We start from the raw sequence: 71,546 nt of genomic DNA, 5'->3' as shown, positions 1-71,546 counted from the left end.
CACATTCATACAACTAAATAAAAGCAACTAGTCGATTCTATGGGAATATATAGCAATTGTTACAGTACGGAAGTTCAAGGACATATCGTTCAAGCTTTAACAAGTGTTCCCGTCGTAGGATCAGGTTGTACGCCTAGGGGGGAATGGACGGCAGCCCTCAAGCGAGTTGAATAGCCTCTCATCACGCGACATCTCCAAGCGGAGTTCTATCTCGTCATTAGGTGGTAGACCGTAGCCATAGAAGAACTCGCCAGACCTATTGTTGACATCCTGCAGGATTATCGTGCAAATGAACTGCTGGATGCGACCCCAGTTCTTTCTAATCTCTCTATCAGGGACATCCGCCATGTTTGCAAACCTGTTTCGAGATTCTCTGGCAGCAACATGTCATCTCGTGACTTTTTATGTACTCCTGCATCTGAAGGATGGCGTACCACGCGTCCATCCCATTGTCGGGCGTCGACTGCCTGAGGCAGGGGAAGTTGATTGTGTGGGTTAAGACCAAGCCTCCTCGGGATTTCCTCTCTACTTTGAGGGGGCCTGCCTTGTTGGCGAAGCCGGTGAGAGCATCATTGAGAAGGGCCTTGATGTGGGTGTAGTCTTTCTTGTGGTCCCTACCCGAGTCGAGATAGACTGCATGCGAGTGTTGCGGGTGCACGACGATGAGGGTGCAGAACTTGTCTCTGCGGAAAACACACGGATTAACCTTTGGAAATGCAAATGGAGATATAGGATAGAATGGTAATGGGGGACTAGCGAGTGATTACTTACTCGGGGAAGTAAGGGATGAGAATGGCGCCCTTTTTAATGTTCGCCAGCATGAAATCCTCGACTTCTTTGGGTGGCAATCGCCCGATCCCAGCGTTGCGAGATGATGCTCTCCCGCATATAGAAGGGGTCCATTATCGCGATGGTCGGCGTCTCCTCCTTAACAATGCGGGCGAGACAAGCTAAGAGCAACTAGGCGAACCACACTAAAGTGGAGCGCTTGCATGCGATAGATGCTGAAGATGTCGTTGAACCGGATGAAGCACAAGTCCGCGGGGTACTTCTCGATGAAGTTCATGCCAGTTGGCACCTTCGCCACCAAGAGAGGGTAACCAGGATCTTTTGATTTGAGAAGAAGGTTCTCCACATGCAAGACAGTCTCATGCAAGCTCCTCGTATCCGGGGTGAGTTTCTTCACGACATGCTCCGGCAGCATCGGTTGACCCAAGTGATGCAGAGGTCGCCAATTGTTTGGCAACTTGTCAAGGAGTGGGACCTTGTCCTTGGATTTGGCCGCCGCCGCCTTGTCTTGGGCGTCCTTCTTATTTGCCCTCTTCCTCTTCTTGGGTTGTAGTGCTGGACCATCCATCGCCGTAGTGGCCGTAGCACGGAGTGTGTTTGGGCTCAACATATTTTTTACGGCGGCGGTGGCGACCTCCTCAGGATTTACCTCCTCAGCCGTTTCTTGAGAATCGAACAGCTTCTTGGAGCACACATATTTCAAGCCCGGCGCATCCTCATGGACAACTTGTGAAGACGTAGGAATATCCCATTGGAAGTTGTCACGTTCGTATTCCTCGGCCTCCGGCGCAGTGGCTGTTGTGGTGGGGCGCCGACCTCTGGCGCGGTGGCCGTTACGGTGGGGCGATGACCACGGGCGCCGGCGGCTGTCGTGGAGGGACGCTGACATGTGGCGCCGCAAGGTGCTTGTCTTTGCTTGCCGTCGACCCCGAGTAGGTGTTGATCCGAATTAGGGTCTTCGGCCATAGCAGTACCCAACCCTTCAGTGAGGCCAGATTCAACGGGCTATCGTCATCGGCACCATGCGGTTGATTAGGAGGAAACAAATCCTCATAGCCCGGTAACGCCCGATCCACTTCAACCCGGTAAACGTCATCCGCCATATCTCGTGTGTGCCACTTCTTATCCAGGGGCCGAAGGATGGACCCCCTCGCGACGTCTTTGAGTTCGTCGTTTACTCTCATCAAGAAGGTGCATGGCGTCGAGCGCTGCGAGAACATGTGTATGGCATTAGAGAGAGGGCAAGGATGACGAAACTAATATATTAACTTGATGTACACATTAGTTAATTACCGTGAGGGCGTTGAGCTCGGCTAATGTCGACGGGCCAGCACATGCGGCGGCGGGCGTGCAAGTGACGGAGGGGCTGCTACCCGGCATGGACGGTGAATCCCTAGCACCAGCGACATTGCCGGCGGCCGGAGGAGTCTCCATTATAACATTGTCATTGCCGGCGGACGGCGGCACCATCGAGTTGCTGCCGTTGAAGCTAACCACTTGCATTTTCGGGGGGGGGCCTTGTTTGCCACCCTCATACCACGCTTGTAGAGCGTTGAAATCTGCTTGGACTGAAGCGGCGACTTCAGCTTTGACTTCAGGTACGAGTGTAGCTTTGAGTTGCGGTACCAGTTGCGGTACCAAACCAGCTTGGACTTGGGCTAGGATTGACTCCCTCATTTCCTCCGCCTCCCGCTGCTTCCTCTCATTACGCGCATTTTTATCGGCCGCAGACGACAAGCCATAGTGACCATGCTTGTAGCCTGTACCGGCGCCAGCCACACGGCCTCTATGCGGCCTTCTCGTCGGTGAATGCTCATTAACGATGTTTAGCGCCCGTACGAGAGGCTTGTCCCAGGCTACCCTGCCCGTCGACGCCTGGGACGAGGAGCCTTCGTCACCTTGAGAAAGTCTTTGTCTTTCTTCTTCCTGCGGAAGAAACGCGAACCATTTAGAAATGTTGCTACTATTATATGAACGATACTTGATCTAATTAAACCGGTAAATTGCTTACCAGTTTTTTCTCCAACGCCAGGACCTTCTGGTCGTTCGTGAACCAAATTATGTCGGTTACGACCTTCGGGTCCGTGACAAGTTCCCCGGTTAGTTTCTTCTTATGGTACCGGGACCTGATGAATCTTCTTTCAAGCGGGTCCTTGTACTTGAGCCAGGGGTTCTCAATGCCGGCATTTACATACGCCTCGTCCTCCTTCGCCCAATAGGGCTCCTTTCCCTCGTACCCACGGCTCCCAAGGTTGTGGTTGCCGATGTTAAGCTCCCGCATTTCCTTCCCCCACAACTTGCGATTCTTGGTTGCTTGTAGCTCTTCATTGGCCACAAAAGCATCAAAGTCCGCCTGGGTGACATGCTGATGGCGTGTAACTCACACGTTCGTTGGGAACCCCAAGAGGAAGGTATGATGCGCACAGCAGCAAGTTTTCCCTCAGAAAGAAATCAAGGTTTATCGAACCAGGAGGAGCCAAGAAGCACGTTGAAGGTTGATGGCGGCGGGATGTAGTGCGGCGCAACACCAGGGATTCCGGCGCCAACGTGGAACCTGCACAACACAACTAAAGTACTTTGCCCCAATGAAACAGTGAGGTTGTCAATCTCACCGGCTTGCTGTAACAAAGGATTAACCGTATTGTGTGGAAGATGATTGTTTGCAGAAAACAGTAGAACAAGTATTGCAGTAGATTGTATTTCAGTAAAGAGAATTGGACCGGGGTCCACAGTTCACTAGAGGTGTCTCTCCCATAAGACAAACAGCATGTTGGGTGAACAAATTACAGTTGGGCAATTGACAAATAAAGAGAGCATGACCATGCACATACATATCATGATGAGTATAGTGAGATTTAATTGGGCATTACGACAAAGTACATAGACCGCCATCCAACTGCATCTATGCCTAAAAAGTCCACCTTCAGGTTATCATCCGAACCCCCTCCAGTATTAAGTTGCAAAGCAACAGACAATTGCATTAAGTATGGTGCGTAATGTAATCAACAACTACATCCTTAGACATAGCATCAATGTTTTATCCCTAGTGGCAACAGCACAACACAACCTTAGAACTTTCATCCTTGTCCCAGGTGTCAATGCAGGCATGAACCCACTATCGAGCATAAGTACTCCCTCTTGGAGTTACAAGCATCTACTTGGCCAGAGCATCTACTAGTAACAGAAAGCATGCAAGATCATAAACAACACGTAGATATAACTTTGATAATCAACATAACAAGTATTCTCTATTCATCGGATCCCAACAAACGCAACATATAGAATTACAGATAGATGATCTTGATCATGTTAGGCAGCTCACAAGATCCGACAATGATAGCACAATGGGGAGAAGACAACCATCTAGCTACTGCTATGGACCCATAGTCCAGGGGTAGACTACTCACACATCACACCGGAGGCGACCATGGCGGCGTAGAGTCCTCCGGGAGATGATTCCCCTCTCCGGCAGGTGCGGAGGCGATCTCTGGATTCCCCGAGATGGGATCGGCGTTGGCGGCGTCTCTGGAAGGTTTTCCGTATCGTGGCTCTCGGTACTGGGGGTTTCGTCACGGAGGCTTTAAGTAGGCGGAAGGGCAAGTCAAGAGGCGGCACGGGGGGCCCACACCATAGGCCGGCGCGGCCAGGGGTGGGGCCGCGCCGCCCTAGGGTTTGGCCACCCCGTGGCCCCTCTTCGTCTCGTCTTCGGACTTCTGGAAGCTTCGTGGAAAAATAGGCCCCTGGGCTTTGATTTCGTCCAATTCCGAGAATATTTCCTTACTAGGATTTCTGAAACCAAAAACAGCAGAAAACAAAGAATCGGCACTTCGGCATCTTGTTAATAGGTTAGTTCCAGAAAATGCACGAATATGACATAAAGTGTGCATAAAACATGTAGATAACATCAATAATGTGGCATGGAACATAAGAAATTATCGATACGTCGGAGACGTATCAGCATCCCCAAGCTTAGTTCTGCTCGTCCCGAGCAGGTAAAACGATAACACAGATAATTTCTGGAGTGACATGCCATCATAATCTTGATCATACTATTTGTAAAGCTATGTAGTGAATGCAGCGATCAAAACAATGTATATGACATGAGTAAACAAGTGAATCATAAAGCAAAGACTTTTCATGAATAGCACTTCAAGACAAGCATCAATAAGTCTTGCATAAGAGTTAACTCATAAAGCAATAATTCAAAGTAAAGGCATTGAGGCAACACAAAAGAAGATTAAGTTTCAGCGGTTGCTTTCAACTTGTAACATATATATCTCATGGATATTGTCAACATAGAGTAATATAATAAGTGCAATAAGCAAGTATGTAGGAATCAATGCACAGTTCACACAAGTGTTTGCTTCTTGAGGTGGAGAGAAATAGGTGAACTGACTCAACATTGAAAGTAAAAGAATGGTCCTCCATAGAGGAAAAGCATCGATTGCTATATTTGTGCTAGAGCTTTGATTTTGAAAACATGAAACAATTTTGTCAACGGTAGTAATAAAGCATATGCATCATGTAAATTATATCTTATAAGTTGCAAGCCTCATGCATAGTGTACTAATAGTGCCCGCACCTTGTCCTAATTAGCTTGGACTACCTGGATTATCACCGCAATACATATGCTTTCACCAAGTATCACAAAGGGGTACCTCTATGCCGCCTGTACAAAGGTCTAAGGAGAAAGCTCGCATTTGGATTTCTCGCTTTTGATTATTCTCAACTTAGACATCCATACCGGGACAACATAGACAACAGATAATGGACTCCTCTTTTAATGCTTTAAGCATTCAACAACAATTAATTCTTTTCTCATTAGAGATTTGAGGATGTTTGTCCAAAACTGAAACTTCCACCATGGATCATGGCTTTAGTTAGCGGCCCAATGTTCTTCTCTAACAATATGCATGCTCAAACCATTCAACTCAGTGTAGATCGCCCTTACTTCAGACAAGACGAACATACATAGCAACTCACATGAAATTCAACAATGAAAAGTTGATGGCGTCCCCAGTAAACATGGTTATCGCACAACAAGCAACTTAATAAGAGATAAAGTGCATAATTACATATTCAATACCACAATAGTTTTTAAGCTATTTGTCCCATGAGCTATATATTGCAAAGGTGAATGATGGAATTTTAAAGGTAGCACTCAAGCAATTTACTTTGGAATGGCGGAAAATACCATGTAGTAGGTAGGTATGGTGGACACAAATGGCATAGTGGTTGGCTCAAGTATTTTGGATGCATGAGAAGTATTCCCTCTCGATACAAGGTTTAGGCTAGCAAGGCTTATTTGAAACAAACACAAGGATGAACCGGTGCAGCAAAACTCACATAAAAGACATATTGAAAACATTATAAGACTCTACACCGTCTTCCTTGTTGTTCAAACTCAATACTAGAAATTATCTAGACCTTAGAGAAACCAAATATGCAAACCAAATTTTAGCATGCTCTATGTATTTCTTCATTAATTGGTGCAAAGCATATAATGCAAGAGCTTAATCATGAGCACAACAATTGCCAAGTATCACATTACCCAAGACATTAATAGCAATTACTACATGTATCATTTTCCAATTCCAACCATATAACAATTTAACGAAGGAGAAACTTCGCCATGAATACTATGAGTAGAAACCAAGGACATACTTGTCCATATGCTACAGCGGAGCGTGTCTCTCTCCCATAAAGTGAATGCTAGGATCCATTTTATTCAAACAAAACAAAAAACAAAAACAAACCGACGCTCCAAGAAAAAGCACATAAGATGTGATGGAATAAAAATATAGTTTCAGGGGAGGAACCTGATAATGTTGTCGATGAAGAAGGGGATGCCTTGGGCATCCCCAAGCTTAGACGCTTGAGTCTTCTTAATATATGCAGGGGTGAACCACCGGGGCATCCCCAAGCTTAGAGCTTTCACTCTCCTTGATCATGTTGCATCATACTCCTCTCTTGATCCTTGAAAACTTCCTCCACACCAAACTCGAAACAACTCATTAGAGGGTTAGTGCACAATATAAATTGACATATTCAGAGGTGACACAATCATTCTTAACACTTCTGGACATTGCATAATGCTACTGGACATTAGTGGATCAAAGAAATTCATCCAACATAGCAAAAGAGGCAATGCGAAATAAAAGGCAGAATCTGTCAAAACAGAACAGTTCGTATTGATGAATTTTAAAATGGCACCAGACTTGCTTAGATGAAAATGCTCAAATTGAATGAAAGTTGCGTACATATCTGAGGATCATGCACGTAAATTGGCTTAATTTTCTGAGCTACCTACAGGGAGGTGGACCCAGATTCGTGACAGCAAAGAAATCTGGAACTGTGCAGTAATCCAAATCTAGTACTTACTTTTCTATCAACGGCTTAACTTGGCACAACAAAACACAAAACTAAGATAAGGAGAGGTTGCTACAGTAGTAAACAACTTCTAAGACACAAAATAAAAACAAAGTACTGTAGGTAAAAACATGGGTTGTCTCCCATAAGCGCTTTTCTTTAACGCCTTTCAGCTAGGCGCAGAAAGTGTGCATCAAGTATTATCAAGAGACGAAGTGTCAACATCATAATTTGTTCTCATAATAGAATCAAAAGGTAACTTCATTCTCTTTCTAGGGAAGTGTTCCATACCTTTCTTGAGAGAAATTGATATTTTATATTACCTTCCTTCATATCAATGATAGCACCAACAGTTCGAAGAAAAGGTCTTCCCAATATAATGGGACAAGATGCATTGCATTCAATATCCAAGACAACAAAATCAACGGGGACAAGGTTATTGTTAACGGTAATGCGAACATTATCAACTTTCCCTAAAGGTTTCTTTGTAGAATGATCAGCAAGATTAACATCCAAATAACAATTTTTCAGCGGTGGCAAGTCAAGCATATTATAAATTTTCTTAGGCATAACGGAAATACTTGCACCAAGATCACATAAAGCATTACAATCAAAATCTTTAACCTTCATCTTAATGATGGGATCCCAACCATCCTCTAGCTTTTTAGGAATAGAGGCTTCACGCTCTAGTTTCTCTTCTCTTGCTTTTATGAGAGCATTTGTAATATGATGTGTGAAAGCCAAATTTATAGCACTAGCATTAGGACTTTTAGCAAGTTTTTGCAAGAACTTTATAACTTCAGAGATGTGGCAATCATCAAAATTCAAACCATTATAATCTAAAGCAATGGGATCATCATCCCCAATGTTGGAAAAAATTTCAGCAGCTTTATCACAGGCAGTTTCAGCAGTTTTAGCAGTTTCAGGCATTTTTTCGCGCTTTGCATTTGAAGTGGAAACATTGCTAACACCAATTCTTTTATTATTAATAGTAGGAGGTGCAGAAACATGTGTAGCATTAGCATTACAAGTGGTGGTAATAGTCCAAACTTTAGCTACATTCTTCTCTTTAGCTAGTTTTTCATTTTCTTCTCTATCCCACCTAGCACGCAGTTCAGCCATTAATCTTATATTCTCATTAATTCTAACTTGAATGGAATTTGCTGTAGTAGCAATTTTATTATGATGATTCTCATTAGGCAAAACTTTTGATTTCAAAAGATCAACATCAGCAGCAAGACTATCGACTTTAGAAGCAAGTATATCAATTTTCCCAAGCTTTTCTTCAACAGATTTGTTAAAAGCAGTTTGTGTACTAATAAATTCTTTAAGCATGGCTTCAAGTCCAGGGGGTGAACTCCTATTATTGTTGTAAGAATTCCCATAAGAATTAGCATAGCCGTTGCCACTATTATAAGGATATGGCCTATAGTTGTTACTAGAATTGTTCCGGTAAGCATTGTTGTTGAAATTATTATTTTTAATGAAGTTTACATCAACATGTTCTTCTTGTGCAACCAATGAAGCTAACGGAACATTATTAGGATCAATATTAGTCCTATCATTCACAAGCATAGACATAATAGCATCAATCTTATCACTCAAGGAAGAGGTTTCTTCGACAGAATTTACCTTCTTACCTTGTGGAGCTCTTTCCGTGTGCCATTCAGAGTAGTTGATCATCATATTATCAAGAAGCTTTGTTGCTTCACCAAAAGTGATGGACATAAAGGTACCTCCAGCAGCTGAATCCAATAAATTCCGTGAAGAAAAATTTAGTCCTGCATAGAAGGTTTGGATGATCATCCAAGTAGTCAGTCCATGGGTTGGGCAATTTTTAACCAGAGATTTCATTCTTTCCCAAGCTTGAGCAACATGTTCAGTATCTAATTGTTTAAAATTCATTATGCTACTCCTCAAAGATATAATTTTAGCAGGGGGATAATATCTACCAATAAAAGCATCCTTGCATTTAGTCCATGAATCAATACTATTCTTAGGCAGAGATAGCAACCAATCTTTAGCTCTTCCTCTTAATGAGAAAGGGAACAATTTTAGTTTAATAATATCACCATCTACATCTTTATATTTTTGCATTTCACATAGTTCAACAAAATTATTAAGATGGGCAGCAGCATCATCAGAACTAACACCAGAAAATTGCTCTCGCATAACAAGATTCAGTAAAGCAGGTTTAATTTCAAAGAATTCTGCTGTAGTAGCAGGTGGAGCAATAGGTGTGCATAAGAAATCATTATTATTTGTGGTTGTGAAGTCACACAACTTAGTATTTTCAGCGTTGGCCATTTTAGCAACAGTAAATAAAGCAAACTAGATAAAGTAAATGCAAGTAAACTAATTTTTTTTGTGTTTTTGATATAGTGAACAAGATAGCAAGTAAAGTAAAACTAGCAACTAATTTTTTTGTATTTTGATTTAGTGCAGCAAACAAAGTAGTAAATAAAACTAAGCAAGACAAAAACAAAGTAAAGAGATTGAGAAGTGGAGACTCCCCTTGCAGCGTGTCTTGATCTCCCAGGCAACGGCGCCAGAAAAAGAGCTTGATGGCGTGTAACTCACACGTTCGTTGGGAACCCCAAGAGGAAGGTATGATGCGCACAGCAGCAAGTTTTCCCTCAGAAAGAAACCAAGGTTTATCGAACCAGGAGGAGCCAAGAAGCACGTTGAAGGTTGATGGCGGCGGGATGTAGTGCGGCGCAACACCAGGGATTCCGGCGCCAACGTGGAACCTGCACAACACAACCAAAGTACTTTGCCCCAACGAAGCAGTGAGGTTGTCAATCTCACCGGCTTCTTTGTAACAAAGGATTAACCGTATTGTGTGGAAGATGATTGTTTGCAGAAAACAGTAGAACAAGTATTGCAGTAGATTGTATTTCAGTAAAGAGAATTGGACCGGGGTCCACAGTTCACTAGAGGTGTCTCTCCCATAAGACAAACAGCATGTTGGGTGAACAAATTACAGTTGGGCAATTGACAAATAAAGAGAGCATGACCATGCACATACATATCATGATGAGTATAGTGAGATTTAATTGGGCATTATGACAAAGTACATAGACCGTCATCCAACTGCATCTATGCCTAAAAAGTCCACCTTCGGGTTATCATCCGAACCCCTCCGGTATTAAGTTGCAAAGCAACAGACAATTGCATTAAGTATGGTGCGTAATGTAATCAACAACTACATCCTTAGACATAGCATCAATGTTTTTTCCCTCGTGGCAACAGCCCAACACAACCTTAGAACTTTCTGTCCTTGTCCCCGGTGTCAATGCGAGGCATGAACCCACTATCGAGCATAAGTACTCCCTCTTGGAGTTACAAGCATCTACTTGGCCAGAGCATCTACTAGTAACGGAAAGCATGCAAGATCATAAACAACACGTAGATATAACTTTGATAATCAACATAACAAGTATTCTCTATTCATCGGATCCCAACAAACGCAACATATAGAATTACAGATAGATGATCTTGATCATGTTAGGCAGCTCACAAGATCCGACAATGATAGCACAATGGGGAGAAGACAACCATCTAGCTACTGCTATGGACCCATAGTCCAGGGGTAGACTACTCACACATCACACCGGAGGCGACCATGGCGGCGTAGAGTCCTCCGGGAGATGATTCCCCTCTCCGGCAGGGTGCCGGAGGCGATCTCCTGGATCCCCCGAGATGGGATCGGCGTTGGCGGCGTCTCTGGAAGGTTTTCCGTATCGTGGCTCTCGGTACTGGGGGTTTCGTCACGGAGGCTTTAAGTAGGCGGAAGGGCAAGTCAAGAGGCGGCACGGGGGGCCCACACCATAGGCCGGCGCGGCCAGGGGTGGGGCCGCGCCGCCCTAGGGTTTGGCCACCCCGTGGCCCCTCTTCGTCTCGTCTTCGGACTTCTGGAAGCTTCGTGGAAAAATAGGCCCCGGGGCTTTGATTTCGTCCAATTCCGAGAATATTTCCTTACTAGGATTTCTGAAACCAAAAACAGCAGAAAACAGCAACTGGCACTTCGGTATCTTGTTAATAGGTTAGTTCCAGAAAATGCACGAATATGACATAAAGTGTGCATAAAACATGTAGATAACATCAATAATGTGGCATGGAACATAAGAAATTATCGATACGTCGGAGACGTATCACATGCGGAAGGGCGGAGTGGACCTCTTCGAAACCTTTGCCCTCAGCAATCAGCTTCCGCACCATGTACTTATAGCTGCTGAGGTGTTTGGTGAACTTCAGGAGGGCTTGTGAGTTCACAATGTTGTTGGTTTGATGACTGGAGGCGTAGTCGCCTAGGAACTTGTATAGTGCGTGCAACCTCGCAATGAGCTGGGCTCGCAAAGGCGCTTTGCTCTCAGCTCGGAGGTCCGTCTCGTTGAGATTGACGACCTCTCGGAGGATACATGCCATTTGGTTGCCGTACCCCTTGGCAACATCCTTAGGCTCCACCGGTAAACCACTGGCGGGGTCCACCTCTTTGACTGTGTCTCTGCCGGTGCCGACCGTGTTTTGGCGCCTTGCCTTCCGCGGCCTCTTGGCTCCACTTGTCCCGGTGCCACTACTCCCGGCGGCGCCGCTAGGATCGTCGCCGCTTGTCTCGCCGCCACCCCCGGCGGCGCCGGTTGCCTCATCGCCGCTAGGCTCGTAGGTACTACCCCCGGCGGCGGCGCTTGCCTCGTTGCCGCTCGGCTCGTCGGCACTACCCCCAGCGGCATCCTCCATCTCATGGTCCTCGTCGCCGCCAACACCAGCGGCCTCGGCATCCTCCTCCGTCCTAAAGAAGTGCCTATTGTAGTGCTCCTCTAACTCTTCTTGAGACGACATGGTGGCTTGCACTAATAGAAGATGAAAAAGAGTTAGAATTCACGGAAAAATTCGGCATGACCTTTGCTAAAAATTGGTCATGCCGAGTGCTAGAATTGCCGGAACGGAAATGAATCGACATTCCGGCACTCAATAGCAACTCAATCCCTGTAACAGAAATGCAAACATATATATAACAACTTCATTTTCACCGGAGCTCAACCATCACCATAATCAGCACAAATCTATTACAGAAGCAAATGAATTAAACCCTAAAGTGTTCATTTCATCATTAAACCATCAGCACAAATCTATTACAGAAGCAAATGAATACCCTGCAATATTGCTACTGCACAGAATTATACAACTCTGGCATCCAAATGAGCTACTGGTATCCAAATGTTAGCAGATTATACAACTCTGGCAGAACCTCAGACTTTATTTTCTTTTATTAGCAAAACCTAAATGAGCTAAATGAACCAGAGAACAAATTGATGTGCAAACTGTCTTCTGCTGACTGTACAGAATTCTTTTATTTTCTCAAGAACAGTAGAGGTAGCAGATAACATAATTCCAACTCACAACCTCACAACCTGCATCACAACCTCACAAACCTACTGCTTCTTTACCTACTGCAGAAAGTACATATTGGAACTGCCGAGCAGATAACAGAATACTTTACCAAATAAAACAATCAGCTATACATTTTTTTAACCAAGTGACAATGTTTACAAGCTGCTATCACAGATACCAAAATCATGTTGGCTAGACCGATGGCGATGGCAGTAGCATCTAAACCAAAGATGCAGTAGCATGACCATTTTATAGTAATAGCCAGAGAACTAACTCATTTCATTTGCTAACACTAACCTACTGCAAGCATTTACCAACAAGTTAAATGAACCAAGAATTTGCTACTGCATTTCATCATTTAAAGCAAATAGCAACTAGCAAACAAACCTACTGCATTTTAAATTTTCATTTGTCATTTTAAACCAGTAGCATTTTTATTTTCACTTCACCCAATTCATTTACAGAGAACCATGTACATCTGAATATATTTTCACTTTACCCAATTCATTACCATACTTGATACAGTAGCATTTCCATTTCATTTCCACTATAATAAAAAACCAGAGAACAATAGGAGAACCAGATAACAAATATAGTGAAGCTCTCTGCCCGGGGTCATTTTTATTTTGATCAATATATAAAACAATAGGAGAACCAGATAACAAATATATTTTCATTTTCAAACCAGAGAATTGATTCATTTTCAAACCAGATAACAAATTTCAAACCAGATAACAAATTCATTTTCTTTTCTTTTTTCAAACCAGAGAACACTTGTTCTTTTTATGAACCAGAGAATTGCTAACATCATTTCATCATTCATTTTTAACCAGAGAATTGCTAAAATTTGCATTTCTTGCAATGTTAACCAATGGTAACCAGGGTATGAACTATGAATTAAATTTTACTGATGCCATTCTTGCATTTTAGCTAAATGAACCAGGGTATTAAACACGAATTAAATTTTAGCTAAATGAACAGGGTATTAACCGGAGATGAGGAAGAACCCTAACCAGAGAGCATCTAGCAATTCATGTTGCTGGCTTGGGTCACCGGAGATGAGGAAGAACCCTAAACAGAGAGGGAAGGGGGAGGGAAGGGGAGAGGGAAGGGGAGAGTGTTGTGGGTATACTTCATGGGTGTACCATCGACAGTGCCTAGATCCGGCAAGCCCGGGTGGCCCACAGACGGTGATGAGGCATGTGGCCCATCGGGCGGCCCAGTTGCTGTTGATCATGTAAGAAGAAGTCCAGCCCAGGATCAGCAGGCCGGATCCGTACCGACCTAGGAGTGACCCGGATCCAGGGAGGCCCATGAGGAACCCGGATCCAGTACGACGTGTATGGAAGGCGGATCCGTGACGTGTACGGCAAGATATTGTACCGTAGCTAGGCTGTCTGTAATCCGGCTAGGACTCTCCATGTAAACCCTAGATCCGTGCGCCTTTATAAGCCGGATCCCGGGAGCACTAGAGGGACAACCACAACTCATTGTAACAACGCGAAAGCGCGGATAATTCCGGACAAGCGGCGGTAGGCCTGTCATCGTGCGGGTGTTCGAAGGCTGGGTAACGCGCGTACCACCGTCCCGTGGGCACTCCGCCCGAGGGCCCCGACTTCGTCTCCCCCCCGTGAGGAACCCTCCTCCGAGGTACCGTCGATTAGGCAACGACAGTTGGCGCCCACCGTGGGGCCTGTGGCGTCTGGAGGCCGGAACCGGGAGGGTTCCGCCATGGGAAGCTACGACGACACCATCGCTGTGGGGCGCGTCCTTTACGCCGGGAATCTGCCGATCGTCCCTCCGGATGAGTGCTGGATTCCGGCTAGGACAAACCCCGTCAAGCTCTCCATCGTCCCAATTGGCGGCATACACATCTTCATCGGGGAAACCGTCGATTCCGACGGAAACCCACTGGTAAGTAACGCAGACGCGACCGCCGCAGAGCTGGACGCTGTCGCGAAGATCCGATCTGAGATGCAGGAGCTTCCCAAGGAAGATTCCGCCTTGGATCTGGAAATTTCAAAGCCCACCCAATCCGCCCCTGAGCAGGAAACAAAGGTGGAAGACCAATGCGAGATCCGCACAGGTCTCCTGGTGTTAGAAAAGCAGAGGTGCCACTTCGTACACTTCTTGGCCCATACCGCCGGAACCGCCCCTCAAGAAGTCGGAGCTGGTCCTGAGCAGGAAGAGGCACCGGAGCACAACGCGGATCCGGATCAGGCTCACCTTGTCGGAGAAAGCGAAGCTCCGGTCGAAGAGTCGATCTTGGGCAATCTGAGCCCAATTTCCGGCGACACCCCGTCCACGGAATCTGATGACTTCGTTCGCAAGATAAGGGAGTACGGATACGGCGATCAGCCTGAAGTCGACTCCGCCCAGCCCAAGCAGGTTCTCGCAACGATAGCAGCGCTGGGACAAACTGGATCCGGAGACCAAGTCAGCCAATCGACCCCCAACCATCCCATCAAGGATCTCCAATGTCTCGGGTGCGACCCCAAAGGGATTCTCCCTCGGAGGAAATCTTGTCGGCGAGAGGAGGTGGCCGCGCGAGCAGTTCTTAACACACCTATAACCCCGGGCGACGCCGCAGATCTGGAGGCCCTAGAGACCGCCAGAAAGGAAATGCTGGCCACAGCCAAGAGGCTCGCCGATACCGAAGCTGCGTTAAGGACAGGAAGGGCAGATCATGCAGCCTGGACGGAAAACTTCGAGAGACAGGACCGCGAGATCGCCGCCACACTCGAGCAGGTCAAGAGCATGAGGGCTGAGTGGGAGGTAAAGATGACCTATGCGCAGGCGGAGGCCGATCGAATTGTTAGAGAAGCAATTCCGCCTCGCAGACTACCCTTCAACACGCCCGCAGATCACCAGCCTGGAAACTCCAAAGGACAACATGCGAGAAAGCGGCGGAATTGCTGAAGAAGACGGACGAAGAAGTTGACATCAACTATCTCCGCACACTCGTCGCTTCAGCGGTGCGACGGCAGAGCAGAGCGAATACTTCGCGCGAGTTGGAATCCAATCCGGATAACTGTGTATCTACCGCGCGAAGGACGATGAATCGCACACCGGATCGTCGGAGCGCAGAAGAAGGGCCAGGGAGCACCCAAATCCGATCCCTGTTCCGTCACAGACGCCTCCGTCGGATCCAAGGAAGGGAAAGGACGCGATGTACTCCGGAAGAGACAAATACCGCAACCCCTCGCCTCCACCCAACGGTTACCCGCGACCCCCTCGCCGCCGTAGTCCAGCCGGAAACACCAGGCCCATGGGGCATGGTGCGCTTGTTATCCGCGACAACGTGCTGCCAAGAAACAGAAACAGGGAGCGCTCGCCGGAACCTCGCCGGAATCAGAACAATGTTCATGAACCCGAGCCCAGGAGGAGTCGGAATGAAGACCGCGGTCCAGAGCCTCGCCGGAACCGCGATCCAACCTCGTCGGAGCCGCGACCCGAACCTCGCAGAGCCGGGACCCCGAGCCTCGTCGGAGCCGTGACCGGAGCCTCGCCGGAACGACCGGGGCAGCCGGCGCCAAGGCGAAGGCAGCCACGGAGCCGGAGTCGGCACCGGGAAGGCCGAGGAGATTCGGATGGCGGAAGCAAGAAGTCGACCGCCCACCTCGCAGGTCTCCCTCCCCACCACCTAGCGGTGGAGGCGGAGGTGGAGGCGGAGGCAATGGCCGGAGATCTCGCTCTCGCACAAAGTCTCCTCGCCACGGCTCGCGCGACGCGCGGGACCGCCTTAACGAGTACAGAACCGACTACATTGGCCCGAAGTGCTTTGGCGGGATGATTCGAGAGGAACCAAAGCCAAGGATGAACCTCAAGCTACCCGGAAATCTGAAGCACTATGATGGCACCGAAAGGCCGGATACCTGGATCGAGGATTACTACAACGCTGTAACCTTCGCCGGAGGAACCCCTAACATCGCCTGCCGCATGCTCCAGTTGTACCTTGTAGGTCCAGCCCGGATCTGGCTCAGTGACCTCGAGAAGAACTCCATCTTTTGCTGGTTCGACCTGAAGAATGCTTTTGAGAAACACTTCAGGGGCACCTACAAGAGACCTGCCACAACAAGCGACCTACAGGCTTGCATCCAGAAGAAGGGCGAAACATCAAGGAATTTCCTTACCCGATGGTTGGCATGCAGAAACGAGTGCGAGAACGTTGACAACCGCACGGCAATGCACGCCTTCATTGGGGGCTTGCAGCGAGGAGGATTGCTGCGACACAAGCTAACCTGCATGGTCAATGCAAATCAACTGACGTTGGATGACATGATCACCATCGCTAGCGATCACACTGCCGCCGACGACGACGCAGGCGGTGATCTCGCAGCCACAGCAATCCCCCTGCACCAACAAAAGAAGAACCGTGACAACGGCGGCAGCAGCAGCCATAAGCGCAAGAACCCTGATGACCAGAAGAGTGGCGGATCCGAGATGGTCGCCATGGCGTTTCAACGCGGAGGTCCAGGAGGCGGAAGAGGACGCGGACGCGGAGGCGGAGCCGGCGGGGGTCGGCGACATACCTCCGAGGTCACCGCTGCCGGATCCCGCGCACCGCAAACCTATGAGGAGTACGAGAGACATGCCCTGCACGGCCCATGCGGATCCGGTTACAGGAAAGTCCACTCATACCAACCGCAACTGCAAGTGGGTCAATGATCTAAAGAACGACCCGGAGGCCGGATACAAGCGCGCCCGGAAGCACCGCCCTCGCGGAAAAGGTGGCAAGGGCAAGAACAAGGACAAGGAGGACGATAGTTCCGAGGCGATGGATGAGGATGATAACTCGCCGGATCCCAAGGCAGGATCCGCAGGAAAATCCAACCCATTCGACAAAAAGAGCGTGGGGGCTTACCACACTTTCCTCGGAACCCCAACAGTACGCGCCTCCAAGTCAGCTACCCGGATCCTGAACGCCATAGTTCCGGCTGTGCCGCAGTACGTCAGGTGGTCGGAAATCCCGTGCACATTTGATCGGAAGGATCATCCCGCAATTGTGCCGAAGGAATGCTACGCCTTGGTTGTAAGTCCCCGCATCGATGGGTATGACTTCTCCAAGTGCCTCATGGATGGTGGAGCTAGCCTGAACATCATGTACCTGGAGACTCTAGAGCGGATGAACCTCACCAAGGAACAGCTCAAACACAGTACCACTGAGTTTCATGGCGTGGTTCCGGGTAAGAAGGCGAACTCCCTCGGCAGCATCACACTTCCCGTGGCTTTTGGCGATGTTCATAATTTCCGCGAAGAGAAGATCACGTTTGAAGTTGTGCCCTTCAAGAGCTCCTACCACGTCATCTTCGGCAGGCCCACCTACCACAAGTTCCACGCAAGAGCGTGCTACATCTACAACAAGCTCAAGATTCCGGGTCCTAAAGGTATGATTACCGTATCCGGAGATTACAAAAAAGCTCATGAGTGCGAGTTAGGCGAAGCCGCCTTCGCAGAATCTGTGATATCCGGAGAAGAGCCGAAAGGCTACGAGCCGCGGTGGATCCGGCGAGATGCGAGACCACCAAGAAGCAAATCTCCGAGCAGAAAACCTCCTTCAAGCCCGCGATAGAAACCAAGAAGCATGACCTCATTCCAGGTGACTCTTCCAAGCAGGTTTCGGTCGGAGCCAACATGGACCCCAAATAGGAAAGCGCTCGTCGAGTTCCTCCGCGCTAACATGGATATCTTCGCATGGCAACCTTCGACATGTCCGGAGTACCTAGGGAACTCGCCGAGCACTACCTCAACATAAATCCGGGGCCAAACCCGGTGAAGCAAGCTATGCGACGCTTTGGAGATAAGAAGCGCCGCGCCATAGGAATGGAACTAGCAAAGTTACTAGAAGCAGGTTTTGTAATAGAAGTTATCCATACCGATTGGGTCGCGAATCCCGTCCTTGTACCCAAAAAGAACACTGAAATACTAAGAATGTGCATCGATTACTCGGCTTGAACAAACATTGCCCGAAGGATCCGTTCCCCTTGCCGCGCATTGACCAAGTCATTGATTCGACGGTGGGGGCGGAACTTCTGTGTTTTCTTGATGCGTATTCCGGGTATCATCAGATCCGGATGAAGGAATCCGACCAAAAGGCGACTTCATTCATTACCCCCTTTGGTACTTACTGCTATGTTACTATGCCTTTTGGTTTGAAAAATGCAGGTGCTACTTACCAACGTACGATGCGGCGGTGCACGAAGGACCAAATTGGCCGGAACGTGCACGCTTACGTCGACGACATCGCGGTCATGACCGGAAAGGATCCGACTTGATCAGCGATCTCACGAAACCTTCGACAACCTCCGCAGGTACAAGATGATGTTGAATCCGCTGAAGTGCGTCTTTGGCGTGCCAGTAGGAAAACTCCTTGGCTTCATAGTCTCTCACGAGGCATTGAGGTTAACCCGGAAAAGATCAAGGCAATCCTGTGCATCAAAAGGCCAACTTGTCTCAAAGATGTGCAACGACTAGCGGTTGTGTTGCAGCAATCGATAGGTTTGTCGGCCGTCTTGGCGAGAAGGCACTACCTCCGTACAAGCTGCTGAAGAAAACAGAGACAAATTTGTCTGGGACGACGCGGTGATGCAGCTCTCCGAGGGTTGAAGGAGATACTCACCTCCCCGCCTATCTTGGCAGCTCCGGTAGAGTCGAGCCAATGCTCCTTTATCGGCAGCTACCAACAAAGTCGTCGACCTCGTCATCGTGGTGGAGCGAAAGGAAGAAGGTCATGAATATGACGTCCAGAGACCTGTCTACTACATCGGCGAGGTGTCGACGGAATCAAAACGAGAGATATCCTCACTTTCGAAGCTAGCTTATGGCGTGTTCCTAGGCAGCCGGAAGGCGAGGCATTATTTCCAAGAGCATCCCGATATGATCGTGAGCAAGGCTCCGCTGTCAACAATTCTCAACAACGCTGACGCAACGGGACGTACGGCTAAATGGGGCATCGAATTATCCGCCTTCGACATCGCTTACAAGCCAAGGACTGCGGTAAAATCTCGTGTTACGGCAGATTTCGTTGCAGATTGGACGAAGCTCCGGATGCAAGTCCGGAGCCGGAACCGAGAAACATGGGTCATGCACTTCGACGGATCCAAGCGGCATCAAGGCTCGGGAGCCGGAGTCACCCTGAAGTCCCCTACCGGAGAAGAAGCGCAGTATGTTACGCGAGATCCACTTCGAAGCTACCAACAATATGGCGGAATATGAGGCTCTACTACACGGCCTGCGCATCGCTAAGGAAATAGGGATCAAGCACATCATATGCTGTGGAGATTCCGACCTGGTGGCACAGCTCGTAGCCGGAACGTGGAACGCCAGAAATTCGGTCATGGCGGCCTACATAGACGAAGTTGACGAGATCGCCAAGAGCTTCCTCGGATACGAAGTCAAGTACGTCGGGAGAGACGACAACACGGCGCGGATATGCTATCCAAGCTCGGATCCGGCGGGAAGCCAATTCCGCTGGCATTTTCTGGAGCATCTCCGGATACCCTCGATTAAGGGCGCTAACCGGAAAACCCGCAGGTGGCAGTGTCTCGGCTAGGGAAGTGATGGCTATCATTCCGGCTTGGACCCAGCCTTTCCTGGACTACCTCATCGATCAGAAGTTGCCAGAGGACGAGGTCCTCGCACGACAGATCGTCAGACGAGCAAGAACCTACACAATAGTTGACGGACAGCTCTACAAACGAAGTGCGACGGGGGTATTTCTTAAATGCGTCTCCAATCAAGATGGCATTGAAATCCTCGAGAGAGATCCACGCAGGGATTGCGGGCATCACGCCGCTCCCCGGATCACTCGTTGCAAAAGCTTTTCGGTTAGGTTTCTGCCGGCTTACTGACTAAAGAAGACGCTGATAAAATAGTCAAGACCTGCCGAGGTTGCCAGTACTACGCTACTCAACCAAACGCTCCAGCCCAAGAGCTGAAGACCATACCTATCACCTGGCCATTTGCGGTCTGGGGGCTCGATATGGTTGGTAAGTTAAAAAGATCATCTCTGGCGGTTTTGAGTACCTCCTGGTCGCTGTTGACAAGTTCAGCAAATGGATCGAGGCTAAGCCAGTGAGAAAAGCCGACGGTGCTACGGCACTAAAATTCGTCTGCAGCCTCGTGATGAGATTCGGCATCCCACACAGCATAATCACAGATAATGGCACAAACTTCGCTCAAGGAGAGTTAAGGGATTATTGTGACACAATGGGGATCCGATCGGACCTTGCATCCGTGGCTCATCCACAATCTAACGGTCAGGTTGAAAGGGCTAACGGTATAATATTATCTGTATTTAAGCCGCGCCTCTAAGAACCGCGGCGACGAGCAGCCGGTGGTTGGGCTGACGAGTTGGAAGCTGTTACGTGGAGTTTACGAACCACCCTAACGAGATCAACAGGGTTTACCCCTTTTTCTGGTATACGGATCCGAAGCCGTGCTTCCCTCCGACATCATCCACGACTCACCGCGAGTTTCCGCCTACAATGAAGAAACAGTGACGAGGCAGACAGCTATCTGTGGACACGATCGAGGAAGCTCGGAACTTAGCAGATCAGAGATCCGCCATCTATCGACAAAAGCTCCGACGTTATCACGATCGTCGAGTTCGGAAACGCTCCTTTATGGCAGGAGACCTGGTCCTCCGCCTTCGACAGGTGAAAGACCATAAGCTGCAATCTCCATGGGAAGGACCCTTCGTCGTTAGCAAAGTGCTTCATAACGGGTCGTACTACCTTGTCGATTTCCGCGAGTTAAGGGATAGACACGCTAGCGGCACCGGAAACGCAAGCGTGAGGATCCGGATGACATCTACGATGAAACAGATCGCCCTTGGAATATCGCACAGCTACGTCCTTTCTACACTTAGCATATATTTTCCGAGTTCTAAACTCTGTAATAGTTATACATGATCAATGAAATAAAGCTTCTGGTTCACTCTTTTGAGTCTTTTACCTCCTTTACTTGTTCATTTTAGATCGTGTATGTTTTTTCCAACTAAAACCGCAGAGCTGGATTTTTTCCGCCTAGGCGTGTATGAAAGTTGTGATTTTCAAAATCGTCCTTTAGGACGTAAGCTTAAGTTTTACGATAAAGTTGTTATACATTGCGAACTCGTGGATTCCTAGTAGCGATTTCCGGCACCTATGCACAGGGGCTTGTTTCCTTGATTATGGACGGACTGCCATTGGGCTTCGTCGCCGCTGGCGAGCGTTTCCGGCTAAGGTTTTCCGGCTCGTGGAAGGTCAAGCGAGCAAGCCGGAAAATAACGAAGTCAGCACTTGCTTTCCGACATAAAACGAAACATGCACACAATATTTAACGGATAGCAGGATAAGTTTTTCCGCCCCATGCATAATCGTTTCGTTCCTAGCTACTTAAGAATTTAAAGTCTTATTACAAACCCTCGCTGGGGCCAAAATGATGCATTGTTTTTCCCGCAGGAATAAAGTTTTCACTCCTGTTCCTTGGCCGGAGAAGTCTTGCCCTCTGGATCCTGTTCCTTGGCACCTTCGGCCGGCTCTGGATCTTGTTCCTTGGCACCTTTGGCCGGAGAAGTCTTGCCCTCTGGATCCTGTTCCTTGGCACCTTCGGCCGGCTCTGGATCTTGTTCCTTGGCACCTTCGGCCGGAGAAGACACGTCTTCTTCACTTCCTTTTTCCTCAGAAGCAGCAGTGCTGGTCTTGGGTTCCTCTTGGGGAGCATCCTTGGAGCTGGTCCAGTGGTAACCGGGCTCCGGAGTCCGCAGGTCGCGCCTTGGCCTCGAGTTCCTTTTGAAGTTCCGCTTCCAAGGGCTCGTCAGCTGCGAGGACGACCTTGTCGTAGAATTCCTCGTGCCGGATCCTGCGCGCGATACGGGTGTCGTAGCCACTCACTGCATCCAGCAGCAAGCCGACATCCGCATCCGGGGGAACGCCCGTGGTCACTTCATCAAGATCAAGACCCGGAGTGTGTGCCAGGCACATGGTCAAGGCCATTGCAGCTGCGCCGCGGGCTGAAGATGCTTGCAGATCTGGCACCCGCGCCGGCAGAACATCCATCTTGCCAATAAGCTTGCGCACGTCGCAAGTGCGGCTCCTCTTGATGTTCAAGTTATGGCATATTTTGCGGGAGGCGGAGATGAGATCCTTACAGTCATCACCCGCGAGTTGCAGAAGATCGTCTCGTGGGAACAAATTCCGGCGCTGTTAGGGTACCCAAGCGGCTCTACATAAAAAGATAATCAGGATATAAGCACGCAATTTGAGCGCAAAGTAAAAAAAGAATCGGAGCAAATATCTTGACAAGGTTCCGATATCATACCCAAGATGTTTTCATTGAGCAAGTCCCAGTGCTGCTCATTTGTCTCCATAAATTTCCGGAGTCCGTTGAGCTCTTTTTCTTGCCTCTGATGGTCTCGCTATCAGCTTTCTTTTTCAGCTCCAGCTCGCCCTTCTCCCCGATATGCTCGGAGTTTGTCTCCGCTGCTTTCGGCCTGCTCCCTCTTAAGTTCCGCCTCCTTTAGCTTCGTCTCCAATTCTTGAGTACGAGGAGCGCAGGTTCTCAAGTTCGATCGAAGCTGTTGCAAGGGAGGAGGATGCGCCTATAATAATATACGTTAACAGCAAATTTGAAGTCGAAATTTGGTTAATAACGAAGAAGGCGGAAACCAACCTTGGGCGTCCGCCAGTTGTTTAGCCAGGTCCGCATTCTCATCCTTCAAGCTCCGGATATTTTCCGCCTGACTCGGAAATAGCAACGGCGCTGCAAGGCAATGTTCTTGTGCAGCTCGTAGTGCAGCGCCTTTCTTGTTCTGTAAAATTTAAACAGAGGAGTTAAAATTCCGCCTATCGCAGTGGTTTCCTTTAAAGCATCATTGCCGGAACTTTTCCGCCATAATGCTTGGGGGCTCTTTGGTCCATTCTAAAAAACTTTCCCGGAAGTAATCTCTTTCTAAGCATTTAAGCGCTAACTACTTTTGGAGTTTCCGCCTACATGCTTGGGGGCTACTGGGAGTACCTTTTGCTTGCAGATAAGTTGATCGCAGAATCGGCCAATGATTTTCTTGAAGTCCTGGATTACCGATGTCAAGGAATCCGCCTTCCCCCAGGCGTAGTACATCATGGCGTTGAGCAGCACTTGTTCAAGCTCCCACTTCTCCGCCTCAGTCAGCTTGTTATCAATCTTGGTGGCATACGCCTTGGGGGTGGAAGTGGTGTCCGCCGGATCTCGAAGTTCTTCGGAAAAACGACTATGTCGCCAGCGCCTTCTCCAGCCTTCTCGGAAGTGACTTCCGCATCTCCTTGGCCTTGTGTTTCCGCCTCTTCTTGGGCAGGGCCTTTGGCCTTGGGATCTTCTTCCTCCGCATGCCCGCTGCTAACCGGAATTATTTCCGGTGGAGTGTTTTCGGCAGGCGGGGGAGATGGGTCAGCCTGAGGAGGCGATGGTTGAGGAGTTGGGTGGGAAGCGCTGGGTGGAACTGGAGTAGAGGGACCAACAGCCGGAGATTTCTTCATGTACTTCGTGATGGGCTCCTGGCTGGTGGTCCGCGTGGCAGCGGTTTTCGGATTCCTGCAAACAAGTGAAAGGGTTTAGACAAGAAATAGTTTCGCTAAGTTGAAATCGCATCATGCTCGGAAACTTACGGGGCGCCGGGAATGATGGGGCGTGTGCCCTGGCCAGCCGTCGAGAGCATCCGTAGACGCGCTCGCTCCGCTTTCCTTGAGTCAAGCGGAGGTGGTTTCGTCGTCTTTGGCTTCTTGGCGGAGGCCTCGCCGCTAGCTCCGGCTTCAGAGCCGGAAGCCTTGGCGCGGGGACGCTTTGTAGGTCGAGGGGCCGCCTTGCGGGGTGCTTGGTCCTCTTCCTCCTCATCATCTTCGGAGCCTCCTCCGCCGTGTCGCTGGTGACGGGGACGCGAATGATGGTGCGGAAGTTGTCCTCCGCCAATGTATTGAGCTGGAAGGAAAATGAACAAAAGTTAGAGTTAAACATCAAAAAACTTGTGAAGTTGGAAGTAGCGGAAAGAACGAAGCTTACCGGAGGACACCGATCGTTCGTGTAGATATCCTTGAAAAGTTCGGGACCTGTTGGCCCCTCGGAATCTTCACCGGCGTCTTGATCCTTCTCTTCGAGAGAATCAGCCGGAAGATCATGGCGGGTAACCCGGAGAAGATCGTACGCCGGTATAAGCGCACATCAGGCGCGCGTTGTAGCGAAGAGGCTGGATTCTCCGGGAGAACCAGCTAAGCGTGAGCTGGGCTCCGGTCAGTCCGTCGTGGACTAGCCAGGAGATTCTCCGCGCGGCTTTCTCCAAAGTTGGGGTCAGGGCGAGTGGAGGCACGAAGCTCCAGCTTGCAAGTTCTTCTGGAGGTTCGTTCACAAATTGGGGGAGGCCTTCGTGGACACCCGGAACGGAAGCATTCTTCTCGTAGAACCATCCGGCATTCCAGTACCGGACGGACTCGTGTGAATCATGGGGAGGATACATGCGATTAGGGCGGAGCATGAACGTCATGCTTCCGCAGTTCACCATTGCTTTGTCCTTAGTTTCTTTCTTCACTCGGAAAAAGAATTGCCACAACTTGACATCTGGCCGGATCCCAAGATGTCCTTCGCAGAGAGTCACGAAGTTGGACAAGAGAAGGTATGAATTGGGGCAAATGTTGTGGGGCTGGAGCCCGTAGGTGTTGAGGATGGAGAGGAAAAATTCCGAACAAGGGAGTGAAAGACCGCGTTCCACCCAAGCCTTGGTCATGACAACTTCTCCGGCTTCTGGCTTGGGGGCGTCGGAGTCACGAACGAAACTCCAGTGTGTGGAGATCATTCCCTCGTTCTGGAGCTCTCTAAGCTCCACGTCGGTGGTTGCGCAAGGCCACCATTGACCTCGTTCTCCTTCACGGATCCGGGCCTTGGACGCCCTCTTGTTTTCCGCCTCCTGCACCTTTGCTGCCATCCGAGCTTGTCCCTCGAGTTCTTCTTGGAGCTCTTGGAGGGTAGGGATCCGGTTTGGAGCGGTCTTTGGAAGATGCGGAAAAAGGTTGAGCTAGTCTGATGTCGGAAACATACGGTGGCAGGAATGATATAGGATCCGGGCATATGGGTTCTATTTGGTTGGGATCCGGGCTACTCGAAGAGCTACCAGTGCAAAGTGACGATTCGAGTGGCATGCTTCCGGCTGCACCCATACAAAGTGTCTGAGTACCCGGATCACTAAGCCTATCTTCTACACTAGGTTGTCTTCTACAAGTCCGGCGTACTTACCGCTAATGGCGCGGTGGTGCGACGGAGCTCCGGCGGAAGATGAGGTCGCCGAACTTGAAGGAAATTGATCCGCGTGACCACAAATTGGCGGCGGAGCGAGTTTCCCGATCAAACGTGAGAATCTTGGTGCGAGGGGAGCCTCGGTTCGGCGGCGCGCGAAGTTCGCCGGCGCGAAGCTCGCCGGAATCAAGATCTGGCGGGCGGCGCGGCGCGAGGAGGAAGACGATGTGGTGAGAGGGGGTGAAAGAATGAATTTTTACCGGGCCGCGGGGTATTTATAAGCCGCGCTCGGAGATTCGGGATCCGGATCCAACGGTGGAAACTGAACGGTCGCGCCGTTGGATGGATGACACGTGTTTAGGTCAAATGCGGTAAAACGACGTGGAGGTAACTTAACCATGCACTCCCGAAAATTCCGGTGAAGATTTGCATCTGCGAAAATTTAGCGCGGGAAATGAGGAAGTTGTGCGCGGGAAATACGGAACTTCCGTTGTTAAGCATAACCTAAAGGTGAAGGATTTCCGAAGCCGTTTGAGTCTTTTAAGACTCCGGGTAACTCTGTGAAGATAAGATTGGCTTTGATTCGAGCAGGGAGTAACCCGGAAATGTTCTTTGGAACGTCGATGGATGAAGTCCCGCGGGATGGGAGCATTTTCCGGCTATAAGTTGGAAAAGGAAGAAAATGCAAGGTTGGAGCTCTTCAAGTTTCTCCGCGTTACCAACGTTTGCCGGAGATCATGATGGACCAGCAAGGCGGAAATTGCAGGGGAAACTCGGAGAACTCTGGGGGCTACTGTTGTGGGTATACTTCATGGGTGTACCATCGACAGTGCCTAGATCCGGCAAGCCCGGGTGGCCTGAGACGGTGATGAGGCATGTGGCCCATCGGGCGGCCCAGTTGCTGTTGATCATGTAAGAAGAAGTCCAGCCCAGGATCAGCAGGCCGGATCCGTACCGACCTAGGAGTGACCCGGATCCAGGGAGGCCCATGAGGAACCCGGATCCAGTACGACGTGTATGGAAGGCGGATTCGTGACGTGTACGGCAAGATATTGTACCGTAGCTAGGCTGTCTGTAATCCGGCTAGGACTCTCCATGTAAACCCTAGATCCGTGCGCCTTTATAAGCCGGATCCCGGGAGCACTAGAGGGACAACCACAACTCATTGTAACAACGCGAAAGCGCCCAGATAATTCCAGACAAGCAGCAGTAGGCCCTGTCATCGTGCAGGTGTTCCGAAGCTGGGTAACTCGCGTACCACCGTCCCGTGTGCACTCCGCCCTATGGCCCCTACTTCTTCTCCCCCTCGTGAGGATCCCTCCTCCGAGGTACCGTCGATTAGGCAACGACAGAGAGGGAAGGGAAGAGGGAAGGGGAGAGGGAAGCTAACCGTGGTTGGCGACTTCTTCTCCAACGGCGGCGCCGACGTCCCCTGGTACGCGCGCGAGCAACCTTCTTCTCCAATGGCGCGCGGCTCCTCCTTCTCCACGGGTCTTCCGCAGCGGCGTACGGGGCAGGTGGTGGGGGATGGTCGAGGGGATGGTGGAGGACGGTGGCGGGGCGCAGAACGGCGGCGCTTGAGAGGGGGAGTTGAGGTGGCGACAGAACGGCGGCGCTCGATCGACGGTGGGGGTTGAGATGTGGCTGTGTGGGGAGAAGGAAGAAGGGGAAAAAAGGTTAAGTCCTAATTACAGCTGATCCAGGGTTATTGCCGGCGCACCACATACCTGGTTCGCCGGGGACAAGTATACCCCCGGCGAATTAATAAGCCTGGTGCGCCGGCAATAAGGCTAGCACAGCTGTAACCTGGACATGTGTTTAGCATGGTATTGTGGGACATGTTTATTTATTTCTTTTCTCTTTATTGTATGTTTCTTTTCTTTTACCCCAAATACTGTAGTATTTTATTTTTCTTATCTTTTCAAGATAATAATGAAGCAATATGCATGAGTTATGTAAAAACATGAAGATATATATATGAGTTATATATACATACACAAAATATTGACCAACACAATATTAATTAGTCATACATAAAATATTGGCCATGACCATATGAGTAGTTATGAATTACACAAAATATGAGTTATAGATTGCAAATAAAGTTTTACATCATCGATTGAGAAGAGTGTTTCGCTTTCTTCTTGCTTTTCTTGCTCGTCGTTGAATAATTTAGCCCCGTGTCGTGACTTCTTCTTTTGAAGGGTCGACCTGACCTCGGTAGCATGGTCCTGCTTCTTCTTGTGGTGTATGTTGTCTCTTCGTCCTCGGATTCTTCCATCATTGGGTCTCCGACTTGTCCTTCGAAGTCTTCCTCGTTGGCGACTCCATCCATTCCGACGATGGTCCTCTTGCCTCTCCTCACGATAACACGGCTAGGCCTGGATGGATCGGTTATGAAGAAGTATTGGTGCACGTGTTCTGCAAGTACCCATGGCTCATTCTGCGCGGTGGCGTTCGTGGACTTTGATTTGTTGGCTTCGGGTAGAAACATGGTGGTGAAATACCGGTCTTCTTTTCTGACGCTCTTAGCCCATCTGATACGGAACATCGGCACTTTCTCCCCAGCGTAGTTAAGCTCCCAGATTTCCTCGATTCTTCCATAGTATCTAGTCTTTACGTCACCCGTCCAGGAATCCATCGTTACCCCTGAGTTACAGTAAACACTGTTCTTGTCTTTTTCTTCCGTGTAGAATGTGTACCCGTTGATATCGTACGCTTGGTAAGTCATGATGTTGGGCGCGGGGCCATGTGACAAGGCCAATACTAGTTTATCCTTGTCAGAATCCATTGGTGGGGGATTAGCATCAATGTGGTCTTTGAACCAGCGCGCGAAAGAGGAGTTGTGCTCTCTGTATATTTCTGCTTCCGTCATCATCGGCTTGCCACTGTTCTCTATCATGGTTTTGTGCTCTTTCAACCAAGGATCGATCAAGTCAATGTGTTGTAGCGCTACTAAGTTGGCCCTATCAAAGTCGGAAGTCCGACCAGACATGTGCACGTGCAGTTCCTTCCTTCCATTTTTGTGGCCTACTCCCTCGAACCTGCGGACGTGCTTGTTTTGAGGCAAACCAACAGGGTCCTCGATGTCTAGATAATCCGTGCAGAAAGAGATGCACTCTTCGGTGAGCCAGCCCTGGACGATGCTTCCATCCGGATGTGACCTGTTACGAACGTATCCTTTAATGACCTCATTCATTCTTTCAAACGGCATCATGTTGTGTAAGAATGCCGGCCCTAGACTGACGATATCATCCATGATATGGATCAACAGATGGACCATCACGTCAAAGAATGCAGGCGGGAAGTACATCTCCATCTCACATAGGATCACCACAATCTCTTCCTGGAGCCTTGCGAGTTTCTTCACGCTTATCGACTTCCGAGTTATGACGTCGAAGAAGTTACAGAGCCCGATCGGTGTTGCACGGACATGGTCATCCATTATACCTCGGATTGCAACCGGAAGAATCTGCGTCATCATCACGTGACAGTCATGAGACTTCATGCCGCTGAAGTTTCGTTTCTTGGGGTCCATGTATCCGCTATTAGCCCGGAGTAACCGAAGGGCACTCGACTCCTAGAAGGCAATTGAAAAATTGATCGACCTCGGCCGGACTAAAAGTGAAGCAGGAGGGGGACAGGTAATAGTCCGGCTGCTTAATCCTTTTACGCTTCGACCGCCGTCCGCCTCCTCCTCCGATTGTCCCTCTTGGGCCGGCGGGATCTGAAGCTCTTCCACGATGCCCAAAACTTTCAGGTCGTGTCTTGCTTTCGGCCCATCTTTGGTCCGGTCCGGCATGTTGAGAAGAGTGCCAAGCAAGCTCTCGCACACGTTCTTTGTAATATGCATGACATCAAGGCGGTGAGGTGTATCGAGAATTTTCCAAAGACGGCAAGTCCCAAAACACGGACCTCCTTTTCCATACACCAATGAGCGGCGTCGTTTCCTTTTTCTTCTTCTTCTCTCCGGGCTTTTGACGAATCTTTCCCGGCGCAGGACACTCCTTCCAACCTTTCGGTAATGTATCGATCTCTTCGCCGGGGTTCTTACGTGGAGGGCCGGGGGGTTCATTTGTACCATCGAACAGATCTCCACGCTTTCTCCACGGGTCGGTCTTCCGTAGCCACCTTCGATGCCCCATGTAAACTGTTTTCGAAGAGCCGGGATCCTTACCAAGCTGCAAAAACTTCGTCTCTTCCATGCACCTGACACATGCCTTGTGTCCGTGGCACACCCGCACGAAATGTAACCGTATCCGAGGTAGTCTGCACCGTCGTGATCAACGCGGCTCTCAAAGGGAAATATTCTTCTGCGACGGCGTCCCATGTATCTACCCCTTCCTCCGCCCACAACGTTTCAAGCTCCTCCTTTAATAGTTCAAGATACATGTTGATATCGTTTCTGGCTGTGTCGGCCCTTGAATTAGCATACTCATCTCGTATGTACTTCCTCTTCATGCACAGCCCGGGCGGGAGGTTGTAGATCCATACAAACACGGGCCATGTGCTATGTGTGCTGCTCTGGTTTACGAACGGATTGAATCCGTCCGTGCTCGCACCCAACCTGATGTTTCGGGATCTGCCCCAAAACTTCCGAATTCATTGTCTAATGCTTTCCACTGGCTTGCATCCGAAGGGTGCGTCAGCACTGGGTGCTCAATCCGCTCTTTATCATTCAACACTGCCTCCTTTCTTTCTGCGTGCCAGCGCATGAGCTTTGCTTCCTTGCGGTCCGCGTAGAACCATTGAAGCCGGGGGGCGAGCGGGAAGTACCACACAACTTTCCGAGGAGCTTTCTTCTTCCCTTTCTTGTACCGTTCAGCTTCACACACAGGACATTTGGTCTTGTCCATGTGCTCCTTGCGATACATGATACAGTCGTTGATGCAGGCGTGATACTTTTCGTGGGGTAAGTCGAGAGGGCACGTGATTCTCTTGGCCTCGGCTAGACTACCAGGACACGTGTTCCCGGCAGGAAGGAGATCTTTCACGTATTCCAGGATGTCGTCGACGCTTGTGTCCGTCCATCCGTGTTTTGCCTTCATCTGCAAGACATCGAGAGCTACCGTCAAGCGAGACTCCCCAACCCGCGACCTGAGTCGTACAACGGAGTATTCGAGTCTATCTCGAGTTGCTCAAGCTTTGATTTCCGCTTGGCGCCTTTCGTCTTTTCGAGAAGCAGATCTTGAAGATGAGGGTCCCGCACGACTGAAGCTAGCGGCACCTCTTCGTCGTCGTCAAGGTTATTGTCGTCGTCAAGGTTATCGTCCTGTGCGACAAGATCTTCATCGTCATCAATATCATGATGCCCTCCTTCTTGCCGGCCATTATTACCACCTGCTGCCATCGCCCCATTGACCTCCGCGCCATCATCACTCATCCATTGAGTGTGTCCATGCATGAAACCATTAGTGAGCAGGTGCCCCTGCAATTTGCCTGAATACGGGTCAAACCATTTCCCTCGTTTGCATCTCCGCACGGACACAATACCTCCGTGCGGTTATTTTCATACATGTCGATGATCGCGTGTTTCAGATATCTCATCACGATGCTTTCACTCATCTCGATAACCATTATCGCCTGCATGGTAAGATTACATAATTGATTAGAACCATGCATCCGTCGGTAGTTTTCACGGAAAATTTCGGCATGACCTTCCTACACGGTAGGACATAGGAGCGCCAGAAATGTGCCGAAACGGAAACTTAAAGAATCAACATTTCGGCGCAACGTTGGCAACTCATTTTCAACGCCAACACACACAAGCACAAGCACGAACACAACATATATATATGCCACACACGAGCTTTGCTTCAAATTAATGTCCAATATACGTTGATTTCATTCCTCAATTTGTTCATTAATCACCTATTGGTTTGATATACTCGTCAACAAGATCGAGACGTCGCGCCGCTACCACGGCGTATGGAAGCCGACTTTCTAGATCTAGATCTAGATTGAGCGGTCAATGCGGGATAGTAGATCTAGATCTACATAGGGGGATGTGGGAGATGCATGTAGGAAGGGAAGATTTGGTAAAAAAATATGATTTTGTTTGGTCAAATTGGCTAAATTTGGGATAGAAATGGGCAAAAAATAGGTGGGTTGGGAGAAGGGTCGGGTTGTGTGGAGGAGTGGAGTGGTAGTAGTGGGGTGGTTGTTGAGCAGAAATAATCGCCTGTGTTATCGCCGGCGCACCGGGGCATGGGTGCCCCGGCGACACATAGCCCTTTCGGCTATATCACCCGGGCCAGGCCCAAGAATCATTGCGGCGCACCGGCCCAGGGGTGCGCCGGCAATAGCAAATTTTCCACCGGCGCACCACTGGGCCGGTGCGCCGGCAATGATTCTTGGGCCTGGCCCGAATCGGCCGGGGCCATGCCAGGAAATAGCGCCGGCGAGTCTGCTCCTCTGGTGCGCCGGCAGAAGGCCCGCATCCCCGGCGCGGCTGAAAAGAGGTGCGCCGGCAACACTTGCCACCGGCGCACGACCTTGGTGGTGCGCCGGTACCTATTGCCTCCAACTATAGGCTTTTTCCTAGTAGTGTATTAAGATGGGCAGCAGCATCATCAGAACTAACACCAGAAAATTGCTCTCGCATAACAAGATTCAGTAAAGCAGGTTTAATTTCAAAGAATTCTGCTGTAGTAGCAGGTGGAGCAATAGGTGTGCATAAGAAATCATTATTATTTGTGGTTGTGAAGTCACACAACTTAGTATTTTCAGGGTTCGCCATTTTAGCAACAGTAAATAAAGCAAACTAGATAAAGTAAATGCAAGTAACTAATTTTTTTGTGTTTTTGATATATCAAACAAGATAGCAAATAAAGTAAAACTAGCAACTAATTTTTTTGTATTTTGATTTAGTGCAGCAAACAAAGTAGTAAATAAAACTAAGCAAGACAAAAACAAAGTAAAGAGATTGGGAAGTGGAGACTCCCCTTGCAGCGTGTCTTGATCTCCCCGGCAACGGCGCCAGAAATTTGCTTCTGGCGTGGAGTTGACGTGGGAGATAGAAATCTTTGTGGTGTAAATTTCCTTCAGGTCCCCGGCAACGGCGCCAGAAATTTGCTTGATGCGTGTGGTTGACACGTCCGTTGGGAACCCCAAGAGGAAGGTGTGATGCGCACAGCGGCAAGTTTCCCTCAGTAAGAAACCAAGGTTTAATCGAACCAGTAGGAGTCAAGAAGCACGTTGAAGGTTGATGGCGGCGGGATGTAGTGCGGCGCAACACCAGAGATTCCGGCGCCAACGTGGAACCTGCACAACACAACCAAAGTACTTTGCCCCAACGAAACAGTGAGGTTGTCAATCTCACCGGCTTGCTGTAACAAAGGATTAACCGTATTGTGTGGAAGATGATTGTTTGCAGAAAACAGTAGAACAAGTATTGCAATAGATTGTATTTCAGTATAGAGAATTGGACCGGGGTCCACAGTTCACTAGAGGTGTCTCTCCCATAAGATAAACAGCATGTTGGGTGAACACATTACAGTTGGGCAATTGACAAATAGAGAGGGCATGACCATGCACATACATATTATGATGAGTATAGTGAGATTTAATTGGGCATTACGACAAAGTACATAGACCGCCATCCAACTGCATCTATGCCTAAAAAGTCCACCTTCAGGTTATCATCCGAACCCCTTCCAGTATTAAGTTGCAAAGCAACAGACAATTGCATTAAGTATGGTGCGTAATGTAATCAACAACTACATCCTTAGACATAGCATCAATGTTTTATCCCTAGTGGCAACAGCACAACACAACCTTAGAACTTTCTGTCACTGTCCCAGGTATCAATGTAGGCATGAACCCACTATCGAGCATAAATACTCCCTCTTGGAGTTACAAGCATCTACTTGGCCAGAGCATCTACTAGTAACGGAGAGCATGCAAGATCATAAACAACACATAGACATAACTTTGATAATCAACATAACAAGTATTCTCTATTCATCGGATCCCAACAAACGCAACATATAGAATTACAGATAGATGATCTTGATCATGTTAGGCAGCTCACAAGATCCGACAATGAAGCACAATGGGGAGAAGACAACCATCTAGCTACTGCTATGGACCCATAGTCCAGGGGTAGACTACTCACACATCACTCCGGAGGCGACCATGGCGGTGTAGAGTCCTCCGGGAGATGAATCCCCTCTCCGGCAGGGTGCCGGAGGCGATCTCCTGGATCCCCCGAGATGGGATCGCCGGCGGCGGCGTCTCAGTAAGGTTTTCCGTATCGTGGCTCTCGGTACTGGGGGTTTCGCGACGGAGGCTTTAAGTAGGCGGAAGGGCAGGTCAGGAGGCGGCACGAGGGGCCCACACCACAGGGCCGCGCGGCCAAGGGGGGGGGGGCGCACCGCCCTAGGGTGTGGCCACCTCGTGGCCCCACTTCGTCTCCTCTTCGGACTTCTGGAAGCTTCGTGGCAAAATAGGACCCTGGGCGTTGATTTCGTCCAATTCCGAGAATATTTCGTTACTTGGATTTCTGAAAACAAAAACAGCAGAAAACAGCAACTGGCACTTCGGCATCTTGTTAATAGGTTAGTTCCAGAAAATGCATGAATATGACATAAAGTGTGCATAAAACATGTAGATAACATCAATAATGTGGCATGGAACATAAGAAATTATCGATACGTCGGAGACGTATCACCCCTCCATTTAAAAAAAAAGTATATATTAACATTTACGTTACCAAAATTAATTTTAGTAGATTCATCTTAAGATGTATTTCATACACATTTGTTTCATGTAACAGATGTTTATGTTTCTTCTTCATATTTAATCAAATTAGTAAGCTTTGCCTTTTAACTAAATCTATAAGCTTTATTCATTGGAGGAGAGTTACTACTGGTGGTTGCTATATCCATCTACTGGTGGCTGGCGGCACTGATCGGCTATTATATCCATTTATTTGTGCCACTCACGCTGGTCACCGTCAACGCGTCCTTTCGCCGCGTCAGCTGCATCTTCAACATGGTTCCTCTTGGCATCCTGGTACTTTTGAGCCTGACCCTGATCAACGACGTCAGAGACACCATTGCATGTATCTGAATTAACACCATCTTTCTAGAAGGGCTCCTTCTCTTCCGGCATTGGCTTGCCGCCGTCAAGTGGACCTACCTTGATTTACTAGTTAGTTTTGAGCCTCATGTATGTGTTTAATTTACTACATTAGTTATTTTCGCTTGTCGTTGTCGGTCAGTAGTATTGTATGAAATATTTCTTCATATGAAGTGGCGTCTCCTTTTGTTTTTGTTTTTTGTTCTGCTTGTCTCGAGTGTACATTTTTGTACTTGCGGCCTATGAGGTTTCATTTTGTTTCCTTGAATATAGTCAAACATCGCAAAATTGAGAAACAAATCTTTTTATATTCCACATTTTAACCACATATGCATCATAATTCATATCTCCTTCCGGCTTCTGCTTTACGCACTATTCCTACACCTTGAGTTTTTTCGTCGCGTCTAGCTAGTGTACTTTATCGGAGAGTCCACGAGCCAACTTTGGAACTGCCTAAGGTGCATGTGCAGTCTAAACCTTCTAGGCATGGCCCTCCTGCTAATACAATTAAAATTAATTCGGATGGAGCGGTACATGCTGAGCTGGGTGTGGCAGCGACTGGAATTGTGGCGCGAGATGCCACGGCGTTCAGGGGACCGAGATGTTTGTCTTACACATGTATCTCAGATCCATTGACAGTTAAAGCCTTGGCGCTCAGAGACGCATTTAAATATGCCGTGGAACAAGGTTTTGGTCAGGTGATTTTTAAGGTGGATTACGTCGAGCTTGTGAAGTTTTGGCACAGAAGATTGGAGGAACGATCAGTAATTCGTCCAATTCTTGATGAGATTAGTGATTTGAGTTTTTTTAATATTTCTTTTAATGTTGTTTTTACCCGGCGCGAAGCAAACCTGGCGGCCCACTATTGCGCAAAATTTGCGAGCTTACATGATGGGTTGTTTGTCTGGAATGTTGAGCCACCGGCTTTTTTAGAACACACCCTTCAGGCTAATTGTATGGGATTTTGATGTGTAACTGCAAGTTTTTGACGCACTCTTTTCATTATCAGGGTACCGAATGGGATTGGAATGTTTTTAATGAGACGGGCTTGCTAGCTAAATTTATATATATGTGATTTTTTTAAAAAAAAACTCGGCTGGCCGCCGCATAGCACGCGAGCGTGCACCGCCACTGCGTGGTCCTTTTTCACCATCGGATCAGATGGACTGCTAGAATTAAAATCTAACCCCTTTTTTAGAATTCCTAAAACATAGTCCCCCCGCTCCAAATAAACTGACGCAGCTCAAGAGTGGGCCAGAGGAGCACCTATCAGGCTATCAGGTCTTAGTTTGCTGCAAGCCCAATATAGCCCATTAAGGAACAGCCCATTATTGGAATATTAAAGAAAAAAAGGCAAGCGAGCCGCACGGCCCATTAACTTTCGATCTAGTAGCAGCATGTGAAATCTATTGACGGCGTCACCGCCGCCGCCCGCTGGGAACGCGGTACGCCGGTGAAGCCGCTTCCGATTCCCCCTTCCAGCTCGCGACCGCCTCGCCGGAAGACGCGGCCTTTCTCCCCGCCCCAACCCTGAGCTAAAGCAAACTCTGCTAAAACCCTACTCCAGCCAGCCCCTCCGAATCCGATCCCGTCCAGCTCCACCCAGCAGGCGCGCCCCGCCCCGCCAGTGGGTATCTCCTAGCTGAGCCTTGCGACCTGTACCATCCATCTCAGCACCGCGGCGATGCCGGCGGCGGCGGCGGAGTCTTCGGCGATAAGGAAGCTAGGGCAGCTCTTCAAGCTCACCGAAGTGCACCTTTGGTAACCCCCTCGTCCTTATCGACTCGTTCAGGTTATCCTATTGTTTTTGGCTGACCAGTTTTCCCCTTACATAACTGCAGGGATGATTTTTATGCGACTGGCGCCGGCCAGAGTAACGATTGGCGTGCCACGGAGACTGGGTGCACGGTAAATATTTCAGTTTCATCTTGTGCGTTTCCATCTGGAGAGGTTTAGCTCGCGTCAATCTTTGTGGTTATGAGACTCGTGCTTAGCCAGTCCTTCTGACATTTTCAAGAAATTGCTTCCTCATATCAAAGATGGAAAGTACTGCTTATTCTGTAGCTCTTCGAGCAGGAAAATCTCCTCTACTAGCACCGGGGCAGCTGATTAGTGATTAGTTCTCTAAAGATTATAATTGGCAAACAAAAGTGGGTTTCTTGTTGTGCTTACCTTCTAAGTTTATAGTCCCAATTTTGCCCGGCCTGCAAACTGTTCTTGGTGTCATGAGCTTCATCGAGGGTTTGGTGCGACAGAAGTCACAGAACAGCCAAGGAACAGTTGGCATGTCAAATAGCGTATATCACATGAATTTATGGAAGAAATAGCACTTGCTCTCCTTTAAGGCTATAACAGTAGCTTTGGAGATAGACCTGAACATCGAAAAGGGTTCAGTTTGACGAGATACTACAAACACACATAATATGTTTCAAGTGTTCTTGAGCTACCGTTGGCATACCGGTAAACGCTGCATACAACTAATTGGCACTTGTTGAAGGTCACATTACCTTTTAGCAGCATGTTTTATTGCACAGCTGATGTGGGATTTGTTAGGTCTTTCAATAGTTTCGGTTATAGACTTGTAGTGGTGAAGTGAACTAAGCATCATGTTTTGAAAGAATAGCAATTTACGATTGAACTACTTCTCTCGTGGTTTATGTTTTTTTCCTTTCATTTTTACTTGCCAAGGAATACCGACAAATCAGTAAACTAGACCATGCCACATAATTTTGGTGAAATCACTTGAAAAATTAACTCGGTGATTACACTTTACATGATACATTGGCTTGAAATGTTGCTAAAGTTTCGCTCTCTTTTTTGTGGGTTGGGGTGGGGGAGAGGGGTAAATGGAGCAAGTTAAATATTTATCTTAGTCGCAGATTTGATCTAGTTGGTGTTGTTTTTATTTCATGGTCTTCATTCTCCAAATTGTTTTAAACCCTGTAGAAGTAATTTCAAATCTTCAACTTTGCAGGGATCTCAAACAGCTAAAACCCGCAATAGAGCAGCCAAACAGACAGATGAAGGTGAGATTTGGTTTCCTGTAATCCAATGACTTTTTTTCTTCTGACATTCATAAACGCTCTGCTTGCACCATTGACAGCATAGCATAACTCATGGTGCCCCCCACCCCCCACAGACTATACAAACAAATAATTGTTAATCTTCTTTTGCTGCAAGTATCCACCAATTTCTTATGCTCTGTTGTCTCTTGGCATCAATAGACCATTCCTTTGTTGAAGATATGGAACTGGCTAGTCTCATGGGTTCTTTGGGGCTTCCTGTTTCATTCAGCGCAAGGAAAGAGGTAAGTGCTCACAACGGCATGTACTGTTCCCCTGCTGGTTAATATGTTGCTTAAGCTGTTACGCGTTACAGAAAAAGAAGACACCTGGCAAAAAGCATCAAGGAAGACAAGCACCATATGAAGCGGCAAGTACCGAGGATAATGTAAGGACATGCACAAATACTGAAGAACTAGAAAATGTTCAGGAGTTGATGGATTGCGTGGAGCAAACTAACTCAGGCATTTCATCTGCAACTGCTGCGGGTTACGCTGAAGTCTGCTATGCTGATGGTGACAAGATGCTTTGTGAAGACAGTGTTCATGTTGAGAAGTCTGACTGTGGCAAAAATCAGTGTGAATCAAATGATAACATGAGCAACCTAGTAAATTTAGGTTCTTCTGTTCAAGAAAATCAAGCTGTGGACAGTGTCATGCAATTGGACAAAGTGATGCGGGGACAAAATTCTGTTGATAACGAATCTATAGTGTCCTGTGCTGAGCTTTGTCATGAAGGAAAACCGTCAGCAAGAGAAGATCAAATATCTGAGGAAACACCACAGACATCCCATGATAATAATGATCATGATTGCGAGGTTTGTCCATGTCCAGCAGAATCATCTCCTGTTAATGATCATGTTGAAAAGTCTTCCTGCCAATTTTACTATGAATATGGAGATTGGAAGGTTCTCTGGGATCAGTTTTATAGCCGGTATTACTTCTACAACATTCAGACACAGGAGTCTACATGGTATCCTCCTCATGGATTGGAGGATTTTGCATCATATTGTAGCACATATTCATCTGAAGGTATAGATGAACAGGTATCGCAATTGACAAGCACACTTGTGGAAGAAAACAGTAAAATCAATACAAAGCTTGACAAATCGTGTGGAGTCTCATCCTGTGTAGATAACACTCTGGACTATAATATCTCAGAAGCTGATCAACATGTTGCACAATGTGGAGCTAACATGAACCCATGTGACGATGGAAAAACAACATTCGGTAAGGTGTGGATTCCATTTTTATGCGGTCCGCAAGAGATTTGTATTAAAAAAATGCCAAAGAACTTTGCTTATTGTCCCTATGCAGTATAAAACTTGATATTGACAATTCACAACGAAATTGATTAGTTCCTCTTTGGGGCAAGAATTATTTCCAGAGATTTCTTTCTCATAGATATCAAGCATTATTATCTTCTTATGGCAGATCAGCATGGTGAGCAGAGGCATGATCTTTGCAATGAAGTATCAGACATTCCTGACGAAGAGTCAATATATACGAGGTGTACCTGATTATGCAAATTGTTGTCTCATTGTTTCCTTGACATATAGATGGTTTTGGTTAACATCTCATCTCTATGTAGTGTGATAGCTACCATTGATGAAGCACAACATGAAGGAAGCATGCAGAATGATAGTTCAGTAACTGAAGTATTAGAAATGAACCAGGAAGTTGCTACCACCAAAAAGAAAAAGAGAGTAAGGAGATCTCAATCGTGTAAGATCATATTACAAAGTTAGAGCTTTCTAGGAGTTGTTCCTGCATTTTATCAGATGAAGTTGTTGTATGTCAGATTTCTATTTATATTTTCTGTGAGGGTGGTGGTCAATATGCAGCTTGTTTCTGTGACTACACACTTCTTGTACTCTCTCTGTTTCTGTATATAACCATTTCTTTTGTTCTACAGTTCATTCATGTCAGGACTTGGCAGAAAACATTTCCAATGACATTGCCAAGTATTGGAATCAGCGGTACTCGCTTTTCTCCCTTTTTGATAGTGGTATAAAGATGGATGAAGAAGGGTGGTTTTCAGTGACGCCTGAGCCCATTGCAAAGCATCATGCATCTCGTGTTGGTGCTGGCATATTGATCGACTGTTTCACAGGAGTTGGTGGAAATACCATCCAGTTTGCTACAAAGTGTGTTTCTGTTATTGTGTTATTATATCTTCTGATATCATATTTTAGCATGAACCCTTCGTTTTGTATAGCAACAATTTTTTTGCTTCGCTTGATGAGAATGGTAGTTGGTATGTTGCCTTAAATATTATGCATCTTATGTGCATCAACGTAATACTTGGTTGAGAATGAATGGCAGTAGAAAGCATGTCCGTGCACTCATCTAGTTTGTACTGATGATTATAGGACACATCATATGAACAGTATGACTACTAAGTTGCTTAGCTGTACAGTGCTATAGCTTACTTCCTTAGCATGCATATCAATATATCATGTCACATCAGTGTACCTAATTTGGAAATTTGAACCCTTTTATGGTTGAAGGTGATATCAGGTCGACCATCTCATGTTATCTATGTTTCTGTTACAGTTACTGAAACTGTAGACTTCCACGTCTCTGATATCATCACTTTTTTCAGGTGCAAGCATGTTGTTGCTGTTGACATTGATCCACAGAAGATTGGTTGTGCACAGCATAATGCAACTGTTTATGGAGTAAATGATCATATAGACTTCATTGTAGGAGATTTTATTCATATTGCACCTCATCTGAAGGTATTCCTTACACCTTGAAAATATCACACCTTTAAGTTTGTGCGCATGTCATTCCCTACAGCTGCATATCTTCATAGCTGTCTGTGAGAGTGCATTTGTTTGACCATTTTCGTTGAAGTGTAACTATTAGGTAGGGTTACCAATATCTTGCCATTAGAAGTCCCACAAGGGGAAGTATTTGTCCTGACCATTTTCTAGAATTATAGGGCATGTCCCAAGACAAATTATAAGCATTCAAGTTCAGTTGCAAAAATAAACATAATTCATGGATGACTGCCATGATGATAAAGACTGAATGACAAAATTTGAAGTACTTAGCACACATAACTGGTGCTATGGGGCTAAAGGGTAAATGGAGAGAGAAAGCTGACGTGTCCACTTTATCGCTTAATTGAGGAGCGCTAAGGATGTGAGTGCTATTGTAGTCTTCTTTTTATGATCTCACAAACACACTTGACTCGTTCAAAAAAAAAAAAAAAACACACTTGATAGTGCTCCTCTTTATTCGTGAAACTGTTAAGGAAAGGTCCTTGGTGTATATTGGCAGCACCTTCTTTGTGTAAATACTAGACATGATGAGATTACTAGGATGGTCTTGCTATGACACTATTGTTGTTTTACAAGTTGGTCTGTATGCTTATCTGAAAGAATTTTTCTATGCAGGGAGAAACTGCTTTTATGTCACCTCCTTGGGGAGGGCCAGACTATGCAAAAGTAGATGTTTATGATATCAAAACCATGTTTAAGCCCTGTGATGGGTGAGCTCCTCATTCAGAATAGTTTGTTTCCTTCTTGTGCTCTCAAATATTCTCATGTCATGGTTTAACTCTTCAGGTACTATCTCTTCAAACTTGCTACGACGATTGCTTCAAGAGTAGTCATGTTTCTTCCTCGCAACACAGATTTAAACCAGTTGGCGGACATGTGCCTGTCAGTCAATCCTCCATGGGCGGTTGAGGTATGTCTGTTTGTGTCTAGTTGACTTATGAAGCTCCATTACGTCTCTGTGGTCTGGCAATGGCTTTGGACCCATGTCACAGTGGTGCCCTTTCATTCTTGCAGGTGGAGAAGAATTTTCTCAATGGAAAGCTGAAAGCCATAACAGCATACTTTGAAGAACAGGATAGCGTAGACGTGGAGCGCTGATGAAGTGATGAATCGACCCAAAAATCACACCTGAAAACCCAAGTATTCTGCTGGATGGAAGATTCTGTGTGGGTGTTTGACCCATATGCTTGGGAAGCAGAACGTGCCGCTAGGGTCAACGTGTACGTTTTTCTTCAGTGTAGGTGTAGCGTGCCTTTTCTGGCTAGATTGAACAGTGAGATGATAAACATCTGAGATGGAAGGAATGGTGGCGTGTCCTTAACAGGGAACTGCTCGTGCCTGAGCGGCGGGCTCAAGTGCTAAAAACCCACTCTACTAGTCTCATTAGAAGACCCTCTAAATTACCCTCAAAGTACAGGGGATAATATTGAGTCACTTTTATATGGACATTTGTCCATTGCTTTTTTTTTTCCCACTGGCTTTCCTTACCTCTTGTCTTGTGTGCGAGCTCCTGCACCGTCGACAGCTCCTGCGTTGTCGCATGGCCAAATTGGTGTTGGGGTTTGGGGGTCCACGTTCCGGCATCGACTGACCTCCCTTGTGCCTCTTGAACCCTCTCTTGCATTTGCACCATTGTTGATGTTGCCGTTGCGCTATTGTCTTTGCCACTGGGCTTCCATCTTCGTGCCACACCTCTCTCGGTGATGCTGCCGTGCTCATGTTGCCATTAGTGGACCTAGAAACTTCCAGAAGCCTAGGCAAACAAGTTTAAGATGCAACTTTTGAACAAAATCACTATAGAGAATGATAAAACAAAATGGTTGTGCGCTGCGGAGCCTGAGCGGCCGCCCGGGCTGGAGGGGCGCTAGGTCTACGCATGCATGTCATTTGTCCACCACGTCCTTGCCCTTCCTCCCTGACTTGGCTTTCTATGTCGGTCATTGTACCTCTCAATCATTACTGCTATTTTGCCAGCTAGAGGAGGCCTGGTGGCGGCGACGGGCGGAGGTGGTGGTTCTGCGGCTAACCGATGGTGGAGGGCAGCTGGGTAGGGGAGGATAGAGAGAAATGGTAACCCATTGATAAGTGGACGCCACTTGGCAGATGAATTATAGTGGCTCCGTGGTGTTGCACTAGCAGAAAATCCTTCCTTACAAGTGGTAACTTGGTAGATGAATTATAATTCCTCCGTGGCTTAACACATTACACATAGGACAGAGCATGACAAACTTTGATTTCCACACGAGAACTTCAACTTTATTGAACTTCATCTTGATGCTTCGAAGTTCTCTTCATTTTCTTCTTCTTCTTCTTCTTGATCATATTCATCTTTTCAAGTCAATGATATTGAGCCCAATACACAATCTGTATTCTTGTCTTCGTGGCATCACCTGTGGAATTTTAAGCATCACCTATGGAACATTCCTTCACAAACAAAGCAATGAAACCATAAGTCTATAGAGGTTGTCATTAATTATCAAAACCACACTTAGGGGTTAGATGTACTTTCACAACACATGGACATCCTTTCTCCTCACACTTCACGATGTAACACACCTTAACCTCTAGTCTAGTGAACCACCTTGTACGGTCGATGATATTTAACTACTTATTCCCTGATCCACATTTTAAATTTCACCTTGATCCACATTTTAAATTCCAACACGCTTTGGAATTTCACCTAGGGATTAATACCACAATTTTTGTTTCATATTTTTAGAAGATGGCCTTGGTTCAAGCACTCTACTAATGCCACCACCAACTTTACCCTTTGCGCAAGGCTAAGATCACAACACAACGATGGCCGATGATCTCAGCTTCACAAAAGGGGAGTTCATGATTCATGTCCACCTCTGGCAATATGCCTCCACGTCACCAACCACATTGTCACGTAACCCATGCTCCGCTCCATCACCCTCGAAGTCATCATCCTCCATTTTTTCTGCTTCATATTGGTCATTGTGAACTAGGAACATTGAAGGTTAGCTCATTGTTGTGTCATGTATGGCTTCACAAATAAGGGAGTTCATGGTTTATGTCCTCCTCTAGGAAAATATGCATCCACGTCACCAACCGTATTGTCGTAACCAGTGCTCTGCTTCATCACCCTCGAAGTCACCATCCCCCGTTTTCAGTGCTTCATACTGGTCATTGCGAACTGGGATCATTGAAGGTTGGCTCATTGTTGTGTCGTAAACATCAGCTCTACGGTCCTCAAGTGGCTCCTCTCGAGCACATGGGGAAGCACGCCGATTCAAGTCAATGTTCAATCGAGCACCGATCTTCCTTGGGGTAAATAGCTCAAGAGACTTATATTGAGAGTCCGCCACAATCTTCTTTTATGCACTGCAATTCATCTGTAAGATGAGAGGCATTATATTCAAGAGATTGTGATGTCCAAACGCGACATTATACCTTCCAACCAATTCAAATACACCACTTGGGTCCATCCAATTTAAAACCGGCTTCACTGTTTCCGCAACCTCAACATAGAGGTAGGACTAGTGACTACCTCCTCTGGATCAACACACTTACATTGTCTTTTAAGAAAGCGCCTTGTCCACATGATAAATATTCACAATTTTTGCCATCTAAGAAACAGTGACAAAAACCGAAATGTATCAACGACAATTATATTACCGCCAGCCAAAGCATTCCCAAAAAACGATAGGATCATATGAAACAAGTCAAACAAAGTTTGCTATAAAACCTAACCCTAACTCTTAACTAAATCTTACAAAGCCCTAGCCCTAACCTACAATTCGTAGATGATTCGCAGTTTATGTATTTTCTTGAAATCACTTTCCGTGATACATACGCCTACGCCGCTACACGCAACCGCGTCTCCCCTCCCAAGTCTCACACAGTCGCAGGTCGTCTGCTGGCTGGACCCTAGCCTAGCGGCCTGAGCCCGAGCGATCCGATCAAGCGAAGCGGAGCTGCGGAGGGATGGTTGAGCTGTAGATCTCGATTCCGCCGGCGCTCATCTCCCCTTCCCGTGGGCCGTCCACCTCTCCCGGGGACGATGCAGAGCGCGACGCGGCTGACGCTGCTGCTGTGCGCGGCGTGGGCGGCCGCGCTGCTCTACGGCGAGATGGGCGCCTACTGGGCCGCCCACCTCTCCTGCTCGTGGCCATCCGCGTCCTCTTCCTCCCCATCGCCGGTCAGTGTTCGGTCTGGATTCGGACGGCTTCTGTTAGATCACCATTTTAGCTGCGGGTTTCTCTTAGGCCGATGAACTGTTTTGTTACACTTAGTCCATAATTAACCTCGGTCTATAGGGTTCCTACTGAATCGTTCCTCAGCACCCATCTTCTCCTGCCGAAAAGGTCCATAATTCGATCCCCATCGCCATTTTGTTGGTGCCTGAATTGGTGCAATTGCGTGATTTGGTCATGTAGATTAGCAAAGCAAGCTATAAGTGGTTCAGCAACGAGAATTTCACTTCTAGCGCATTCAAACTCCACCGCTTATTATCATCAAACACCAGCCCCTGTTTGTAGCTTTGCAGTGCTATTTCTAGCATTCACTATACATCTCATTATCATATTTCCACTTGACGCGCAGGATAACCATGTGAAGATTGCCGTCATTGCCGATCCACAGGTCAGCTTCGCTGCTAATTCATGTAATTGTGCCAATAAACCCATAGCAGGACATAGTGTACAAAAGTAATTTTCAGGTATATGTTGCTCTCCGTCTGAAAGGTTTTCCCCTGCAGCTTATGGACAGCACCTCCCTCGGTCTACCAGCAAGCTCTGTTGTGCTACAAGCCGTCGAGCTCTTCACAGATTTGAACATGAGAAGGTCCTTCCAGTCTGTCATATTGCCATTCAAGCCTGATGTGGTCTTGTTCCTCGGCGACCACTTTGATGGTGGCCCATATCTGTCCGATGAAGAGTAAGGCACGGATGCTGAATTCTTTTTCACCTTTTACTTGATAGCAACAAGTTCATTTCTCGACGTTATATCTGATTGGAGTTGGCAGTTTGGTACTGTGTTGGTTAGAAACGACACATTGTTTGTTCGCATGCGCTTTAAATGACAATGTGTTATATTAAGTGATGTGACTGGAATATGAAATATCTAAATTACTGCATTTGGCCCACTGGACAAATGTTGTTTTTCTTACATTTGCTCCTTATAAAATAACCTATCTGGTGAAGAGAACATGTACGTATTTCTAGATTTCCAGTGGCTTTAAATATGAAATGGATAACCAGTTGTTCCGCTCTATTTCTATAATTTGAGGCCAACATAGTACCCACGATCACAGGTCTGAAACGGAGCAGTGATTGCTATGTTGTTGTCTTCTAGAAAATTGGAAGGTTAAGGGCTTGGATTTTTGTAAATGGTTGAATTGGGCCATCTTCATAAGGACCCTTCTAATTCATAGAGGATCGATTAAGCAATCCAGTAAAACTATTTGACAAACACCTTATTTATCATATATCTGTGATATACTGATAATTACATTTTCGCAAGTTTTCTTCTCATCAGTCAGTGAATAAACAAAAAATTTCACTCCATGTTCTCCCCATTCCGTTTCATTGTATTTACCCATTTACCTATGCTGTTATCATTGTGGTTTACTAGTTATATTGTATTTCCATGCAAAATTATTAAAGAGTTCTATGTTCCATTATCTTCATTTTCTAATTAATGTTAAAAACCTTTCAGGTGGCAGGAATCTTTGTTTCGGTTTAAACATATATTCAGCATGAGTGAGCAACAAACAAATCCACATGTACCAATCTACTATCTTTCAGGAAATCATGATATTGGTTACTCAGGATTTCACTCAGTTCATCCTAAGGTGATTGACTGTGATTTTTTTTTTTTGGTATCCTTTCCCCTGATTTCCGTTTGTATATTTACATGTTTTTCAAATCTCAATGCATTGCTCCCATTACAAAACATTGTTACACTACTTGCCGTCGCTGGCTAAGAATTCTTTGCCTTGTTGTTCACGGATTCGATTCTCTGATGTGATAGTTCCAAAAATGATTTATTGAAGCAGTTGAGCTGAAGTTTTCTTGGGACACATGTCTTCAAAAAATATTCGAGCAGATTCCTTCTTTCCGTCTTGTAGTCTGCTTTATTGTCCCCTCTGCAGCCTAAGACTGTGGAAAGCGTAACATATAGAAGCTCTGCCTAAAGTGAAGAAAATTCAATCTGTTTTTGTATTCGGAGTAGGTAAAAAGGAAGTATTGATGTTTTTTCTTGCTTTTGGAGATGTATAAAGATTTGTATTTTGTACCATGCTACAAAGTATACAAAACAGCTTAGACAAAAAGTCTTAGATCGCTGCTTTAACAATGGAAATTTTCAGGAACTTGTGAGGAATTTTGTCAGTTCCACAGTGTGCATGTGTGTGTGTTCTACATAAAACCAGCCCTCCACAACATGAAGATTATATTCACACTGTTCTTATCTGCATTACACACATCGTTTTAGAGGTGGCGACATCTTGCTCTTAGTGATCTTTGACTATAGTTGTGCCCTCATCAAGGGCATAGCCATTGATTTAGAAAAGAAATTTAGTATGCTAGGTTGGTCTGAACTTCGGCTATTGTGGTCTTCACTTGTTAGTAATGGCTCTTGCTGGGTTTGACACAGGTGTTCCTACTGCACCTTATTCATATTTGTCCTTTCTGCTCTTCATGTCTTTACCATTTAACATAGATAAAATCACTTACAGATTTGAAACATTTTCTCACCATTTTTAACTTGGGAGTTATTTCTCCAGTTGAGATTTACTGACCACATATCTAACTAATTTAAATACATATGCAGATTGTGTGTGCAATGCACTTCACCTGATGTATATGTGTTGAGCAGTTTCATGAGCTTCAGGAAATACTACAAGCATATTTTTCGCAAAACTCAAGCGTCAACATGCCCTGTTTTACTCGAAATTATTTATCAAATTTAGCTTTACAGACCACATCTCTTAACTGGAATTACATAGATAAACCGGTTTTGTATATGTCAAGTTATGGAGAAGCTTGACAAACTTCAAGAAGTACTGTTAGCATATTTTTCCACGACAAAGTCTAGCCTACCCCTTGCCTGCGATGATTTGGAAACTGACTTTTTGACTTGGTTAGTTAAGTGACCGTGTAACACCAGAGACATACTCATCCAAAGGAACATCAACATTTGGAGGACTCTTCACGTGCAATTTGCAACAACACCTTTCCGAGTAATCGTCTAAACACTAGAGACATACTCATCCGAAGGAACATCAATGTTTTGCAACGACAGCCAACTTCCATTCACCAAACCCAGGTTCATCTCGTGTAGTGATTGTGGACTCGTACATGCAAGTTTGCATTGCCATATAGAGCATTTGCGTACGTATCCCATGTACCATTTGCTTGTAACATACTAAAATGGGATTACCCGCTGGCATAAGCTTGACTTACAGTGGGCCCACCCTTAGAATTTTGGAGCAGAAATTGATCCATGGTCATGATGATATTTTCGAAAAACTCCATTTCAACATGACACATTAGTAAACAACGAAAAGTTCAAACCTTTGATAATGGTCTCCCTAGTCTTAGGTCTTGGTTCATCTCCTTAGAAAAGTATTTTATTTGATCTTTTAGATTTAAGGAGTATGACTTCTCTTCGAAACTTGGGGTGACTCTCTTTCATAACCTTTGGCCTAAATTGCTGGCCTGTAAATAGTTTTCTGTACATTGCTGGTCTCCTTCTCTTGTAAATATTGTTTCTTCATTAATATATTTATTTAATGACGGGCCCTGGATTTTCCTCAAAGAAGTTATGCAGTAACATTTCTGTAACTGCAAAGAATACATGAGAACACATACTTGCTGATATACTACAACCTAAAAGTTTGTTAATCTTTTCTTGTAGGTTATCAGTCGTTATGAAAAAGAATTTGGACCAAGAAACTACCATTTTTTGTCTGGGGAGGTGGACTTTGTTGTTGTTGATGCTCAAACTCTTGATGGTATGCTACCGTCCCTCCAAAATTTTGTATAGAATGTGCTACAATGAACTACACTACAAATGGAATCCTACATTAGTAGTGCAATCAGTATTATAGAATACAGATTGTGGTTCATGAGCAAGACTAAATTGTTTTGCAGTTTCATTTGATGCTTCTTCTTTGTATAGCTAAAGAACTGTTAATATCTGTTCAGGTGGATCCAAACAAAGCAAAGAAAGAGCTTCTACTTGGGAGTTCATTAAAACACTATCAGCTGGTATGGCACTGAACAGATAATTATGCATATGTTACAGTTAATATCAGATATTTGACTAGTTTTACTTCTTTTTAAAGGTAATGAATCAAATCCAAAAGTTCTTTTAACGCACATTCCCCTGTACCGACCTGACAATACTCCGTGTGGCCCACATCGTTCTTCACCTGTTATAAATCAGGTATGTTCTCTCAAAGTGTTTTTTCTCTGCTATTTTCAAATAAGAAGGAATTCCTATAACTTTCTTAAGACTTTTTGTTGTCCTTTATGAAGACAATACTGTTTCATATGTAGTGCCAGTGCACCAGTTTTGTCCACTGATTTATTCTGCAAGTTACGACGTTTCTATGGTTAAATTTCTGCAAGCAATTCGACCAACCATGCATGTATCTAGCTCATTAATTTTATACTCTTCCATTTCAGAGGATACATGCTGCTGCTATGGATCAAGGAATCAGGTATGTCCTACCTCGAGTATTTCTGTTTTCCTGCTTTTGACTAACATAGCATGGAAGTACTGTGATCATTTGACTGGTAAACTTAGGATCATTGAAACGTCACTGAACTCTCCCAAAGCGTTCCTGTCAGTATTCTTATTGGTAAAAGAATTGCCAATATGATCAGCTGTGCTATGCGAATAAGTCTCTCAAATTTTCTTGTTTGAGTGTTGCCCTATGTGTTCTCCTGAAGCTTTACTTTTAGCCAAACCAGTTCAAACCATTGCTGCATATCGGAACTACCTACACATGTTAACATGGGGCAAAGCCATAGCAGTTAACATTAGATTTTTTGTATGCAGGTATCAGAATTATCTAAGCAAAGAGACTTCTGATCTTCTGCTAAGGTTACTGAAGCCGGTAAGCTTCTTTTTGCGATTTCTAGAGATTTGAGTCAAATTTGAAAATATCTTGACTGGTCAATCACTCTGCAGACTCTTGTGCTCTCAGGACATGACCATGACCAGTGTACAGTTGTCCACTCGACTACTTTTGGGCCAGTAACCGAGGTAAGAAAATTATAAGGTTTCTTATCACCACATTTCATGCTTTGTATCTAATGGGACTATTAATACCACAGCACACCCTTGGGACAATAAGTTGGCAGCAGGGAAATCTCTATCCATCTTTTATGCTGATGTCTGCTGGTCCCAAGTTGACACCAAATTCAACTGATTCTATTCATGGGGTTCTGACGAATCTTTGTTTCCTGCCTAAACAAACTCATATCTATATCTGGTAATGATTCTAACGTGCGTCTGCTGATTGTCTTGCTTATATAGCTGCAGATTTTACAACTAAACTGTCTGACAAGTTTGTTTGCGTTTGCTGTTTCTGCAGGTATATCTTCCAGTTTCTGATTACCGTCCTTCTGCTGGTGTTCTGGCCGACAAATGGTCTGAGCTCTCTTCCATATATGAACAAATTTGTAAGCTTCATGACGTCTGTGGGTGCTGAACTGTTTTCAAGAACCAAAGAGAAAGATGATGAGGAAGATGGCGAATATGAAATGGTCTTCGATGCAGAGGGATCCATGCATCTTGTTAAAAAGGCAGTGACAAGACCCCCCAGGACTAACTCAGATTCCCAAACTATGGGACGGTATGTGTGTCTTCTTTTTCTGGATAATGCTTTTAGGTACTTTGTAAAACTGAAATTTGCCTCGTGCTTTCAACTGAAAGATCTTCCATATGCATGTCAGAGGAAATGTTGTGGCAAGACCAACTGCGAGAAAGCACCAAACGGAACCTGATTCATCTGTTCTTGTTGAGATGGGTTCTGAAACGCCACCAGAAGATGCAGGGAAGTTACCTCGTCCAAGCAAATGGAATATAAGGAAGGTCCTTCAGAGGCTGTTCCGTGTCGTTCAGTCAATTGTCATCATTGCGGCGTTGAATGTTCCTCTATACATGATGCTTCTCTTCAAGGATTGGATTGACCGTTGAATTGTATTTGAAACCCTAGTTATATCCATGTAATTCAGTAGAGTAATATCGGCGGGAGCATTTGAAAGACCTATGTCAAGCACCAAAATTTTGTTGTCTGATTTTGAACTGCAAGCATCATGTAGGCCTATGCTCAGCAGTGATTTCTTCGTCTTCGTCTTCTGATTAAAAGTTGCCAAACAGTTACGAAATAAATTCACAACACTAGTACAACATGTGTCTATTATTTACTCTAAACTTAATATGTTACTCAAGAAACAAAAAGTCAGCTCTGATATGTTAATGGGCCAAGTTCACAACCCAATTTAAACTAGCTGATGTTAGTAGCTGGATTATTTATGACGTAATGACTTTTATACGATCTTGTTTTAGGATTTGAGAGTATCGAGCCCCGGATCTATAGACCTCAACATTTAATTAAACGTTCAAAATAGCAGCGATACAAACTCCTTTTGACGGGTGTGCTCAAGCTCATGTTTGCTTATTCACATTTGATCACCTATTGTGTTCACTTTACTGCTAACTTGTTTCTTATATTTGCAGCTCAACACTGCTCAAAGTTTGTTCATGAGCAAACCGAAGAAGAAATGTGTGGCATGCTCGGCAACGATTTCATTTTGCACCATTGTTGGACTTTTCTTGAGAATGATGACAAATGGAGGAACCACGTCTAAAAAAAAGGGAAACATGCCCTCTACCTCGGTTGGAGAGGGTTTGGTGGTTAACACCGATGACAAAGGCTCAAGTAGGCCCACTCATCTCTCCTCGATCACTAAAAAGAGGTTCCATGCGAGGAAGAAAGCTAAGGATATGCGTGCAAATGGAGGAGACAATTGTTGTTGGTGTTCTAAGCATCGGTGAACTTTTATTTTATGGTGTTGTTCCATGCATCGGTGAGCTATTATTTTGTGTTGGTGATGCACTTCGCTACCCCTTTCCCGTCCCATCAAAAAAGGGAACTAATGAATCCTAAGGCAACAGAGTGAGAAACTCAAGGTCACTCTTCCTCCAAACATTCTTTCCACGTACACTATTATGAATAGTCAAATAATGGAAAAAATTGGATTCAATAGTCAACCGGTCCTATCGAAAATAGGATTGACTATGGATTTGAGCCATCGCACATAGTTTCATAAAATCTGTACGGGTTCTATGCTTGAATGATGCACTTTTATTATGAATTTGTAATATTTTATTTCTTATGAAGTTTTTTTTATTACCATGTGTATAATTTTTTAGTTAATTCAGATGATATATGCAATATGTATGAGAGTAGTAAAGAGAAGAAAATGCCCAAAATTAGCAAACCAGTTTTGGGTAATAAGCTGGAAAAGCTCAAATTATTTTGCTTGCCCATATTATATCTTTCCTTTACCCAAACTCACTTTAGAATTAGGTTGAACTTTTGGAGGCACTGATGAAATAGCATTGCATAATAACTAAGCGGGCCAATCCAAACCTAGCCCACACTGAAGCCTGACCCTCCACAGAGCTCGCCGACGAAATGCCGCAGTGGCCATGGCTGCACCCCGCCTCCGCCGCCGCTCGCCGCGCCACCCCCTCCGTATTCCGCAGGAAACGCTGCTCCTCCGTTTGCACATCGGCACACTCCAACCACGCCCGCGAGCAGGTAACTAGGCTCAGCTGTTCACCTGTCGCCGCCGCACCGTCCCCCTCTAAGCTCAGTGTCATCAATACGTATCCCTTCAGGAGGACGAGAAGTCGTTGGTGGTGGTGGGCGGCGGCGCCGCCGGGGTGTACGCGTCCATACGGGCCAAGACCCTGGCTCCCCACCTCAACGTGGTGGTCATCGAGAAAGGCAAGTTCCTGTCCAAGGTACGACTGGCACACCAATGCAGTGTCTTGATTCTACTAGTGTTTCTTCGACCCCGATTCGTCTGAACTGCTGGAATGGATGATTACAGGTCAGGATTTCCGGTGGCGGCCGATGCAACGTCACCAATGGACATCATCTCGAACCATCGGTAGGGTGACGATGTACTACTCTGTTAATTTTATCTCTTCAGTGTAGCTATGGTAGCAATGATGTTGGTACTGTTACTGAGCTGCTTATATTTGTTATTTATAAACTAAGCAACTCGCTCTCAGGGACTGGCGAGAAATTATCCTAGGGGGCACAAAGAACTCCGAGGATCATTCTTCAACACTCATGGTCCGCGGGACACCATGCGTTGGTTTTCAGATCATGGTGTCGAGCTTAAGGTAGATTAGTTCACTCCACATACATCTCCGGATCGTGTTTATGTATTTGCCTAGAGCCGGTTTTGCTTTATCTGTTGCTATTGTTTTCATTGTCATGTCAGACCGAAGATGATGGTAGGGTTTTTCCTGTCACTGACAACTCTGCATCAGTAGTGGATTGCCTGCTGAATGAAGCAAGAAGACTCGGAGGTATCTCATGCTATTTGGCTCTGCTGTTTCATTCAGTCATCGTCCAAACACCCTTCACCCTAAAGAAACAGTTTCTGGAATTGAGTTCTTCTTGAAGTTTCTCTGCAGGCTGGTAAATCTGTGTCTAGCGCGTCTGTCAACAATGATGGGAAGTTTGTTCTGAAAGTTGAGAAGCGTACGGTTGATTTTGTTGATTACCTCAACGCTAATTATGTCTTGGTCGCTACAGGCAGCAGCCAGCAGGTTTGCGAATAGATGCTTACTCTACTAGAAATCATAACGTAGCTCCCTTATATTTTCTTCTTACTTGCAGGGTTACTCGTTTGCTGCACAACATGGTCACACTGTTATTCCACCGGTGCCCAGCTTGTTCACATTTAAAATTGCAGACAAGCGACTGGCTGATCTCTCCGGGGTAATGATCCATCACTACTATTGCACATCTCATCATGCTCACAAGAAGTCATTGACTGGCTGACTGGAAAAAAATGATTCCACTCTTTTTCTTTTGTCATGTAGGTTACGTTCACCAAAGTCAAGGCAAAATTGATGCTGGATAGCATTCAGAAAAAGGCTCCTGAATTAACTCAGGTGAGTTGCCACTTTCAGAAATAGGCTCCATAGATGTTTGCTTACATTAATTGCCTGGCCGTTACAGACTGGACCTCTGTTGGTCACACATTGGGGGCTTAGTGGCCCTGTTGTTCTTCGATTATCCGCATGGGGAGCTCGTGAACTCTATCAGGACAAGTACCAAGGTGAGATCCATAAGAAATTGTACAGGAATGTCACTACATCACAACTAAGCACCTGGGAAATTGCTCCATGAATGTACTTCTAATGTTGGTGTGTGTACAACTGTTCACACTTGCATTCAGTAGATGTAGATAGAGTATATTCTTCATGATTGCATTTCTAGTTTATAACAATATTGCAACGATGTGATACATTTGATTATTATATTTTCTATGCGTAGTTAACTTCTCATGATCTTGCATAGAGAAGTACTTTTTGTGCTGAGAGTTTTAATTCCAAAATTTTACCATTACGGCCATCTGCTATTTTGTAATCCAATACGATTGTACGGTACACAATTGGACTTAAAGTCAGCGGGTGCATTTTGTGTTTCATCAATTACATGTATTTTTCTGTTAGAGTAGTAATCTAAAACATCATAGAAGACTTAGAAGTAATTATCAAACACACCAGCCTCCCTTGTTAATATTTGTACATTTTTTTCGGCGCAGCGAAGCTTATGATTGACTTCATACCTGACATTCATATCGAGGACGTGAAGCGCATCATTTTCCAGCACAAAGATAAACATGCGGTTCATATGTTTCCCTGTGCTTTTTTTAATGTGACCTTGTTAATGCTTTGGAGTCTTCATATCTGAGAATCTGAAATTTTCGATGATTACTCTACTCGTAATTGCCTCTTGGCTTTAGTAGGTTAAGAAACCAGTTCCTATAAATGCTGTCAACAACATGGATATTGCTTACTATTTCTTTGTTAACTTTAAAGGAAAAATTGCTATTGCAGATGCAGATGCAGATACTTACAGCCAGCTTTACAATATTCTCTTTTATCTTTTCTATTAGAGTTAGTCAGTCAATGTTTTGTATGGCTCCTATAATTTATTATAGAAATATCTGTTGTCATCCTGTGAATATTCCCGTTTTTCCTGTAAATGTTATTATGAAGTTGAACCAAGAATTTTCAATCTTTGCAGAAGAACAAAGTAAATAATTCCTTCCCCACGGAGTTTGGTCTGGTGAAGAGATTTTGGAGATTCCTGCTGGAACAGGAGGTTACACTACCGCTGAATTCCAGTCCTTACTCATCCCTTTAATCAGATGTTTTGGTCAGACAAAGTCTTCTCTTGCAGAGTTTAGATGGTGATATGCACTGGGCCACTGTACCTAAAAACCATCTCAACGCGATAGCCCTTCGGTTGAAACAATGGATGTTTGAGGTTGTCGGGAAGGTATGTGATATGTTAAATATACCACATGAAAAGTAGTAGCGGTTCAGTGATCCTGTCCAAACTCACTGTGTGTGTGTTTCCTCATCATCATATGCAGGGTCAATTCAAAGATGAATTTGTGACCGCCGGAGGTGTTCCGCTCTCAGAGGTACTTAATCAGCAACTTAATCACAGTTTCCCTTGTCATGAATCAACTTGGGTATGAATACCATGGATCTAACTTTTTCCTCCTCTGTTGTAAAGATCTCTCTTAGCACTATGGAGAGCAAGCAGCAGCCCAATCTGTTCTTTGCAGGAGAGGTAACTGTGCTACTGTCTAAAACTTGCTACACTCTGGAGCAGCAACTGTACAATCTGTCTTAGTACTATATCTTACAGATGGTGATCTTGCTATAGGTACTTAATGTTGACGGGGTCACAGGTGGATTCAATTTTCAGGTAAGGAGCAGAAATTTCCCTAGTAACATCTCACTCCCAAGATAACCATATAAAAATAGAGGCAAATTGACATATCTACTACAGTGTGTCGCATTTTGAATTCTCATACAATTTCTTTTGAAGCAAGAACAGAAAAGGTTTTCAACTAGCATCTGCTCTTTGTTTTCCACAGAATGCATGGACTGGTGGATATATAGCTGGGACAAGCATAGGCACATTGGCATCCAGCAGCAATCTCGAACGTCATGCGTGTTTGCAACTGGAAGCATCATAAGGAAATGGATGGCATCATGGCAAGTAGAAGACCCCTTGAATCAAGAATTTTTATTGGCTGACAAGCAGTGTATAAATTTCTGAGAGTGTAGCTTAGGTTCTAATCCACTGTATTGTAGTTGTAGTTCAAAAACAAGCAAAGATAGCCAAGATTCAGGGAGTTGTATTGATTAACTGTAAATGTACTGCAGTGCCAGTTTTGTTATTGTGAAGTAAAATCCTGAAGCTGCTCTCCAGTTGAGCATCTTCTGAATTAACAAATTTGTTATGAAGATCGTGTAGCAGTTCTCCAGTTGAACAACTTCTGAATTATAAGCTTTGCAGTAAGAATCACAAAATCAATACAATGCATTGGTTTCCACGAGGTTAGCCCAGAACTTACAGGTAATACACCATGCATGACACTTATACTACCATTGATCTCAAGTATAAACAATACAACCAAATGTAACGACATGCATAGCTTTTTCTATAGCACTTTTAATCCCTCTGCCCCCTTTCTTTTACTATCATCTAAACTTAACTTTCTTTTTATTTCAGTACCTCATTCATACTTAATGAACTTACAGGAGTATTCATTAAGCATACCTACAGGTGGTGGTCTCTTTATTCAAAACAAAAATGCAAAAGAAAAAACATAAAAACTAAACATAGACTATTCATGTTAATGTAAAAGTATTTTAAATCTAGAGGAAGATGTTTCAGTTCTGGTGGTGGTAAGGCTTCATCTCCCTTTCTTCTAGGTACTTCATATTTCTCATTAGTTGAGTATCAGCTATAGGGAGAGATTCCAAACATTTTTCGATATCATTTTTATCTAATCCTATCATAGTATTTTCATTTCCATGTATACTTACCTCTAAATCATCTCTAGGAGTATCATAAAGAATTGCGGAAAGATTAGCTAGATTAACTTCCTCCTCAAAGTCTTCCTCTTCAATATCTTCAATAAATGGTTTATGCGTAAACTTCGAAAATGGAAACTCACCACTTCCTTCCCAAACTTAAGAGAGATAGTTTCCTTCCTACAATCAATATTAGCTCCTGCAGTGTTTAAGAAAGTTCTTTCAAAAATAATTGGACAATAAGAATCAATTGGCATATCAATAACAACAAAATCATTGGGATAAGTGTAAGGTCCTATTGTAATAGGTACATTTTTTATTACTCGCATAGGAACTGTAAGAGTCTTAATTATCAGCTAGCATTATTTTCATATATGGGTCTTCTAATTGTGAATGTTCAAGTTCATCTTGGATACCAAAATAAAATTTATAGGGAATAACATTAATAGTTGTTCCAATATCACAAAGTCCATAATAAGAGGATCCACCAAAAGTGCAAGTAAAACAAGTTTGCCCACACCTTTTGCTTTAACCATACCTTGTGAGGCTTCGGAATCGAGCTCAACTACGTTGAGTGTGCATACATAGCTAAAATACCTTCCTTAGTTACCTCACTCTCTTCATTTGCAACTTCATAAGTAAGTTCCTCATTACTAAGCTTTACCTCTGAAAGGATCACATACCGCACCTAGATGGGGGGGGGGGGGGGGGGATGAATAGGTGCTACCAATTTTTAGTTCTTTTTCAAATTAGGATTGACACAAAGGTAAATTCTCTAGATATGCAACTATGTGAATTTACCTATATGACAAGATAAACTACTAAGCAAGATATAGCTAGACAAGATATATTAGAGCTAATAAGGATAGAGGTAACCGAGAGTGGAGCACGCGGAGACACAGGGATGATTCCCGTAGTTCCTTCCTTTTGAGGGGAAGTACGTCTATGTTTGGAGGAGTGTGGTCGCCACGAAGGCCATACCAACGCCACAAAGACCTCACTCAGGTCTCCTGTGAGAAACGCCACAAAGGCCTAGCCCACTTACACTAAGGGATTTTCTCGAGGCGAATATCGGGTCTTTACAAGGTTCTTGGGGCACACATCCACAACCGAATTGGAGGCCTAGCCCTCCGGGACTCCGTCTTCCTTAGTGATTTCTTCCGGACTTTTCTAGAACCTTCTAGAACCTTTCGTAGAACCTTCCGGATCATTTTAAATCTTATAAAATGACTTTCTATATATGAATCTTATTCTCCGGACCATTCCGGAACTCCTCGTGATGTCCGGGATCTCATCCGGGACTCCAAACAAATCTTCGAACTCCATTCCATATTCAAGTTCTACCATTTCAATATCCAACCTTAAGTGTGTCACCCTACGGTTCGTGAACTATGCGGACATGGTTGAGTACTCTCTCCGACCAATAACCAATAGCGGGATCTGGAGATCCATAATGGCTCCCACATATTCAACGATGACTTTAGTGATCGAATGAACCATTCACATACGATACCAATTCCCTTTGTCACGCGATATTTTACTTGTCCGAGGTTTGATCATCGGTATCACTCTATACCTTGTTCAACCTCGTCTCCTGACAAGTACTCTTTACTCGTACCGTGGTATGTGGTCTCTTATGAACTTATTCATATGCTTGCAAGACATTAGACGATATTCCACCGAGAGGGCCCAGAGTATATCTATCCGTCATCGGGATGGACAAATCCCACTGTTGATCCATATGCCTCAACTCATACTTTCCGGATACTTAATCCCACCTTTATAACCACCCATTTACGCAGTGGCATTTGATGTAATCAAAGTACCTTTCCGGTATAAGTGATTTACATGATCTCATGGTCATAAGGACTAGGTAACTATGTATCGAAAGCTTATAGCAAATAACTTAATGACGTGATCTTATGCTACGCTTAATTGGGTGTGTCCATTACATCATTCATACAATGATATAACCTTGTTATTAATAACATCCAATGTTCATGATTATGAAACTAATCATCCATTAATCAACAAGCTAGTTAAGAGGCATACTAGGGACTCTTTGTTGTTTACATATCACACATGTATCAATGTTTCGGTTAATACAATTATAGCATGGTATATAAACATTTATCATAAACATAAAGATATATAATAACCACTTTTATTATTGCCTCTTGGGCATATCTCCTTCATAATGTATATCAAATCTGCACACTAAGCCACATTAGAGCATCACATATGTTGTCATCAAACATACAAAACATAATTATGGAGAGATGTTCTTTCAACCTCTGGTGCTCTTACCTCTCTTACCTCTTCTTCTTTTTGTTATGCAAGGAGTTGAGCTCTAATGTTCCTTGCCGCTGTCATTGGGAAAGGGAGCGTTTCATTATAAGGCACCCTTTCAATGGGTACCACTTTGGGTACTTCAGCTTCAACTTGGTGTCGGAGTGTAATGAAGCCATCCTTTCTTGGGTGCTTCAATGAATTTTATAAAAGATTGAAGAACATCTAATACCATAACATCATCAAGATTAAGCTCATTAGCTGTTTCTTTTAATTGCCCAATGTTTTTATAAGAATTTAAACAATCATATTCAATTTCTATTTCTCCCCCACTTCCAAGATCAAAGCCAAATGATACTCTATTTCTATGAACTTTGTCTAGGTACTACCTGAGCACTGGGTCCAATGTGAGTAGGATCACTTAGCCATGCTTCATAATTGGAAAAACGGGCACCATGAAAGTACATGCCACTCAACCAAAGAAAGATAATGGAGAGTTGCCCGAAATGAGCACTAAAGACTTTTCGAGAGATCCCGTACCCAAATTTGCTCGGGGGTGAGTTCCATACAAGATCCACCGGATAACAAATCTAGTTTCCTTTTATTATCTTGTTCAAGTCCTCGATAAAAGACATGTAAAACATACCAAGGTGGTAAATCATGATGGGGACATTTTTGAACCGTACCTTTAAACCTAGCTCTCATTATGCTTCCACCGCGGCGATTCTTGAATTTTTTTTATAAATCTTCTTGACTTGGGGATATAATCGAAATATAAATTCCTTCATAAGATTCTCCCAAGTATCAATCTTTTCTGCAGGGCAAGTTCTATACCAAGATAATGCAGTGTTCGTTAGAGATTGACTAAACAATTTAAGTTTTAATTCATCATCAGTGTAGTTTCTCAATTTAATTGTCCAACACAACTCAGTAAAAGAATGTAAATGACTATAAGGATCCTCATCGGGATCATCTCCTGCAAAACTATTCTCCTTCATAATATCAATAAAGCGCAGATGAATAGCATACTCCACGTCACTCCCATTTGGGAATTCTTTAACAAACCCTCGGTTGAATCTCCCGAGGTATTCAGTTGCATCAAAATTATTCATAAGCCCAAGAGCACCCATGGTATTACCTGAAACTATTAAAAAACTTCAGTAAAACAATAATAGATAAGCAACTAAGAACAAAGACCAAAAGCGCTGAGCTCCCCGACAACGGCGCCAGAAAATAGCTTGGTAACTGCAAGAACATAGATCAATTGTAGCTAGTTTTGAAATAAGAGTATCGAACCACGAGGAGCTACTGGTCCGGGTCTTAATGCCCCTTGATACTTTCTACTAAAGATTACTTATAAATTGTTTTCTAATCTCAAAACGTTTAAAGGGGGGTGTTGTAAAAGGTTGAATATAAAGTAAATAAAACAGTAAAAGCGTTATAGGAAATGAGTTGAAACTTAATAAGACAAATTGTTCTCAGAGATTATTGGATCCACCTCTAGCACTAGGATTCATGTTAATCAAGATAAAGTATGCTTTTAACCATATTGTGTGTGGGAGAGCTCCATAATAAGATGCGCCCAGAAAGCCATCGGTCATCACATCTCTAAATAACCACAACAGCTAGTCTTCTGCAAGCCACATATTGACTATTGCTATTAAGGGTTTTACCCCATGGTTATCGATATGAGCTTAATGAATCCATCTTATACCCCTTATTCATGTGTCAAACTGCCAATACAGTAATGTCACTTCCCGTCGTTCACTTTACCACACTTCAAAGGGTAGTTCCCTCTCGAGACCATAAGGAAAATATTACATGGTGCACAAGCACAACACATAATATCAAGAGAGAGAACTAACACACGTTAATACTTAAAACCATAGATCATCTTGGATCCATCTCATATTTATGCTAGGGTTTCTCCATCTCCCCATAAACTAATAGGACTACTCACACATGGAAGCAATCAAGAACATCATCATAATCTTATGGATGGGATTAAATGAATGGAATGAATATGAATACAAATCCACAATAGCAATCAAGATTACAACTATGGTTGGAGGATGATGATGGTGATGGTGTAGCGGTTGATGATGATGAAGGGGATGATGCTTGTCCTCCGAGGATCCACGTAGCAGCCCGGATGTTGTTTTCTCCAAAGTTCCTTCTTGAGATCTGATATGGGGCGGTGTTTCTCTATTTCACGGAGTTGTGTGTCTCTGGTCTCTGATACGTCTGCGAGAGGTGAAAGTATTTGACGAGGCGGTGCTCCTGGAGGGTGGTACGGGCGGACGGGTACGGGCGGCCCTTGCCCGTACCAATGCCCGTTAAAGTTACTGGAAGTTTTCCTCACATTGCCCTTTCGCCTAGGTGCATAATTAAGTGCTAAAATGATTTATATCATGTCAAAATGCGAGAAAATGATAGTTTTCATTGATATTTCATCATTGACTTATTATTTCAAGATCCTGTGTGGACAAGCATAAAAGGGCGTGGTAGCGTGATGAAATACAAAAATCCTACTACTACTCAATGATAACTTGATAAAATAACGATGTAAAAACATGCTAAAAATGCACTCATCACTCCGCCTTGCTCTAGGCTCGTCGACTCCTTCTCCACCGTAGCTCCCTAGCGGTCGTAGCGGCTCCGTCATCGCTGGCTCGTTGCCCCTAAGATTGTCGGCTAATGACGAGGAAGAGGGAGGCGTTGACCCCCACCCGTGCCTCGCTAACGGGCTCGACACACACCACATACGCCTATGAGGGTATGCGGTGCCACCCATACGCACCACAACGGGCGGTGTATAGGGTTTTCCCTACGGTGCCACGCATATATTCGTTATGGAGGCAACCTGGACCTCAGAAGGGATTCCAAATGGGCTAGGAGGGAGCTTCTTTTACATATAGTATTTGTAATTGTATGACACAAAACCAGTGTAGAGCTTAGTTGAAACAAACCAAGGCCATGGCCTGCCCATCTCTTGCACCGTGTCTCAGAACATATCCAGTTTATACACTTTATTTTCTCATTTTCATGATATACCAGTTCAAAATTATTGTTTGACCCGAGAACTAACCCAAGATTGGTTGGGTGGTTAGGAGGGTGGCTGTATCCTCATGTGGTGATTTCGTCAATTTCAAGATTCGGTCCGCCGGCCCAGTCTTTCGGAGGTGCTCATAGGGGTAGGGTGTGTGTGCGTTCATAGAGGTGAGTGTATGTGCGTGTATGTGAGCATCTGTGTTTGTACTGTGTTTCTAAAAGAATGTTGTTTGACCCACTCATGAATTGTGTCCAAGCTTCGCCACTACACGAGACATTCACTAAGAGCATCTCCACTCGCCCCCCAATACAGCGTCTGGCGCCTGACCGTATGGGGGGTACCGGCGCCCAGCCGCACCCCCAAAACGCCTGCTCCCAAATTCGAAACTTAAAAAACGTAGGCCGATCAGATTTCGCGCCCACATGATCATTGTCTCGACGAAACACATCGTCGCAAATGGAAGTCTCGACGAACACATCGTCACAAATCACGGAATTGAAATGTCTAGCGAACCAAAAACAAAAGAGGCATGCAGGCTGATGACCCACAAGTATAGGGGGTGTATCGCAGTATCTTCGATAAGTAAGAATGTCGATCCCAACGAGGAGCAGAAGGTGTTGACAAGCAGTTTCGATGAAGGATTCACTGTAAATGCTCACAGACAAGTATTCAGGGGGTTTTGATGTAACAGTTGAATAAAGTACGAGTAAGTAAAGTGCGAGAGTAACAATTGCAGCGAGTGGCCCAATCCTTTTTAGCACAAAGGACAAGCCGGTTTGTTTACTTATAATGACCAAACGTTCTCGAGGACACACGGGATTTTAGTCTAGTGCTTTCGCTACATACGGCTAATTAATCTTCATTGTTTTAATAAGTGTTGTGTGGGTGAACCTGTGCTAATGTACCGCCCTTCCTAGGACTAATACATACTTGTGATTATACCCCTTGCAAGCATCCGCAACTACAAGAAAGTAATTAAGAATAAATCTAACCACAGCCTTAAACTCTGAGATCCTGCTATCCCTCCTGCATCGATATACCAACGGGGGTTTAGGTTTCTGTCACTCCGGCAACCCCGCAATTGGCAAACGAGTACAAGATGCATTCCCCTAGGCCCATAAAGGTGAAGTGTCGTGTAGTCGACGTTCACACGACACCACTAGAAGAATAACACCACAACTTAAATATCATAACATTGAATATTACTCAACCATACTTCACTACTAACATTTAGACTTCACCCACGTCCTCAAGAACTAAACGAACTACTCACGAGACATCATATGGAACATGATCAGAGGTGATATGATGATGAATAACAATCTGAACATAAACCTTGGTTCAACGGTTTCACTCAATAGCATAAATAACAAGTAGAAATCAATACTGGGAGAGTTTCCCCTATCAAACAATCAAGATCAAACCCAAATTGCTACGGCGGTGACGATGTCCAGCGGTGGAGACGGCGGTGATGATGGTGGAGATGATGATGATGGTGATGGAGATGATGTCCAGCTCGATGACGGTGACGATGGCGTCGATTTCCCCCTCCCGGAGGGAATTTCCCCGGCGGATCTCAGCCCGCCGGAGAGCTCTTTTCTCTCTGGTGTTCTCCGCCCCGCAGAGGCAGTCAGGTAACTCTTCGCGAGGTACCCTCTGTGGCTTAGGTCTTCGGGACGAAGGATTTCGCGAAGAAAAGGAGGCGAGAGGGGCTGTGGGCCCCCCTCCTCACCAGGCGGCGCGGCCAGGCCATGGGCCGCGCCGGCCTGTGGTCTGGGCCCACCTTGGGTCCTCTCGGCTCCCCCTTCTGGCTTCCTTCGTCATCTGGAAAAATAGGATTTTTGGTATAATTTCCTTCCACAGTTGATCTTCCGAAATATTGCGTTCTGACGGTGCTTTTTCCAGCAGAATCCTGGCTCCGGTGCTCGATCCTCCAATAATCATGAAACATGCAAAATAGATGAAATAACATAAGTATTATGTCCAAATATGAAATATATCAATGAATAACAGCAAATTATGATACAAAATAGTGATGCAAATTGGACGTATCAACTCCCCCCAAGCTTAGACTTCGCTTGTCCCCAAGCGAAACTGAACTCAGTAAACAGGACCACATGTTTATGGAGTGAAGAGTCGATCAATAAAATACGGACAAGAAGCATCATATTCATTCACACAAGACATTCTAGTAAACAACTTCCTCATATAACTCAACTTGAAACAAGTATAAGGTAATCACAAATAAAGGTGCATAAGAAATCATAATTGGTGATGGCAAACTTCGTTCTTGGTCAGAGAACAATTAACAGATTATACTTATCTCATTGAGCAGCGTTCTCATGTTAAAGTTTATATGGCACAACTTGCATACTCAATCATAATAGTCTCCTCATGATCATTGATAACTTGCAAAGCTATATTCATTCAGATAAAACTTGTACTAAACAAGGAAGAATAAAAGACATGATGAAGCAAATCACAATATAAAGGTTTGATCACAACAACTCAAATGCTTGCTTGAGATGGAGGGAAATAGGTTTACTGACTCAACATAAAGTAAAAGACAGACCCTTCGCAGAGGGAAGCAGGGATTAAATCATGTGCTAGAGCTTTTTCAGTTTTGAAATCATATAAAGAGAATAAAAGTAATATTTTGAGAGGTGTTTGTTGTTGTCAACGACTGGTAGCGGGTACTCTAACCCCCTTGCCAGACAACCTTCAAAGAGCTGCTCCCATTTTATTTTTATTTTGTGTGGCACTCCTTCCAACCTTTCTTTCACAAACCATGGCTAACCGAATCCTCGGGTGCCTGCCAACAATCTCATACCATGAAGGAGTGCCTTTTTATTTTAGTTTTATTATGATGACACTCCCCCCAACCTTTGCTTACACAAGCCATGGCTAACCGAATCCTTCGGGTGCCGTCCATCAATCACATACCATGGAGGAGTGTCTATTTAGTTTAATTAATTCGAGACTGGGAATCCCATTGCCAGCTCTTTTTGCAAAATTATTGGATAAGCGGATGAAGCCACTAGTCCATTGGTGAAAGTTGCCCAACAAGATTGAAAGATAAAACACCACATACTTCATCATGAGCTATAAAACATTGACACAAATAAGAGATGGTAAATTTTGAATTATTTAAAGGTAGCACACGAAGTATTTACTTGGAATGGCAGAAAATACCATGTAGTAGGTAGATATGGTGGACACAAATGGCATAGGTTTGGGTTAAGGTTTGGATGCACGAGAAGTATTCCCTCTCAGTACAGGTCTTTGGCTAGCAAGGTTAATTAGCAAGCATAAGAGTTGAAGGAAACAAACAAATATACATGTGATAGAAATAATCATGCATCTTCCTTATAAGCACAAACAGTTTTAACTTCAGAGTAATAAGCTATGAGCTAACAAGAAAGAAAGACAATGAAACAACTACATGTATTTCTCTTTTCTATTTAAACCTCAAAGTGTTGTTGCTATTGACCAATGCTAAGTTTGCCAAAACCAAATAGATTTATTCAATGCTCCCAAAGTGATACCAATACTAAAATCAAGATCAATCATATAATAGAGATTGCAAACTAAAATAAGATGTGCAACATGTAAATGATAAGACTTCTCATTAATATTCCATAACGATAACTCACACCAAGGGATACATAGACAACCAACTAAAGGAGAGATACTTCCAAACTGCAACCCATCTTATATGATAACTTCCCTACTCATGATATGACACTACTTGACAGTAAAAAGTAAAAGATAGTGATGATATGATACCGCGGCACTCCCCCAAGCTTGGAACAAACCAAGGGGATGCCAATACCGATGATGAATTACTCCTTCGGCGATGATGGTGATGAATTCCTGACAAGCTTCTCAACAAGCTCCTGAAGCTCATCAATCTTGTACGTGAGGTTGCGAATCATCTCCGAATTATGCTCGACGCGGTTAAGAAGTATGTCCGACGGCGAGTCCCAACTCTTGGAGTTATTTCCCCACTCTTCACCCTCAGGCTTCATCATTCCTGAGAAAGATGTCTTCGGAGCTAGGTAATGACGTGGAACCCCTCCTCCGGTGCGAATTCTTGCGCTCTTGTTTGCACTAGAAGGGTTTTCCACCACCTTGACACTTGCGATGGTAGCACGCGGGTATGCGCGCGAGTCTTCCTCCACCTCTTCTTCATCCTCTTCCTTGACGCTCTTGTCCTCCTCTTTCCACTCGAGATCTTGAATATCTTCATCCGAAAGCTCCTTGCCCTTGTTCTTGGAGACCATGGTGCTTCTAGACTGAAAACAGATCCTGGCAGAAACAGCTCGAAACAAAACACGTCGAGAAAACGATATACAGACCTCCAGGGGTCCGGGGGATTATATAGCAAAAAATTTCACGACAAAAGGAAAGTACCAGGTCGAACCAGAGTCGGAAAGGGGCGACGAGGCGGCCAGCTCATAGGGCGGCGCGGCCTAGCTGGGGCCCGCGCCGGCCTATGGCGGCACGCCCTCGTGCGTCTCCTCCACTCCGTTTTGATCTCGTAATTTTTCATATTTTCCAAAAACAGCAAAAATATTGTTCGGAAAGTAAATTGCGAACTTTTCATTACCAGTACTGTTACCTATTCAAAGTCGAGTTCTGGCTGACTGTCGATTTGGCCTTTGATGAAAGCCTCCGTCCATTCGAATAATATCAACATCTACATTATAAGAATCACCTGAGATATAATGCTTGAGTCTTTGTCCATTTACCACTTGCGTGGCATTGCCTTGGAGAGAGCTAATTTTAATTGCTCCTGAACGATACACCTCCTCGACAACATATGGTCCTTCCCATTTCGAGAGTAATTTCCCTGCAAAGAATCTGAGACGAGACCGATACAATAGGACTTTATCCCCAATATTAAATTCTCTTTTGATAATCCTTCTATCATGCCATTTCTTAACTTTCTCTTTAAAGAGTTTAGCATTTTCATAAGCTTCACTTCTCCATTCGTCTAAAGAACTCAATTGCAACAACCTCTTATTACCGGCGAGTTTAGGATCTTTATTTAATTCTCTAACAGCCCAACAAGCTTTGTGCTCTAGTTCTAAAGGTAAATGACAAGCTTTCCCATAAACCATTTTATAAGGTGACATTCCCATGGGGTTTTTATAAGCAGTTCTATAAGCCCATAGTGCATCCTTCAATTTACTAGCCCAATTCTTTCTAGTTTTATTAACGGTCTTTTTCAAGATAGATTTAATCTCTCTATTTGATAATTCTACTTGCCCACTAGTTTGAGGATGATAAGCGGAAGCAATTCTATGATTAATACCATATTTAGCAAGAGTTTTTCTAAAACCACCGTGAATAAAATGAGAACCTCCATCAGTCATAATATATCTAGGAACTCCAAATCTAGGAAAAATAATATCTAAAAGCATTCTTAAAGAGGTCTCACCATCAGCACTTTTTGTAGGTATGGCTTCCACCCATTTAGTAACATAATCAACAGCAACAAGTATATGAGTGTTACCTTCTGAAGAGGGAAAAGGTCCCATGAAGTCAAATCCCCAACAATCGAACGGTTCAATAACAAGAGTATAATTCATAGGCATTTCATTGCGTCTGGAGATATTACCAACCCTTTGGCATTCATCACAAGATAAAATAAACTTTCTTGCATCTTTGAAGAGAGTTGGCCAATAAAAACCTGATTGCAGAACCTTTTGCGCGGTTCTTTCTCCGGCGTGATGTCCTCCATAAGCACTACCATGACATTTACTCAATATCTCTTGTTGTTCATATTCGGGAACACATCTTCGCAGAATACCATCCACTCCTTCTTTATATAACTGTGGGTCATCCCAGAAATAATGCCTCAAGTCATAAAAGAATTTCCTCCTTTGCTGAGCTGAAAAGGTTGGAGGCAAGTACTTGGAAACAATAAAGTTAGCATAATCAGCATACCAAGGACTGTCTCGTGAGCACACCTTTATTGCAGCCAATTGTTCATTTGGAAAACTATCATTAACAGGAACAGGATCATAAGCAATATTTTCCAATCTAGACAAATTATCAACAACAGGATTATCAACACCTTTCCTATCTACAATATGTAAATCAAATTCTTGCAACAGAAGTACCCATCTAATAAGCCTTGGCTTAACATCTTTCTTTTGCATAAAGTATCTGATTGCAGCATGATCAGTATGTATAGTAACTTTTGAATCAACAATATAAGATCTAAACTTATCACAAGCAAACACTACAGCTAACAATTCTTTTTCAGTAGTAGCATAATTTCTTTGAGCAGCATCAAGAGTTTTACTAGCATAATGAATAACATTCAATTTTTTGTTTACCCGCTGTCCAAGAACAGCGCCTACAGCAAAATTACTAGCATCACACATAATTTCAAATGGTAAATTCCAATCAGGAGGTTCAACTATATGAGCAGTTGTTAAGGCCTTCTTTAGAGTTTCAAAAGCTTCCTTACAATCATCATCAAAAACAAAAGGTACATCTTTTTGAAGAAGATTAGTAAGAGGCTTTGAAATCTTGGAGAAATCTTTAATAAACCTCCTATAAAACCCAGGATACCTTTAACATCCCTAGGATAGGGCATCTTCTCAATTGCTTCAACTTTAGCTCTATCAACTTCAATACCTCTCTCGGAAATTTTATGTCCCAATACAATTCCTTCATTAACCATAAAGTGGCATTTCTCCCAATTAAGAACAAGGTTAGTTTCTTCACATCTCTGCAAAACTTTATCAAGGTTCCGCAAGCAATTATCAAAAGAATTCCCATAGACAGAAAAATCATCCATGAATACCTCTACAATACTCTCGCAAAAGCCATGAAAAATAGCAGACATGCATCTTTGAAAAGTAGCAGGAGCATTACATAAACCAAAAGGCATACGTCTATAAGCATAAGTTCCATAGGGACAAGTGAAAGTGGTTTTCTCTTGATCCTTAGTTTTAACAACAGTTTATGAAAATCCAGAATAACCATCAAGAAAGCAAAAATGAGTATTTTTAGATAACCTTTCTAACATTTGATCAATAAAAGGCAAAGGGTAATGATCTTTCTTAGTAACTTTATTAACTTTTCGATAATCAATGCATATTCTATACCCTACAACTACTCTTTGAGGTATGAGCTCATCATTATCATTAGGCACAACAGTCATTCCTCCTTTCTTAGGAACACAATGCACATGACTAACCCATCTACTATCAGCAATAGGATATATAATACCAGCTTCAAGAAGTCGTAATACCTTATTTCTTACCACATCCTTCATCTTAGGAATTAGACGACGCTGAGGTTCAACAACAGGCTTCGCATCATCTTCCATATTAATGGCTGATACGTCTCCAACGTATCCATAATTTCTGATGTTCCATGCTTGTTTTATGACAATACTTACAATGTTTTGCTTGCACTTTATGATGATTTCATGCGTTTTCCGGAACTAACCTATTAACAAGATGCCATAGTGCCAGTTCCTGTTTCCTGCTGTTTTTGGTTCCAGAAAGGCTGTTCGGCAATATTCTCGGAATTGGACGAAATCAACGCCAAACATCTTATTTTTCCCGGAAGCATCCAGAACACCGAAGGAGACCCGGAGAGGAGGCCCAGGGGCCCCACACCACATGGCCGCGCGGGCAGGCCCCTGGCCGCGCCGGCCTATGGGGAGGGCGCCCTGGTGCCCCTCCTGCGCCGCCTCTTCGCCTATAAAACCCCTTTCGACCTAAAAACACAGTATGAATTGACGAAACTCCAGAAAGACTCCAGGGGCGCCGCCGCCATCGTGAAACTCCAATTCGGGGGACAGAACTCTCTGTTCTAGCACCCTGCCGGGACGGGGAAGTGCCCCCGGAAGCCATCTCCATCGACGCCACCGCCTCCATCATGCTCCGTGAGTAGTTCCCCCATGGACTACGGGTTCTAGCAGTAGCTAGTTGGTATACTCTCCTCCATGTACTTCAATACAATGATCTCATGAGCTGCCTTACATGATTGAGATCCATCTGATGTAATCGGTGTTGTGTTTGTTGGGATCCGATGGATGATACATTATGATTAGTCTATCTATAAAGTTTGTGAAGTTATTATTGCTGCAATCTTGTTATGCTTAATGCTTGTCACTAGGGCCCGAGTGGCATGATCTTAGATTTGAGCTTTATAATTATTGCTTATATTGTATCTACAAGTTGTATGCACATGTCACTGTCCGAAACCAAAGGCCCCGAAGTGACAGAAATCGGGACAACCGGAGGGGATGGCAGTGATGTGAGGGACACATGTTTTCACGGAGTGTTAATGCTTTGCTCCGGTACTCTATTAAAAGGAGTACCTTAATATCCAGTAGTTTCCCTTGAGGCCCGGCTGCCACCGGCTGGTAGGACAAAAGATGTTGTACAAGTTTCTCATTGCGAGCACGTATGACTATATATGGAAAACATGCCTACATGATTAATGATCTTGATATTCTATCTTAATGCTTTGATTCCTATCAATTGCCCAACTGTAATTTGTTCACCCAACACTTGTCACTTATTGGAGAGTTACCACTAGTGTAGATCGCTGGGAACCCCGGTCCATCTCTCATCATCATATACTCGTTCTATATGTCATTGGAAGTAGTATCAACTATTTTCTGGTGCCATTGCTCTCATATTGCTATTCTTCTGTTGTGTGTTACTACTGCTCTCATATTACTGCTACTTTCACATCACCCCTGTTACTAGTGCTTTTCCAGGTGCAGCTGAATTGACAACTCAGTTGTTAAGGCTTATAAGTATTCTTTACCTCCCCTTGTGTCGAATCAATAAATTTGGGTTTTACTTCCCTCGAAGACTATCGCGATCCCCTATACTTGTGGGTCATCAAGACTGTTTTCTGGCGCCGTTGCCGGGGAGGCATAGCTCTACTCATAAGTTCACCTGGGGAGTACACTCTACCTCTCTCTCTGTTTTTATTTTGTTTAATTTTGTTTTGCTTAGTTTACTTTTTCCTAGTTTACGTGTGCTTAGTTTATTTCTGTCTAGTTTTATTTTGCTTAGTTCACTTTTGTCTAGTTTATTTTTGTTTTGCTTTACTTTTCCTATATACCCAAAAATCCATAAAAATTTGAAAAATCTAAAAATTAAAAACTGCTATTATGGGAGAACCTACAACCTACTTGGAGCTCATAGAATGTTATAATAATTATAGAGAATCAAGAACTGGTAAAATAATGAGTGCTATGATGGAAAAATGGAATACAATGGCTAGAATCTTGCTTAGACGCCATGATATAAACTGTTGCTCTGAATAGGATACTAAACATCTTAAATTTCAATGTGCTTTAGTGAGGAAT

General features: G+C 44.9%; 3 protein-coding genes across 5 annotated transcripts; all 3 read left to right on the top strand.

The window, feature by feature from the left end:
- The first annotated feature begins 36,272 nt into the window (after window positions 1–36,272).
- LOC127332400 (uncharacterized) lies at window positions 36,273–42,190 on the top strand. 2 transcript variants are annotated; one of them, XM_051358703.2, is made up of 12 exons: window positions 36,273–36,633; window positions 36,714–36,780; window positions 37,847–37,898; window positions 38,097–38,179; window positions 38,251–39,168; window positions 39,373–39,443; window positions 39,525–39,658; window positions 39,849–40,080; window positions 40,539–40,674; window positions 41,338–41,432; window positions 41,509–41,632; window positions 41,737–42,190. In XM_051358703.2, the coding sequence occupies exons 1-12, from the start codon at window positions 36,557–36,559 to the stop codon at window positions 41,818–41,820; spliced, it is 2,073 nt and encodes a 690-aa protein (XP_051214663.1). In that variant the 5' UTR covers window positions 36,273–36,556; the 3' UTR covers window positions 41,821–42,190. The 2 variants fall into 2 exon arrangements, with proteins under 2 accessions (XP_051214663.1, XP_051214662.1); XM_051358702.2 differs by having other exon boundaries at window positions 36,274–36,633; window positions 38,251–39,163; window positions 39,368–39,443.
- A 2,373-nt stretch (window positions 42,191–44,563) lies between these two features.
- On the top strand, window positions 44,564–51,009 carry LOC127332402 (uncharacterized protein C630.12). Of its 2 annotated transcripts, XM_051358705.2 has the most exons (13): window positions 44,564–44,884; window positions 45,289–45,327; window positions 45,443–45,621; window positions 46,402–46,537; window positions 48,604–48,700; window positions 48,894–48,956; window positions 49,034–49,134; window positions 49,377–49,411; window positions 49,753–49,810; window positions 49,885–49,959; window positions 50,031–50,188; window positions 50,291–50,551; window positions 50,652–51,009. In XM_051358705.2, the coding sequence occupies exons 1-13, from the start codon at window positions 44,747–44,749 to the stop codon at window positions 50,893–50,895; spliced, it is 1,584 nt and encodes a 527-aa protein (XP_051214665.1). In that variant the 5' UTR covers window positions 44,564–44,746; the 3' UTR covers window positions 50,896–51,009. The 2 variants fall into 2 exon arrangements, with proteins under 2 accessions (XP_051214665.1, XP_051214666.1); XM_051358706.2 differs by lacking the exon at window positions 44,564–44,884 and having other exon boundaries at window positions 45,283–45,349.
- A 1,310-nt stretch (window positions 51,010–52,319) lies between these two features.
- On the top strand, window positions 52,320–56,297 carry LOC127332403 (uncharacterized). Its single transcript, XM_051358708.1, has 16 exons — window positions 52,320–52,525; window positions 52,606–52,731; window positions 52,821–52,880; window positions 53,005–53,118; window positions 53,220–53,307; window positions 53,405–53,550; window positions 53,621–53,722; window positions 53,827–53,898; window positions 53,966–54,065; window positions 54,555–54,637; window positions 55,040–55,117; window positions 55,196–55,294; window positions 55,392–55,442; window positions 55,538–55,594; window positions 55,691–55,732; window positions 55,905–56,297. Exons 1-16 carry the CDS (start codon window positions 52,400–52,402, stop codon window positions 56,004–56,006), a joined length of 1,446 nt encoding a protein of 481 aa, XP_051214668.1. The 5' UTR covers window positions 52,320–52,399; the 3' UTR covers window positions 56,007–56,297.
- The last annotated feature ends 15,249 nt before the right edge of the window (window positions 56,298–71,546 follow it).

The sequence above is a fragment of the Lolium perenne genome, chromosome 4, assembly GCF_019359855.2.
Source record: "Lolium perenne isolate Kyuss_39 chromosome 4, Kyuss_2.0, whole genome shotgun sequence".
NCBI classification, from domain to species: domain Eukaryota; kingdom Viridiplantae; phylum Streptophyta; class Magnoliopsida; order Poales; family Poaceae; genus Lolium; species Lolium perenne.
The sequence above is the reverse complement of the archived record's forward strand: the minus strand, read 5'-3'. Positions and strand labels throughout refer to the sequence as shown.

Excerpts from the sequence above, each read along its gene's own strand:
- LOC127332400 (XM_051358703.2), top strand. The coding sequence starts at position 36,557 with ATGCCGGCGGCGGCGGCGGAGTCTTCGGCGATAAGGAAGCTAGGGCAG. Across the intron at positions 36,634-36,713 it reads CTCACCGAAGTGCACCTTTG|GGATGATTTTTATGCGACTG; the intron begins GTAACCCCCTCG and ends ACATAACTGCAG. Across the intron at positions 40,081-40,538 it reads ACCATCCAGTTTGCTACAAA|GTGCAAGCATGTTGTTGCTG; the intron begins GTGTGTTTCTGT and ends CACTTTTTTCAG.
- LOC127332402 (XM_051358705.2), top strand. The coding sequence starts at position 44,747 with ATGCAGAGCGCGACGCGGCTGACGCTGCTGCTGTGCGCGGCGTGGGCG. Across the intron at positions 50,189-50,290 it reads CAAACTCATATCTATATCTG|GTATATCTTCCAGTTTCTGA; the intron begins GTAATGATTCTA and ends CTGTTTCTGCAG. Across the intron at positions 50,552-50,651 it reads GATTCCCAAACTATGGGACG|AGGAAATGTTGTGGCAAGAC; the intron begins GTATGTGTGTCT and ends TATGCATGTCAG.
- LOC127332403 (XM_051358708.1), top strand. The coding sequence starts at position 52,400 with ATGCCGCAGTGGCCATGGCTGCACCCCGCCTCCGCCGCCGCTCGCCGC. Across the intron at positions 53,308-53,404 it reads TGAAGCAAGAAGACTCGGAG|TTTCTCTGCAGGCTGGTAAA; the intron begins GTATCTCATGCT and ends TTCTTCTTGAAG. Across the intron at positions 54,638-55,039 it reads AGCACAAAGATAAACATGCG|AAGAACAAAGTAAATAATTC; the intron begins GTTCATATGTTT and ends CAATCTTTGCAG.